The 72,089-nt window shown below is 42.6% G+C and overlaps 2 protein-coding genes across 4 annotated transcripts in view; both read left to right on the forward strand.

Moving 5' to 3' along the window:
* Positions 1 to 12,222: 12,222 nt before the first annotated feature.
* On the forward strand, positions 12,223 to 22,670 carry LOC109901327 (melanocortin-2 receptor accessory protein 2A). Its single transcript, XM_020497365.2, has 4 exons — positions 12,223 to 12,548; positions 12,711 to 12,870; positions 17,097 to 17,196; positions 21,104 to 22,670. The coding sequence occupies exons 2-4, from the start codon at positions 12,744 to 12,746 to the stop codon at positions 21,564 to 21,566; spliced, it is 690 nt and encodes a 229-aa protein (XP_020352954.1). The 5' UTR covers positions 12,223 to 12,548; positions 12,711 to 12,743; the 3' UTR covers positions 21,567 to 22,670.
* A 17,231-nt stretch (positions 22,671 to 39,901) lies between these two features.
* The window catches only part of LOC109901328 (beta/gamma crystallin domain-containing protein 1), a 48,387-nt gene continuing 16,199 nt past the window's right edge, over positions 39,902 to 72,089 (forward strand). For 2 of the 3 annotated variants that reach the window (XM_031836918.1, XM_031836919.1), the window contains exons 1-13: positions 45,884 to 45,961; positions 46,581 to 48,073; positions 48,449 to 52,496; positions 53,162 to 53,329; positions 53,813 to 53,851; positions 54,911 to 55,029; positions 59,890 to 60,049; positions 62,936 to 63,075; positions 65,975 to 66,101; positions 68,010 to 68,045; positions 68,430 to 68,581; positions 69,117 to 69,243; positions 70,037 to 70,182. In XM_031836918.1, the coding sequence (XP_031692778.1) occupies positions 45,911 to 45,961; positions 46,581 to 48,073; positions 48,449 to 52,496; positions 53,162 to 53,329; positions 53,813 to 53,851; positions 54,911 to 55,029; positions 59,890 to 60,049; positions 62,936 to 63,075; positions 65,975 to 66,101; positions 68,010 to 68,045; positions 68,430 to 68,581; positions 69,117 to 69,243; positions 70,037 to 70,182 (6,806 nt within the window). In that variant the 5' untranslated portion in view covers positions 45,884 to 45,910. Of the gene's footprint in view, positions 40,217 to 45,883; positions 45,962 to 46,580; positions 48,074 to 48,448; positions 52,497 to 53,161; positions 53,330 to 53,812; positions 53,852 to 54,910; positions 55,030 to 59,889; positions 60,050 to 62,935; positions 63,076 to 65,974; positions 66,102 to 68,009; positions 68,046 to 68,429; positions 68,582 to 69,116; positions 69,244 to 70,036; positions 70,183 to 72,089 lie in introns of those variants that run through there. The other variant, XM_031836920.1, reaches the window with a different exon arrangement.

A 72,089-nucleotide genomic window follows, 5' to 3' on the forward strand; every position in this document is an offset into this window, starting at 1 on the left:
GTTTAGCCAACTCCTATTTGGCCGGCGTCGTGCCAAACAGACTGTTGGCAAGACAGCACAAAGGTGTAGGACTAGGTTATGTGAGTGGTTCTTTGTCTAAGGAAAGGATTATAGATTCATATCTGGAGGTAAACTAGAAATAGTAAATTCTCATGTCTTCTTATGATCTTGACAATATTTTACACTACTCAAATTGTTAATAGAGTACATGTTGATCCCCACAAAGTAGGCATTACACAGACTTTTCAGTTAAAACATAACTCGCTCACAAGGCCACATCACAAGGCCACATCACAAGGCCACATGGGGATAGTGATGAGAAGATACTGTATCCTTCTATTTAAAGGACTGTCAGCTGCCTTTGAGCACTACAGAAGACAATGGCCTAGTTCTATAGCAGGCCTACAAAGCCTCAGTAGAAAGATCCCAGGCATGTCCTTTGTAAGTCATTGGTATTCCCTGTCTTTCGTACGAGGAGTGCACAGCATGTAAACTAGCTTATAACCTACACATGAGTAGTTAGCTCTCCAAGTAAGTCCACAGAATGAGAAAATTATTTGATAGTCATGATTCTGAGTTGGAACGAATGGGGGGGCTAATTTGTTCCTATTTGTTTGCTACATAAAATAATGCATGTGCTGCAACACCGACAAGCCAACAGTGTTCATTCCCTACATGAGAAGGGCCAGAGGAATTTATGATTTGGACAAATATGCTTGTTGAGTGTAGCATCCTTTGATACTGCCTAAAATGCATTAGGAGACACAGCATTCTGTAGGGAATGGATGGGTAGATGGATCGATGGGTAGATTGACAGATTCATTAATTTGTGAACGTTTAATCTCCTTCCAGAGAAAATTATTTCCAAAGTTCCCCTCATTTACTACATGAAACATCCCTCATCCCTGCACATGTAGAGCATGGGAATGTATGAAACTGACTCCCCAGCCTGAAGTGTCCCCACTTGTATCGCCAAATTGCTAGCTTTTCTGTGGCACCGACACGTGTGCTAGCAAAGGCAGAGGTCCTGGGTTGGCGCCTCGGTAAGAGACAAATCAGAAGGAAGCAGTATTCGCTAAGCAAGCAGTGTAACGTCCACTACACACACACATAGGCTACACTGTAAAACAAATTCTAGTTGTTTAAAATTATTATTATTAAGTAAATGGTTCCACAGCCTCTTTTCAGTTTACTCAACTTTTCAGTCAAAGTGTTACCTGAACTTAATAATTCTAGTTGTCCCAAACTTAGGTTCAACTTGAGAAAATGGCATGAATTTGGCATGCTCTAACAACGACCCTAGCAACGACCCTAGTAATGGACGCTAATAGCTTCTTGAATCTCATTGTGATGCAGGGAGGGACAGTTTTAGGCAGGGGGACACTCTTTGGCATGACAGGTCCACACTTGGGAACATAAGCAACCATTTGAATTTAAACAGGTTCTCTGGCACAAAATGTGTATCAGCCAATTCAAATAATTGATTGACTTAAACGTGACAGAACACTAAATTGTAGCTGGTTGCCTCAGATAACATGATCTTATAATCTCCACCCGGCCAGAAGAGGTCTGGCCACCCCTCATAGCCTGCTTCCTCTCTAGTTTTCTTCCTATGTTCTGGCCTTTCTAGGGAGTTTTTCCTAGCCACTGTGCTTCTACACCTGCATTGCTTGCTGTTTGGGGATTTAGGCTGGGTTTCTGTACAGAACTTTGAGATATAAGCTGATGTAAGAAGGGCATTATAAATAAATCTGATTTGATTTGATGACACACCTTATGACACACCTTAGGCTTATGGTAACCTCAACAGTTTGCACTGATTATATCCTGGCACAAATTCTTAATCAGCCTATCAAAGATCGTTGACTTTATATCCACCAACCAATGCCATTTCTTAAAATAGGTCAACCGTGGCCACTAGAGGTATATTTTAAACCTACAAATTTGCTCCGTTGGTCTGTAACAAAAGGTTGTGTGCCAATATTGCACTGATGCATCCTTGACTAGGCTACCATCTACTACTAACATCAGACAATGTTTTTACGTTTTCGTATTTATATGACCAAAAATGTTTTTGGTGTATATGTTTCACACACATTCATGAGATTTTATGGAAAAAAATATATGTGGGGCTGGAATTTTCTAGCTCTACCCTTAGACTTAGTTGAAACAACTACAACTTTTTGTAACAGAATGGGATTTGAGATAATCTTGTTCATAGTGCTATAAATAAATTATTCCATAGATCAATGGTGCAGAAAATTAATATCTCTTATTATGTTTTCATGTACCATAGACCAACTCTAGCAGTCCACATCAATGACCACTGATGAACTTCTGATAGACCATTGGATCTTGCCTTTAGAAGCAAGTAGAAATTTTATTGGATGGAGTACACCAATTCGTCCTTCATGAGGTAGGCTAGATAGGAAAGATTTTAAAAAGAGGCTCCTTGATTGGTTGTTGGTGAGTGATGTAAAAAGTTGAAATATCAACTTGTCATATTGATTCAAAATAATGGGTGAGGCAGATTAGATGATATATAATGAAAATATATAACAAAAAATGTATTAGCCCTCATCTTGCCACTGTTTCTGGCAAACAGCTGAGCAAGGTTATGTATTATATACAGTCAACTAAAACTGAAACTAAAATAAAAACTAAAATTGAAAAAACAATTTAGTAAACTAAAATTTAAAAAAAGAAAAATTCTGCTAAGGGGCCCTCCTACCTGACCTGTGAGCCATGTAAACCATTTGCCATTGCCACACAGTCACACCTGATACCCAGTGCTCCCACTACAATCCTCCCTCCTTTAAAATGGTTTGCTTCCTCTAATGGTCTAAGAATAAGTAGAGCTATACAGAACAAAATGAGGTATAAAAAAACAATATTTATTGAATAGAATATTTTCTATAGAATCTTAAGATAAGTGAATATTAACATTAACATAAATAAGAAATTGTAGAAAATACAAAATGTAGAAAATTATAAAATATAACACTGAGCTTTGGCTCTGCTGCCTGGTAATTAGTCTGGTCCTCACGATATTATACAATTAGCTTTGTCTATACAATGTAAACATAAGCCTAAAAGGCTATGGCTGCAGCTATATGTCTCAAAATACACACCACTGTGTGATTAGCTTTGGTTCCCTCTACAGCCTGGGCATTTTCAGCATCAGCATAGACACCAGTCTGTCTGGGCACCAGTCTGTCTGGGCACCAGTCAGTCTGGGCACCAGTCAGTCTGGGCACCAGTCAGTCTGGGCACCAGTCAGTCTGGACACCAGTCAATCTGGACACCAGTCTGTCTGGGCACCAGTCTGTCTGGGCACCAGTCTGTCTGGGCACCAGTCTGTCTGGGCACCAGTCAATCTGGGCACCAGTCTGTCTGGGCACCAATCAATCTGGCCACCAGTCTGTCTGGGCACCAGTCAATCTGGGCACCAGTCAATCTGGGCACCAGTCTGTCTGGGCACCAGTCAATCTGGGCACCAGTCAATCTGGGCACCAGTCAATCTGGGCACCAGTCTGTCTGGGCACCAGTCAATCTGGGCACCAGTCTGTCTGGGCACCAGTCAATCTGGGCACCAGTCTGTCTGGGCACCAGTCAATCTGGGCACCAGTCTGTCTGGGCACCAGTCAATCTGGGCACCAGTCAATCTGGGCACCAGTCTGTCTGGGCACCAGTCAATCTGGACTGTCTGGAAGAAATGGAGAAAGTATGTCACATAGTTAAGCAGTCAGTCATTTACATAAATGCACTTCTGCCATACAATCTTAAATGGTACTAAGTGTGTAAACATTTGAATGTTTTTATTCATATCTTACCATCACAATACTCGTCTTCTGCACATTCTTGAGGAAAAATCATCACAATGATACCATCGTAGGACATGTTTCCCCTTGTCATGATTTATGCTCATGATGGCCAGACCACTCAAACGTTCCTGTGACATGGAAGACGTCAGGTAGCTTTTGATGAGCTTTCATTTTGAAAAGCTCCTCTCTGCCGATGCTACTGTTACTGGTAGGGTGACTGAAATTCGGATAGAGTTCCTCACGGTTTTTCTCACAGAGAAAGGAAAGCAGCTCAAAGGCAGTATCTTATCTGATAGCAGATCAGGTCAATTCTGAATCTCGTGTTCCAGATACTTTCCACTGATGTCACAGTCATCTCTGAAGGTTAGAGTGTTTTCAACTTCCATGCACTGAGCCTTTAAAGACTCACTGGACATCTGAGAGGCAGTGCTGAAGTTCAGCAGTGCTCCAGGTTTGGTTTTCACCTGATTGAGTGTTTCAAATCTCTCATCCATGAATGTCACAGCAGAGACGACCACAATGTTGAAGTAGTTGACTTCAAGGTTTTTCAGAGCATCATTCACTGGTTCATCAGGAACCTCATAGCTCAAATAACTCTTGCTGTTTCTCAGTCTCTTCTCTTTCAGAACAGCCTTCACATGAATTTCTTCACAAATGCTTTTGGCTGTAGTCTGGGCCTCAAAGAATCCAGTTTCCCAGTATGTTTCCCGAACCTCAGAAGCCTGATACCTGATTGCATGAATACCTTGGAGTCTACTCTCCCACCTTGTGTCACTCCATAACTTCACGGATATGTTCACTTGTTTCTTCAAAACACTCCATCTTTGTGTGCCAGCTGAAAAGAAGGTGAAGAGCTTTTACACATGCCCAAAAAACCTAACGGCATCTTTTGCAGATTTGGCAGCATCTGCAATGACGAGGTCTAGAGTATGTGCTCCACATGGGACTACCACGGCTCTGGGATTTCTTTCAGCAGTCTGGCTTGTACTCTTTGGTGCTTGCCCTTCATGTTGGCCCCATTATCATATGCTTTCCCTCTGTAATCTTCAAATGGAATCTTCAGCTCGTTCAGCTTATCTAAAATGTCAGTGGACAGATTCAAGCCTGCTGTAACCTCAACATTCACAAAGCTGAGGAAGTGCTCCTTGATCTCTGGCTTTCCCTTTAAACCCACGCTTCTCAAAATAATGGATATTTGCTCCTGGTGACTAATGTCAGGCGTACAGTCCAAGATAATGGAGAAGAACTTTGAGTCTCTTACTTGAGTCACTATTGCTTCCAGAATCTTGTCACTAACAATCTGTATCAGCTCATTCTCTTTGCGCTTCCCAAGGTAATGAGCATGTGTCTCTCCATCTTTAATTTTGCTGAGATGATTTTCCATAACGGGGTCAAATTTTGCCAGTAATTCAACCTCTTTTAGTAAGTTTCCATTATCTGGTTGGAAGAGTTTGTCTGATGAACCCCTGAATGCTAGGTTTCTTTGAGCCAGAGACTGGGTGATACTTATTAAATGTGTAAGGACATCCCGCCATCTCTTTCTTCAGCCTACAAAATTGTCATTTGTATCTGGTCAAGAGTCTGTCCCCGACTTAGGCGCAGATCAAGTTCTCTCTGCTTAATCATATTATCTGTGTGTTCAGGACTACCCTCATGGGGTTTCAGAATGGCGTTGATATTTGACCAGTCATTCACACCTTTATTATTTTGTAGTCTTTTGTAAAAAAGAGCTTACAGCATAAGCAATACACAGCGTTGTTTTTGATTGAATATGAAAGCCAGCTCCTGGTAATCTATTCCCCATTTAGCCAGCTCCTGGAAATCTATTCCCCATTTAGCCAGCTCCTGGTAATCTATTCCCCATTTAGCCAGCTCCTGGTAATCTATTCCCCATTTAGCCAGCTCCTGGTAATCTTTTTCCCCATTTAGCCAGCTCCTGGTAATCTATTTCCCCATTTAGCCAGCTCCTGGTAATCTATTCCCAATTTAGCCAGCTCCTGGTAATCTATTCCCAATTTAGCCAGCTCCCGGTAATCTATTCCCAATTTAGCCAGCTCCTGGTAATCTATTCCCCATTTAGCCAGCTCCTGGTAATCTATTCCCCATTTAGCCAGCTCCTGGTAATCTATTCCCCATTTAGCCAGCTCCTGGTAATCTATTCCCCATTTAGCCAGCTCCTGGTAATCTATTCCCCATTTAGCCAGCTCCTGGTAATCTATTCCCCATTTAGCCAGCTCCTGGTAATCTTCTCCCAATTTAGCCAGCTCCTGGTAATCTTTTCCCAATTTAGCCAGCTCCTGGTAATCTTTTCCCAATTTAGCCAGCTCCCGGTAATCTATTCCCCATTTAGCCAGCTCCTGGTAATCTATTCCCCATTTAGCCAGCTCCTGGTAATCTATTCCCCATTTAGCCAGCTCCTGGTAATCTATTCCCCATTTAGCCAGCTCCTGGTAATCTATTCCCCATTTAGCCAGCTCCTGGTAATCTATTCCCCATTTAGCCAGCTCCTGGTAATCTATTCCCCATTTAGCCAGCTCCTGGTAATCTATTCCCCATTTAGCCAGCTCCTGGTAATCTATTCCCCATTTAACCAGCTCCTGGTAATCTTTTCCCAATTTAGCCAGCTCCTGGTAATCTATTCCCCATTTAGCCAGCTCCTGGTAATCTATTCCCCATTTAGCCAGCTCCTGGTAATCTATTCCCAATTTAGCCAGCTCCTGGTAATCTATTCCCCATTTAGCCAGCTCCTGGTAATCTATTCCCCATTTAGCCAGGCTCCTGGTAATCTATTCCCCATTTAGCCAGCTCCTGGTAATCTATTCCCCATTTAGCCAGCTCCTGGTAATCTATTCCCCATTTAACCAGCTCCTGGTAATCTTTTCCCAATTTAGCCAGCTCCTGGTAATCTATTCCCCATTTAGCCAGCTCCTGGTAATCTATTCCCCATTTAGCGAGCTCCTGGTAATCTATTCCCAATTTAGCCAGCTCCTGGTAATCTATTCCCCATTTAGCCAGCTCCTGGTAATCTATTCCCCATTTAGCCAGGCTCCTGGTAATCTATTCCCCATTTAGCCAGCTCCTGGTAATCTATTCCCCTTTTAGCCAGCCCCCGGTAATCTATTCCCCATTTAGCCAGCTCCTGGTAATCTATTCCCCATTTAGCCAGCTCCTGGTAATCTATTCCCCATTTAGCCAGCTCCTGGTAATCTTTTCCCCATTTAGCCAGCTCCTGGTAATCTTTTCCCCATTTAGCCAGCTCCTGGTAATCTATTCCCCATTTAGCCAACTCCTGGTAATCTATTCCCCATTTAGCCAGCCCATGGTAATCTATTCCCCATTTAGCCAGCCCCTGGTAATCTTTTCCCCATTTAGCCAGCTCCTGGTAATCTTTTCCCCATTTAGCCAGCTCCTGGTAATCTTTTCCCCATTTAGCCAGCTCCTGGTAATCTTTTCCCCATTTAGCCAGCTCCTGGTAATCTTTTCCCCATTTAGCCAGCTCCTGGTAATCTTTCCCCATTTAGCCAGCTCCTGGTCATCTTTTTCCCCATTTAGCCAGATCCTGGTAATCGTTTCACCATTTAGCCAGCTCCTGGTAATTGTTTCCCCATTTAGCCAGCTCCTGGTAATCTTTTCCCCATTTCGCCAGCTCCTGGTAATCTTTTTCCCCATTTAGCCAGCTCCTGGTAATCTTTTCCCCATTTGACAACTGTCTCTGTAATAAGCCTGAATGGAAACCTCTTCTAGACTTGTCTTTAGGGTAAGAAAATTCCAGTCCTGGTTTGAATGGACCTCTGCTCACTAACTCAGTCCTCATAAAGTCTGTTAAGACTGGGGTCCAATCTGCTAGGTTATTTGGTGGAGATGCAACTGCTCTATTAGGGTCTGAGCTGCTTGTATCTGATGCTGGCTGTACACCTCTGGTAGTGCTAGTACTGGCTGAGGCTGCCTGTACTTCACCTGGGTCTGTGTTAGTACTTGCTGAAGATGGCTGTATTGGGTCTGTGTTAGTATTTGCTGAAGCCAGCTGTACTGGGTCTGTGTTAGTACTTGCTGAAACTGCCAGTATTGGGTCTGTGTTAGTATTTGCTGAAGCCAGCTGTACTGGGTCTGTGTTAGTACTTGCTGAAGCTGCCAGTACTGGGTCTGTGTTAGTACTTGCTGAAGCTGCCAGTACTGGGTCTGTGTTAGTACTGGCTGAGGCTGGAAGTGGATCAGCTGAGTCTGTTCTTGTACTGGCTGATGATCCAATATCTCCTCTACTGACAAACCTAAGCATAGCGCCTGTAAATGATACATAACAATACTATTATTAATTTCATCAGCTGCATCAGGCCCATTCAAACTGGCTCCCCCAGATTTCCTTTTATACATTTTCAAATATAAAATACTATTTATACTATGGCTTGGCTGAATACTGATGGTTATTATTTACTGAGAGATGTGCATCCATTATTGCCCAGTACGCCCAACTAATCAACATTTTAAATTCAATATATAAATCAATGGTCAATGTCAATCCATTGCTTTCCATCTTGCATTAGTCCAGAGTTGTATCTAAACCTTGACTGAGAGACTAGATAATCATTGTTTTGTTTTAAAATTATATGCACATATGATAAGTGCCATCATGCCAATATATTGTCTATACTGGTCCCCACAGAGGTTGCTGCTGGAAAGCGCAAATTTCATTTTGTGCACGCGCATATGAACGCATGTTCACACGCAACGTGGTTATCTTTTCTGAGCTGCAGTTATAAACAAGGTTGCCTGTTGACGTTTATCAAATGTAATAAATAGTTGTATTCACGCTCACATTTGTCAGGCACAAAGTCACAGAACACAGCCCTGGAAGTGGCTGGCAAGCAATCAAGACACAGACAGACCAAGAGATGCACTGTCCAGCTAGGTTAGCAAATCAGACATACTAGAGAGAGATGCACTGCAAGCTATCACATCAACTTAACATTACTGTTATTTGCTGACATCAAACTTGGAGAGGAGAGAACACAAGTTTACCTGATCGCTGTTTCAACAATTCACTTGGTGGTGTTTTTTTGTTTGTTTTCTTTTCGTGACCAGAAGAATAGTTCCGCTTCATCCTCTCATCTAAGTTGTAAACACTGACACCCGCTTTGACACGAGAGGAAGGCGGTGCACTTGCATAATTTCCAGGGCCGCCCGGCTCTGTTAAACTTGAACTCAACCAACCTCAAAGTTAATCTGAACAGCTAACACAAAGAATCATACAAACAATTTCAGTATAAAGACAAAGTAGGACAGCCACCAGCTATTAGTAACTGCACATCAACGGCAATGTTAGGACAACCAGCTTTACGCCTCGATCACACCGACAGTGTTTGAGCTAAATGGTACGCAGCATCATCTGAATAAACTCAGCAAAAAAAGAAATGTCCTCTCACTGTCAACTGTATTTATTTTGAGCAAACTTAACATGTGTAAATATGTGTACCAACATAACAAGATTCAACAACTGACACATAAACTGAGCAAGATCCAGACATGTGACTAACAGAAATAGAATAATGTGTCCCTGAACAAAGGGGGGGGTCAAAATCAAAAGTAACACTCAGTATCTGGTGTGGCCACCAGCTGCATTAAGTACTGCAGTGCATCTCCTCCTCATGGACTGCACCAGACTTGCCAGTCATTGCTGTGAGATGTTACCCCACTCTTCCACCAAGGTACCTGCAAGTCCCAGAACATTTCTGTGGGGAATAGCCCTAGCCCTCACCCTCCGATCCAACAAGTCCCAGACAAGCTCAATGGGATTGAGATCCAGGCTCTTCACTGGCTATGGCAGAACGCTGACAATCCTGTCTTGCAGGAAATCACACACAGAACGAGCAGTATGGCTGGTGGCATTGTGATGCTGCAGGTACTACAATACATTAAGGACAGGAATGTGATCCTCCAGTCAGGAAAAAGGCAGCCAATATCAGAGCCTTAAAGGAAGAGGATCTTAGAGATGGACGGGAGTCTCTCCTGTCTGAGGCAATACTGATTGCTGCGCAAATGGATGTTGCACCTCAATTTAGCAAGGAACACAGCCGCCAGAGGAAAAGGAAGAGATTCCACGATGAGACCTCTCAAGAGGAGACAGCTCAGGACAGTGCAGCAACGGTGTTTCAGAACAGTGTTTTTTACTGCTATGGACAACATCATAAGTGACTTGGACACTAGGCTCCACACCACTGCATAAATTGTAGAATCATTTTCTGCTGTTCTGAAAGTTGGGCCGATTAGCAATGATTAAGTCTCTGTGTGCCAACCACTGATCATGAAGTGAAGTTGAAGTTTCATATGCTTCCACTTTCCCCAATTAACTTGTCCCCTCTTAGTCTCCTGAACGCTGTATATGCTGCCACTTTCCCCACTAACTTGTCCCCTCTTGGTCTCCTGAACGCTGTATATGCTTCCACTTTCCCCACTAACGTGTCCCCTCTTGGTCTCCTGAACGCTGTATATGCTGCCACTTTCCCCACTAACTTGTCCCCTCTTGGTCTCCTGAATGCAATTTGTAAGATGCAGCTGCAAAGCATTTATGGAGAAGTGTGCATTGCTTTACGTACATTTTGCACACTGCCTGTGACTGTAGCTGGTGGCGAGATAGCTTTCAGTAAGCTAAAACTGATAAAAACTATTTGAGGTCCACTATGTCCCAGGACAGGCTTTGTAGTCTTGCCATGCTGTCCATTGAAAGTCAGTTAGCTAGAAAGCTGGACTTCAAAGACATGATCAGTGACTTTGCTAGCAAGAAGGCTTGGCGCTGGGCTCTTGGTGAGTAAGGCTGAGCAAGGGTCAGTGAGAACTGTTAAATGGCATGGCTGTGGATATTGGGTCACTACACACATGATGCCCACAAGCTGAGAACAAGACTGAGAACAGACTGAGAACAAGACTGAGAACAAGACTGAGAACAAGACTGAGAACAAGACTGAGAACAGACTAAGAACAAGACTGAGAACAGACTAAGAACAAGATATATCTCAAAGTAATGGCTGGATTGCCATAAAATGTGTTGTGTTGTATTGATTTGATGACCACGTGACCTTTCCTCTAGCGCCACCATCAGGCCTTTTCATTTCCATTTTGTTTTCCATTTTCCATTTCCACTTTTCCAGCTGCTTATTTTCTAGTTGGTATGTATACTTAGTTAAAACATCTGCTGCTGATTTTATTATTTGGTTTGTTATATCATTCTATAGATGATAATGTTAATTTATTTTAATTGAAGGTTAAATTTATATTGATTTTAAGTTATTCATGAATGTTAAGAGAATTTTCCATTCAAGAATTGTACAATTAAAATGACATTTAGATTGTAAAAGATGGCTTTTAGCACATTTCTTATAGAGGTTATCAGTCTTGTATCAAATAGTGAATTCCACTATATGCAGAATGTTGCATGTATGTCTACACAGTGTTATATTTTCACAGCTCACTGTCAGTAAATATCACACAGTAATATTGGACTACAAGAGAGTTACAAGCCTGCAAAGATAGAGTTATCTAAAGCTTTGAATGGGTCGATTGGGTTCTGGGGGTGTGTGGTTACAGCAATTGGGCAGGTTTGGTGTGGCCTGTGGTGGTGGGGCCCAATGTGATATCTTTTCATGGGGCCCAAAATCCCTGGAGTGCCCCTGCCGACGATTATCCTTTTAAATCCAAGTCACATTAAGATTGATTTATAATTGGAACATGACCAAACCTCATCACCTTATGTATTCTCCCCCCTGTGGCAGGAAGTGACATCCCCAAAAACACAAATTATAAGCCTGAATCACTTAAATGGCTCTTAGCCTCCCACACATAGGCAACTGTCTGTCCCTAACACTGCAACTACATCTGAATCTGAAACAAAATAAAAATAAAATAGGAATATAAATTATTTTATAAAACTAATAAATAAAAACTATTATAATATCACAAAGCTATAATAACCTTGCAGCTGAAGGATGGGTCTGGAGAAATGTAACCACTCTCAAGTTCATGATATGATATCAACATTATAGTTTTAACCGTGTTGTGAGGCTATACAATGTTTGTTTACAACCATGTTTTTTTTTACAAACAAAGGAGCAAAACAAGATCACATTTTGGGTTCTGGTGGTGTTAGTTGAACCAAGCTCATGAGGCATGTGTATCTTATATTCTTCAAGAATCAATGTCTATGTATGGTTCATTTAATTTCAGTCCAAAAATTGATGTATCAATCACAGATTGCCCCTTTAAGAGGCCTAACATATTTTTTTTACAATAGGCCTACATTACTGAGTTTACCCATTCACTAGATGTTTGACAACAACGCCTCCCTTCGCTCATCCAATCCAATTCAATACCCAAAGCCGATCAATATGAATATATTATCCTAGGTTGCGTCACACGGTATCCCACCCGCGCTGCTGCTTATCCAACCGCAGTGAACCCTCGTGCGGAGGCTACTTGATACTGCGCTTTGCAGGCTTCTATAGCAGCAGTGTGATACATAGCCTAGGTGTGATGTCCTGCTGATGCACATGCTTGAAAATAACGCAGCTGAGTTTGTCTATTTGTGATGTTTTTTCTACTTCTCTTATCTTGAATTCGCATTTGACGCGCCGAATCTGGTAATTTGTTCGCGACTGAATTACCGTTTCCAAGAGTGGATGCTGGATACATGTGTTGGAGCATTTGTAGGATTTCAAAATTCTGAATGAAATGCAGGTAGGCAAAAAAACGTGAACATTTTACTTCAATTGGAAACTTTTCATCTGTTCTTATATTTCTGGAAAATGTTTATGGTTCGGTTTTCATACGGATACCCTGGTCTAAGTCAGTTGTTCAGCATGCCAATACTTTTGCTGTTATTTTTTTGTCTTCTCTTAGGTCTGGTAAACCCAGTGACACAGTCCATTTGAGATGTCCGAAATCCATAATTATAATCAAAGTCGACCCAGCAGCACACGTGGCAGTGATTATGTGTGGCAGTATGAATATTATGATGATGACGAGCCCGTGTCTTTCGAGGGTCTCAAGGCTCATCGATGTGAGTGACATCTTATTTTACTAAACGCCTTCCCTGGCCTCTTAATGAAACGCTAGATAAGTCAATTGATAGAGTGTGTGCACACATTACATTTTGTCGGCGTGAATTTGTCGCTGTGCGTGTGTGTCTGCGCGCGTGCATGTTTGTTTACACTCCCACCCCGTCTATCCTCTGTTAATTAAGTTTCTATAATTGCATCAGGCAGCTGCTTCCCTAATTGTAATGCTCCTTTTTTCCAAATCAGTGGGACACCACAGACTGGTTCAATCAACCTTGTTTCAACATCATTTGTCAACATATTGTGATGTGGAATCTAGGTGGAAAATAGTGGATTTGCAAAAAGTCATCAACTGTTGTTTTGAGTAAAAATTCAACCACAGGATTATGTCATTATGGTAACCAATTTTCAACAAACCTCAATGTTGAATTTGTACCTTTGAAGCAACATCAGATGCAATATCCTCTAAGAAAAAAGTATAAACTGGATGGTTCGAGCCCAGAATGCTGATTGGCTGACGGCCGTGGTATATCAGACCGTATGACATTTATTTTTACTGCTCTAATTATGTTGGTAACCAATTTATAATAGCAATAAGGCACTTCTGGGATTTGTGATATATGGCCAATATACCACGGCTAAGGGCTGTGTCCAGGCACTCCGCAATGCGTTGTGTATAAGAACAGCCCTTAGCCGTGGTATATTGGCCATATACCACACCCCCTCGTGCCTTCTTGCTTAATTATAAACTGGGCAGCACCTTCTACTGGAGAGTTGCGCCATCTACAGCTATCCCTTTGGTCTTCCATCCAGGATATTAACCAAGTCCAGCTTAAATATTTTTCACTGACTATTACCAATGTGAGAATGATTTGAGAAATCTACACCTAATAGATTCACTGTTGCAATCAGTCATCCCAAAGGGTGCATTTAACAGAGCAAATTAAATGTTACAATACTTCAATCATAAACTCAGCAAAAAAGGAAACGTCCCTTTTTCAGGACCCTGTCTTTTTCAGGACCCTGTCTTTTTCAGGACCCTGTCTTTCAAGGAATTTGTTTCCCATTGTTAAGGTTTTCTTCCGTCGAAGGAGAGGAGGACCAAAATGCAGCGTGGTTATTTTGATTAATCTTTAATAGAAGATAAACACGAATAATACAAAACAAGAAACGTGCCGTGAAAACCTAAACAGCCTTATCTGGTGCAAACAAACAGAGACAGGAACAATCACCCACGAAACACTCAAAGAATATGGCTGCCTAAATATGGTTCCCAATCAGAGACAACGATAAACACCTGCCTCTGATTGAGAACCACTCCAGGCAGCCATAGACTTTTCTAGATAACCCCACTAACCACTATCCCATAACCTACAACAAACCCCTAGACAAAACACACCACATAAAATAACCCATGTCACACCCTGGCCTGATCAAAATAATTAAGAAAATACTAAGACCAGGGCGTGACACCCATGCTTGTTCAATGAACCATAAACAATTAATGAACATGCACCTGTGGAACGGTCGCTAAGACACTAACAGCTTACAGACGGTAGGCCTTTCTACTGACTCTGGAAAAACACCAAAAGAAAGATGCCCAGGGTCCCTGCTCATCTGCGTGAAGGTGCCATAGGCATGCTGCAAGGAGGCATGAGGACTGCAGATGTGACTGTCCCTGTTCGGATTCGCATTTATCGTCAAAGGAATGAGCGTTACACCGAGGCCTGAACTCTGGAGCGGGATCGAGGTGGAGGGTCCGTCATGGTCTGGGGCAGTATGCCACAGCATCATCAGACTGAGCTTGTTGCCATTGCAGGCAATCTAAAGGCTGTGCGTTACAGGGAAGACATCTTCCTCCCTCATGTGGTACCCTTCATGCAGGCTCATCCTGACATGACCCTCCAGCATGACAATGCCACCAACCATACTGCTTGTTCTGTGCATGATTTCCTGCAAGACAGGAATGTCAGTGTTCTGCCATGGGCAGCGAAGAGCCGGGATCCTGTTGGATCGGAGGGTGAGGGCTAGGCCCCCCCCCCCAGAAATTTCCGGGAACATGCATTGTGCCTGGGTGGAAGAGTGGGGCAATATCTCACAGCAAGAACTGTCAAATCTGGTGCAGTCCACGAGGAGGAGATGCACTGCAGTACTTAAACCCCCTTTTGTTCAGGGACACATTATTCCATTTCTGTTAGTCGCATGTCTGTGGAACTTGTTCAGTTTGTTTCAGTTGTTGAATCTTATGTTCATCCAAATATTTACACATGTTAAGTTTGCTGAAAATAAATGCAGTTCACAGTAAGGGGACGTTTCTTTTTTTGCTGAGTTTATATTCAATTCTGTAATTTAGGACTAAAGCATTTAGGAAGTCATCAACAGCTATTGATTAAATTCATCCCAGGATAAAATATATAGCCAATGTCTATAGGCCTAGGGTTTCATGCTTAGGTTTACAGTGCCTTGCAAAAGTATTCAACCCCCCTGGGGTTTTTCCTATTTTGTTGCATTACAACCTGTAATTTAAATAGATTTTAATTTGGATTTTATGTGAAGGACATACACAAATAGTCAAAAAAAAAATAAGTAAAATTTTTAAAATGACTTGTTTCTAAAAAAATAACAAACTGAAAAGTGGTGTTTGCATGTGTATTCACCCCCTTTGCTATGAAGCGTCTAAATAAGATCTGGTGCAACCAACTACCTTCATAAGTCACATAATTAGTTAGATTGCACACTGGTAGACTTTATTTAAGTATCACATGATCTCAGTATATATAAACCTGTTCTGAAAGGCCCCAGAATCTGCAACACCACTAAGCAAGGGACACCACCAAGCAAGTGGCACTATGAAGACCAAGGAGCTCTCCAAACAGGCCAGGGACAAAGTTATGGAGAAGGACAGATCAGGGTTGGGTTATAAAAATAAATAAAAATCTGAAACTTTGAACATCCCACGGAGCACCATTAAATCCATTATTAAAAAATGGAAAGAATATGACACTACAACTAACCTGCCAAGAGAGGGCTGCCCACCAAAACTCGCAGACCAGGCAAGGAGGGCATTAATCAGAGAGGCAACTAAGAGACCAAAGATAACCCTGAAAGAGCTGCAAAGCTCCACCATGGAGATTGGAGTATCTGTCCATAGGACCACTTTAAGCCGTACACTCCACAGAGCTGGGAATTATGGAAGAGTGTCCAGAAAAAAATAAGCAAACATGTTTGGTGTTCGCCAAAAGGTATGTGGGAGACTCCCCAAACATATGGAGAAGGTACTCTGATCAGATAAGACTAAAATTGAGCCGATTTGGCCATCAAGGAAAATGCTATATCTGGCGCAAACCCAACTTCTCTCATCACCCCGAGAATACTATCCGCTGTGGGGATGTTTTTCATCATCAGGGACTGGGAAACTGGTCAGAATTGAAGGAATGATGGATGTCACTAAATACAGGCAAATTCTTGAGGGGAAACCTGTTACAGTTTTCCAGAGATTTGAGACTGGGACGGAGGTTCACCTTCCAGCAGGACAATGACCGTAAGCATACTGCTAAAGCAACACTTGAGTGGTTTAAGGGGAAACATTTAAATGTTGTGGAATGGCCTAGTCAAAGCCCAGATCTCAATCCAAATGACTTAGATTGCTTAACACCAGCAGAACCCATCCAACTTGAAGGAGCTGGAGCAGTTTTGCCTTGAAGAATGGGCAAAAATCCCAGTGGCTAGATGTGCCAAGCTTATAGAGACACACTCCAAGAGACTTGCAGCTATAATTGCTGCAAAAGTTGGTGGGGGGGTGAATAGTTATGCATGCTCAAGTTCTGTTTTTTTTTCTTATTTCTTGTTTGTTTCACAATAAGAAATATTTTGCATCTTCAAAGTGGTAGGCATGTTGTATAAATCAAATTATACAAACCCCACAAAAAATCAATTTTAATTCCAGGTTGGAAGGCAACAAAATAGGAAAAATGCCAAGGTGGGTGAATAATCAAATGGAATCGACCAGTGAATAATACATATGTCGCATTCACTTCTCCATCTCATCCAAAAATCTCACCAGAACAATCGTACTGTATTTAAAGAGAGGGAATAAGAGAAACCTGAAAGACAGAGGGAGAGATGGAGATGATGTAACATCTTCCAACGCAGTGTGCTTGTTTTACAACTTAATGACTATTTACTGACCGGAAATGGACCATAATCCCTTGTTGATCTGATGTTGCAGACTCCATCGTCATCGGCTTCTGGGTGGGACTAGCCGTGTTCGTCGTCTTCATGTTCTTCATCCTCACCCTGCTGACCAAGACAGGAGCCCCGCACCAAGAGTGAGTTGAAAACAGCCCCTCTTTCCCCCCCTAAACCGTACAATCTGTCTACCCCATCTACGTTCCCCATTTCCCCTGAAACCCTCTACCCCTTACCTCTACACCCTTTGCTGGGAGCCCTTCCAGAACCATGGACAGCCCCAGAAACTAGCATTGCAGTTTCAAGGCCTTTTTCTCAATTGTCTCAGTCTGTCCCCACCTCGCCTTCTCTCTGTTATCTGGACTAATCTAAAATAATTGAGCAGGTGAAATCCAGCCTAATTATGAGCTTCCACCATATTGTTTTCACCTGCCAAGTATTTTCTAATCAGTACAAATGAAGGAGAAGACCAGAGGAGAAAACAGATTTTTAGACAATTGAGACAGAGCCAAAGACGGATTCCCTCGATCATATCCAACCGTCTTACTTACCGCACTGCAGAACAACTGTGGCTAACATTTTGCTTTTTGGTTAATATGCCATCAGCAGAATTTCCATTAGTAGATAATAAATAAGAAAGAGAGGTATATGTCAAGGAGAAATGAGGAGCTTTATTTATCTGTTTATATTCATTTGTCTCTGCATCCATTAAGTCTCACCTCTCGAGGCTGTTTCATGGCACTTTAGAGGCAGATGGCTTGGCTCTGGAGTGGAAACGCACTAACACTAGAGATACCATTGACACAAAACACTGGTGACACACTGGTGTGGAGGTAAGTCTCAATGGGAAAAGCACCATTTGGGCTGTCTTGCTCACTCCCATATGGTTATTGGCAAGACAGCACAAACAGATCTGGGACCAGGTTAAGAAAGGCTACCTTTGGGAAAAAAAAAATAATCTAGTAATCACCCAGTGAATATAATCTGTTCTCTCCGTAATGTGATAAATCGTCAGTCTGTTAAGACTATTTCTGAATTACACAATCTAATAAAGGATTCAATCAAATGTTGGATTATAAGACATTCAGGAGCTATATTGCTGTCCTTGAAAGTAATATAAATTCATTGACACGTATTGCTCCTTCTGGTTTGTCCCTTCCCACTGGGCAACTGTTGAATCAACGTTGTTTCCACGTCATTGCAACCCAAAAAAATCTATGTGATGACGTTGAAACAATGTGGGGAAAGTATTGGATGTGGGGAAAGTATTGGATTTGCAAAAAGTATTGGATTTGCAAAAAGTATTGGATTTGCAAAAAGTAAGGTCATTTTGTATTTTTTTCCCACCCAACTTTTAACCTAAATACAATGACATGGTGACATTTTTGTTGTTGATTTCACGTTAAATTGACAACTCAACCAAATGTACATCTAGACTTGAACTGACGTCTGTACCCAGTGGGTTCTCCTCTTCATCTTGCTCACATTCTCGCCACTTAACTTCTCTGCTCTTTCATAGACTTCTCTCTGCCCTCTCCTTTCCATCCATCCATCCTCATAATCTTTCCTAAAGTCCTATTAAATTGAATTTCTCTCCACTCCTAACCTTCCCCTCTTCTCTTCTACTAACCCTTCACCTCAACTAACCTCTCCTCTCTTATCCTCTCCTCTCTTTCTAAGCCCCTCTTCTCTCCTTTTATCCTCTCTCTTCCCTCCTCTCTAACCCCCCCCCCCCCCCTCCTCTCCACTCTAACCCCCTCTGTGAGAGAGATGGCCATTACTCTAACACTTAAAAGGCTTAAAATCGAACTGAGAATGTCCTATTCAAAATTACTTTATTTAAAACTGCAGTAGCAGAGCAAGTTAAACATACACAACTGGCAGCTAAAACTTATATGGCTCACCGTAGTTAAAAGTAGTTCTGAATACAAAGGACATGGTGTTATAAATCCTTTGTGCCAATAGTGGATTGTGAGCACTAACATACAACTTGCTCCATCTTAAATGTTTCGTTGATGAGTCCACATCATTTCCAGAAGGCTCAACAGTGAATTCTGGTATCCCAGAACCAGCCCCCTCTATGCCTGCACAATCTCAATCTCCTCCCCGCTCACTTTGAGGCCCATCTGGGTTATTTTCTCTACAGCCAGAGCCACTGGCTACCCCTTTCAGCAGCCTCTGAAGTTGCCTTCATGGTTTGACATAATGCTTGGCAGTGGATCCCAAGGTCCTTCAGCAACCTGGTAGTAGATGTTGCCACAAATCCACGACACCCAACCTCCATTGGGCAAACTCTTGCTTTCCAGCCTCCGTGCTCGGTATCCACTGCAAGCTCAGCCTCTTCCTCTCGTATGCCTCGTCCACCTTATCATCCCAAGGCACAGTTAACTTCACAAAGTAGAGAGCGCACAGAGACCGGGACCATGGTCTACTATAGTACCAGGTTTGGTTTTAGGTTGGTAACAGCTGTTGTATCTCAGATGGAACTATGAGGCATTGGTCCACATCAGTCAGCATTTTCCATTCTAGGGCCGCATTCAGATTTCCAGCCTTTGTCCTTGGAGAGAGATTTCTCAGTTTTTGTTCTCCTCCGTGGACAAATGCTTTTTGTTGCGTAGGGTCAGGTGTTCTGGGAGGCAAGGCATTGATGGTTGTTCACTTGGTTTCAAAGCTTCAGCTTGGCAGGATGGATGGACCTGTCAATGCTCTTGAGTCCTCTGATGGTTTCCTGCCTTAGCACCTGGGCTGGGTCTGTGTCCTTGAGACTTGCATCATACTGTCGTCACCTGGGCTGGGTCTGTGTCCTTGAGACTTGCATCATACAGTCGTCACCTGGGCTGGGTCTGTGTGCTTGAGGCTTGCATCATACCGTCGTCACCTGGGCTTGGTCTGTGTCCTTGAGACTTGCATCATACTGTTGTCACCTGGGCTGGGTCTGTGACCTTGAGGCTTGCATCATACCGTCGTCACCTGGGCTTGGTCTGTGACCTTGAGGCTTGCATCATACCGTCGTCACCTGGGCTTGGTCTGTGACCTTGCGGCTTGCATCATACAATACTTCCAAGGGTTTTTATGGGCTGCTCTGTTGGTATTGGCTCATCATTGATGAAGAAACCTTTTGTCAGACAGTTTACCTTTGGTGATAGACATGCTTCTTGATTTGCAAGGTATTTATTCAATCTACATTCTGGTCGACTTGAAGTTATCTTGAAGTTATCCAAGCAGGCACCTGGTGCATGCTGCAGTAGTGGTCATGGTTGTTGTCGTGTCTTTGGCTATGCCGGATTAAGTGATATATGACATGCTATTCTATAAAATAATTTGTTTTTTTTCCAGGTGATCCTCCAGCTCTTACTTTTAGAGTTATGCTTTTTTCCTTGGTGAAAAGCGCTTTGATGAATTTGAAAGGGATAATTAATTGAACCCACCTGGTGTCCCAGGTCTAAATCAGTCCCTGAGTAGAGGGGAACAATGAATAAACGCAGTGGAACTGGCTTTGAGGTCCAGAGTTTAGTTTGAGGGCTCTAAACCCTAGGTTTATACCCACTTTTTCTTTCTTGCTGGATGGGCTCAATACACTCCACATTTGATGTTTATGTGCTTGAGTTAGCCTGCTCAGAGACAGGGGTACTGATATTCTACAAACTGTGGTTTTGCTCGAGTCACTGAACATTCGACTGACTTAAATGACTTCTCAAGAAGTACTGATCAATGCGAGACCCTGTTCTCCCTCCTCCAAGCACATTCTACTGACACAAACATTCTGGCACACCTACTTTAAGATGGCAGGTGACCCAATGACTGAGCTGAAACCCCTGTGTCAATTGCCGACTTCCATTAACTGGACCAATAGAAACAGTTGACAATGAACACGACTGCAATTGGTTGAAAATGATGGAAAATACCTAGTTACTGGTACGTTTGGCTCTATAAAAACTTGGAATAAAAACACTTTAAAATGAAGGTCTCTATTGAAGGCCTCTCTTTCACACCCTCCCTCTCTCCTCTCCTTGTAACATCTCGCTCTCTATTCTCCCTCCCCAACAGAAACCCGGAGCCGTGCGAGAAGCGCCACCGGCTGGGGAACTGCGTCGTGGACATCCACTGCCCCCAGGGGGACTCCCTGACCGACGAGGACAAGGCCTTCTCGCGCCCCCTTCTGGACGAATCCCGCTCCTTCTTCTACATCAGCAAGGGGAAGCAGGGGAGAGGGGGTGGATGTGGGCCGCATAGGGTCCGTGGGAGTCTGGGAGGACGCAGCTCCTTCGGGTTGGAGGAAATGGGAGAAGCCAGCGAGCGGGGAGACGGCGGTATCGACCTCCAGGGACTTCCAGAGGAGGGAAAGTCAGAGAGGGAACACAGCTTCCTGTCGCACCACTTCGACATTCCCAACTTTGTGAACTCAGAGCACAGCTCAATGACGGGAGAGGATGATCTGCTGCTCTGTGAGCCGCCCGCCCTCCTGGACAGCCAATCGTGCGTTCAGGATGGCCACCACGTCATCAGCTGAGGCCCCGCCCCATCCACATACATCATTGACATCATTATTGGAGATATGTTACCATAGCTGCAGATGAATGGCAATACTTGAGTTCCAAATGGCCTCTTCTCATTTCTTTTATAGGAGTGTGGACTAACAGGTACTGTAGAGTCACACTGACCTCACCCATGACTACCAGGGTTGTGTTCATTAGGGCATGCAACAAAAAACATTTTGCAACAAAAACGAACATTTGTGTTTCTTATGCACAATTCCAGTTAGTCCCGCCCTGTTTCAGTCCGTTTTCCTGTGTTTGGTGACTCATGAACATGACCTAGCTCTTTTCCATCTGGCTATTGGCTGAAAATACTCTCTACAAATCACCATCAGGCCCTGGTGAACCTTACTTGTTAGCTTGTACTAATAGGTTGACACAGGGTGACAATGTTTTCTGCAAGGGAGAATATTCTCAAGTGGAAACTGCAGCGTCTTTTTTTTAACCTTTTATTTAAGTAAGCAAGTCAGTTAAGAACATATTCTTATTTACAACGACGGCCTAGGAACATTGGGTTAAATGCCTTGTTCAGGGGCAGAACGACAGATTTTTACGTTGTCAGCTTGGGGATTCGATCTAGCAACCTTCCAGTTACTAGTCCAATGCTCTAACCACTAGACTTCCTGCCGCACCAAACCATCACATTATCTTAATGGCTAACTCATGAATTCATTTTATAAGTATGGGCTGGATGACACTACACTGGAGAGATGAGATGCCTCTTTATGAGAAACCATCTCATAAAGATTGAATGAAAAAGCAGAGAGGGGGTTGGAGAAGAGCGAGCGAGAGAGAGAGACTGTGTGGAATACATATTGATGAACACTAGTCTTCCGTTGCCCTTGTCGTATCTTGACTGAGAAATGTTCCAGACAGAAACATCATCAGACACTAAAGAAGCAGGTTCTAAACGTATAAATGCATGTATAAATACTGTTCATGTATAGATGATTATACAGGTAATATAAACCACCAGCCATGAGTCTCTGAGTGTTTTTTTGTTAACAGGTATATTACACTAGCATAGCATAAACACCTAATTAAAGTCTTCATCCAGCTTCAGAACCGGCAGCTGCATCTAATCTAAGCTTTGTTTGCTTTAATTCATCTTTATGAAAGAACAGAAAAAACAAACCTTTCATAATACAAACACATTAGTCAATAACAAGATGACAATACAAGGTACAAGGAGATTGTCTCATTGTAAGTTAGAGGAGATGTCATCCTGCATTCATCTTGCAAAGACTAGCTTGCGTCCCAAATGGCACCCTATTCCCTTTAGTGCACTACTTTTGACAAGGGCCCTATGGCCTCTGGTCAAACATTGCGCACTAAGTAGTGATTGGTTGCAATTTGGGACACATACAAAGAGGTTTGTGGCGAATACAAGTGAGCCGATCAGCATTAGATGTCAATTAATGCATTCAAACCAGGAGACTTGATGCTGACAAACAAGGGAGGGAGGGAGGTACAAACACTAAACCTGCCATCTACACTCTTAGAAATAAAGGTGCTATCTAGAACATAATACGGTTCTTCAACTCTCCCCATAAGAGAAACCATTGAAGAACCCTAGTTGGTTCCAAGTAGAACCATTTTGGTTCTATATACACTACATTACCAAAAGTATGCTCATTGAACCTCTGATTCCAAAATGATGTGCACTAATGTGGAGTTGGTCCCCCCCTTTGCTGCTATAACAGCCTCCACTCTTCTGGGAAGGCTTTCCACTAGATGCTGGAACATTGCTGTGGGGACTTGCTTCCATTCAGCCACGAGCATTAGTGAGGTCGGGCATTGATGTTGGGTGATTAGGCCTGGCTCGCAGTCGGTGTTCCAAATCATCCCAAATGTGTTCGATGGGGTTGAGGTCAGGGCTCTGTGCAGGCCAGTCAAGCTTTATGCACGGGGGCAGTTAGGATCACCACTTCATTTTAAGAATGTGAAATGTCAGAATAATAGTAGAGAGAATGATTTATTTCAGCTTTGTTTTCTTTCATCACATTCCCAGTGGGTCAGAAGTTTACATACACTCAATTAGTATTTGGTAGCATTGCCTTTAAATTGTTTAACTTGGGTCAAATGTTTCGGGTAGCCTTCCACAAGCTTCCCACAAGAATTTTGTCCCATTCCTCCTGACAGAGCTGATGTAACTGAGTCAGGTTTGTAGGCATCCTTGCTCGCACACGCTTTTTCAGTTCTGCCCACACATTTTCTATAGGATTGAGGTCAGGGCTTTGTGATGGCCACTCCAATACCTTGACTTTGTTGTCCTTAAGCCATTTTGCCACAACTTTGGAAGTATGCTTGGGGTCATTGTCCATTTGGACAACAAATATAACTATGGTCATTATGGCCAAACAGTTCTATTTTGTTTCATCAGACCAGAGGACATTTCTCCAAAAAGTACAATCTTTGTCCCCATGCGCAGTTGCAAACCGTAGTCTGGCTTTTTTATGGTGGTTTTGGAGCAGTGGCTTCTTCCTTGCTGAGCGGCCTTTCAGGTTATGTCGATATAGGACTCGTTTTACTGTGGATATAGATACTTTTGCACCTGTTTCCTCCAGCATCCACACAAGGTCCTTTGCTGTTGTTCTGGGATTGATTTGCACTTTTTGCACCAAAGTACGTTAATCTCTAGGACACAGAACGCGTCTCCTTCCTGAGCGGTATGATGGTTGCGTGGTCCCATGGTGTTTATACTTGCATACTATTGTTTGTACAGATGAACCTTCAGGCGTTTGGAAATTGCTCCGAAGGATGAACGAGACTTGTGCATGTCTACCATTTTTTGGTCTTGGGTGACTTGATGTCAAGCAAAGAGGCACTGAGTTTGAAGGTAGGCCTTGAAATACACCCACAGGTACATCTCCAATTGACCCAACATGATGTCAATTAGCCAAACAGAAGCTTCTAAAGCCATGACATCATTTTCTGGAATTTTCCAGGCTGTTTAAAGGCACCATCAACTTAGTGTATGTAAACTTCTGACCCAGGGGACTTGTGATACAGGGAATTATAAGTGAAATAATCTGTAAACAATTGTTGGAAAAAGTACTTGTGTCATGCACAAGTACAAAACTCGGAATTCCAAATCGCAAACTCTGGTCTCTTTCTAGAGCCCACAAGAAGGACCGCTGCGGCACTTTCCTGTTCAAGTGAGCACAGCACAACAAGGTGAATCCAAAAATGTATTGTATGCTGCTGCATAAATAATGTATTATGCCAGGGAGATATGTATACTGTAGCTAGAAAGTAATACTAAGTGTATGTTGTGTAGTAAACTGTTAGTAGCCCATGTGCCTCACCCTAATAATTTGGTCCCTTTCCCCCTTCATAACTTAGGCTGCTATTCTGACTTGGTGGTGCACATGTAGCCTGTAGCTTATTTTAGAGAAATGTCATCTTGAATATTGTAAGAGCTTTTATTGCTGCTTATATGCCCCCTTTATTTATCCTACGGTTCTGACTTGGTGTACAGGCAGAATACTGTAAGAACGGCCCATGTTCTGAATTCTTTCACTATACATTTCAAAAGTGTGTACATCTCAATTGTCAGTAGAAACCATTTTGTTTATGCACGTCAGGCATATCAGCTATGTTTTTAAAAAAGGCCATAAATGATGCTGAAAACTGTTTCGCTGCCAGACAAGGCTCTGCTGATAGCCAGGTGTAGTGGTGGTAAACATTCACTCCATGGTGCTGAAAAGAAAGCTCTGCTGTTGGGACAGCTTTATGCAGGCCCTAACAGTTTGTGGGCACCATTTGTCACCATTATAGTGCAATTAATGTACTGCTTAGTGTTGTGTAGTTTAGTGGCTTTGCTTGCATGAATAAAAATACAAATAAATGTTGTTTTCCACACCAAGATTTACATGCTAAAATCGCCAATGGTTGAGACACTTAGCAAAACACTTGCCAAAATTATAATTTAACTATAAGAAATTTGTGGGGTGGTTGAAAAATGAGTTTTAATGACTCCAACCTAAGTGTATGTAAACTTCCGACTTCAACTGTAAGTAAATATATAGTGTACATGGAAGCAAAAGGGTTCTCCTATGGGGACAGCCGAAAAATCATTTTGGAACCTTTTTTCTAAGAGTGGACCGTTGTCCCTTGACAAATGTAATGTTCGCAAAAACAGGACTCAGTTTTGCTCTATGGAGGACAGGTATCACTAGTTTTGAGGGAAATTTGTTTTCATTGTGTTCTTTCTTTCTCTCTCTCTCTTTCTCACACTCTGTAAACACTCTCTCTCACACACTCTAAAACTCTCTTTCTCTAAGTCCTGTTAGGTGTTGTAGAGTAGCTAACATTTTTGAGACCATTGGTGATGCATCAGAGCCCCACCTGTTTTGAGCCTCACCTGTTATAGTTTTTATTTGTTGACTGTTTTGCATGTTATTTTGGCATTAATACGTGTCACATATCAGTTTGCAAGCAATGTAAAAAAAAAAAAACTGCATGTAAAGCTGCATGTAGAAATTGTCTCTTTTTTGTTTTCTTAAGTAAGGCAGCTCCTAAATGCAGGTCTTTCAGCCTAGCTCAGTGCTTTTTGAGGTGGTGGGGCAGCCAGCGGAAAATACAGAGCATAGGGGTTGGTAATGTTCTCAAGTTGAGCCGTGATTGGCTCAGTGTTCCATCACTCATATGGACACTACGTTGCCGCAAAATCTACTGGGAGAGAATTTATTTTTTCCCCTTGGGTGCTGCCATAGAGTTACATTAGAAGTGCCCATTCAAGAAGGCTCAAGGTCATTGGCCACAGATAAAATGACGTCAAATCACATATCTACCGTAGCTTTGATTGGACTGATCATGTCAATATCATAATTTCAAATCGTAGCTAGCAAGCTAGACAAGCAGTCATCATTATGAGTCAAGTCGACAATCTATTGGCAAATCCTTTTCAAATTTTGTCATATGAAGAAAAATGATTGATAAAATGTATCTGTGCGCATCGGCCATTGGACATAAACATACACAATTGGAAATGCAAATTCAACAATGTCAAATCAAATCAAATCAAATTTATTTATATAGCCCTTCGTACATCAGCTGATATCTCAAAGTGCTGTACAGAAACCCAGCCTAAAACCCCAAACAGCAAGCAATGCAGGTGTAGAAGCACGGTGGCTAGGAAAAACTCCCTAGAAAGGCCAATACCTAGGAAGAAACCTAGAGAGGAGCCAGGCTATGTGGGGTGGCCAGTCCTCTTCTGGCTGTGCCGGGTGGAGATTATAACAGAACATGGCCAAGATGTTCAAATGTTCATAAATTACCAGCATGGTCGAATAATAATAAGGCAGAACAGTTGAAACTGGAGCAGCAGCACAGTCAGGTGGAAGTTGAAACTGGAGCAGCAGCATGGCCAGGTGGACTGGGGACAGCAAGGAGTCATCATGTCAGGTAGTCCTGGGGCATGGTCCTAGGGCTCAGGTCAGTTGAAACTGGAACAGCAGCATGGCCAGGTGGACTGGGGACAGCAAGGAGTCATCATGTCAGGTAGTCCTGGGGCATGGTCCTAGGGCTCAGGTCCTCCGAGAGAGAGAAAGAAAGAGAGAAGGAGAGAATTAGAGAATGCACACTTAGATTCACACAGGACACCGAATAGGACAGGAGAAGTACTCCAGATATAACAAACTGACCCCAGCCCCCCGACACATAAACTACTGCAGCATAAATACTGGAGGCTGAGACAGGAGGGGTCAGGAGACACTGTGGCCCCATCCGAGGACACCCCCGGACAGGGCCAAACAGGAAGGATATAACCCCACCCACTTTGCCAAAGCACAGCCCCCACACCACTAGAGGGATATCTTCAACCACCAACTTACCATCCTGAGACAAGGCTGAGTATAGCCCACAAAGATCTCCGCCACGGCACAACCCAAGGGGGGGGCGCCAACCCAGACAGGATGACCACAACAGTGAATCAACCCACTCAGGTGACGCACCCCCTCCAGGGACGGCATGAGAGAGCCCCAGCAAGCCAGTGACTCAGCCCCTGTAATAGGGTTAGAGGCAGAGAATCCCAGTGGAAAGAGGGGAACCGGCCAGGCAGAGACAGCAAGGGCGGTTCGTTGCTCCAGAGCCTTTCCGTTCACCTTCCCACTCCTGGGCCAGACTACACTCAATCATATGACCCACTGAAGAGATGAGTCTTCAGTAAAGACTTAAAGGTTGAGACCGAGTTTGCGTCTCTGACATGGGTAGGCAGACCGTTCCATAAAAATGGAGCTCTATAGGAGAAAGCCCTGCCTCCAGCTGTTTGCTTAGAAATTCTAGGGACAATTAGGAGGCCTGCGTCTTGTGACCGTAGCGTACGTGTAGGTATGTACGGCAGGACCAAATCAGAGAGATAGGTAGGAGCAAGCCCATGTAATGCTTTGTAGGTTAGCAGTAAAACCTTGAAATCAGCCCTTGCTTTGACAGGAAGCCAGTGTAGAGAGGCTAGCACTGGAGTAATATGATCAAATTTTTTGGTTCTAGTCAGGATTCTAGCAGCCGTATTTAGCACTAACTGAAGTTTATTTAGTGCTTTATCCGGGTAGCCGGAAAATAGAGCATTGCAGTAGTCTAACCTAGAAGTGACAAAAGCATGGATTAATTTTTCTGCATCATTTTTGGACAGAAAGTTTCTGATTTTTGCAATGTTACGTAGATGGAAAAAAGCTGTCCTCGAAATGGTCTTGATATGTTCTTCAAAAGAGAGATCAGGGTCCAGAGTAACGCCGAGGTCCTTCACAGTTTTATTTGAGACGACTGTACAACCATTAAGATTAATTGTCAGATTCAACAGAAGATCTCTTTGTTTCTTGGGACCTAGAACAAGCATCTCTGTTTTGTCCGAGTTTAATAGTAGAAAGTTTGCAGCCATCCACTTCCTTATGTCTGAAACACATGCTTCTAGCGAGGGCAATTTTGGGGCTTCACCATGTTTCATTGAAATGTACAGCTGTGTGTCATCCGCATAGCAGTGAAAGTTTACATTATGTTTTCGAATAACATCCCCAAGAGGTAAAATATATAGTGAAAACAATAGTGGTCCTAAAACGGAACCTTGAGGAACACCGAAATTTACAGTTGATTTGTCAGAGGACAAACCATTCACAGAGACAAACTGATATCTTTCTGACAGATAAGATCTAAACCAGGCCAGAACATGTCCGTGTAGACCAATTTGGGTTTCCAATCTCTCCAAAAGAATGTGGTGATCGATGGTATCAAAAGCAGCACTAAGGTCTAGGAGCACGAGGACAGATGCAGAGCCTCGGTCCGATGCCATTAAAATGTCATTTACCACCTTCACAAGTGCCGTCTCAGTGCTATGCTGGGGTCTAAAACCAGACTGAAGCATTTCGTATACATTGTTTGTCTTCAGGAAGGCAGTGAGTTGCTGCGCAACAGCCTTCTCTAAAATTTTTGAGAGGAATGGAAGACTCGATATAGGCCGATAGTTTTTTATATTTTCAGCACAATGAGTGCTGAGACACGACTGCAGCCCTGGGTTCAATCCTAGGCTGTGTCACAGCCAGCTGTGACCGGGAGACCCATGGGGCGGCGCACAATTGGCCCAGCTTCGTCCGGGTTAGAAGAGGGTTTGGCCGGACTTGTCTCATCGTGCTCTAGAAACTCTGTGTGGCGGGCCGGGCTCCTGCAAACTGACTTCGGTCGTCAGTTCGACGGTGTTTCCTCTGACACATTGGTGTGACTGGCACCATTATAGTGCAATGAATGTACTGCTTAGTGTTGTGTAGTTTAGTGGCTTTGCTGGCATGAATAAAAATACTAATAAATGTTGTTTTCCACACCAAGATTTACATGCTAAAATCGTCACTGGTTGAGACACTTAGCAAAATGCATTTGCCACTGTAGCCCCTTGCAGTGGCGGAAAAAGTACCCAATTGTCATACTTGAGTAAAAGTAAAGATACCTTCATAGAAAATGACTCAAGTAAAATTCACCCAGTAAAATCCTACCTGAGTAAAAGTCTAAAAGTATTTTGTTTTAAATAAACTTACATATCAAAAGTAAAAGTATAAATAATTTCAAATGTTTTTGTTTTTTATTTATGGATAACCAGGGGCACACTCCATCAGATCAGAGGCAGTAGGGATGACCAGGGGCACACTCCATCAGATCAGAGGCAGTAGGGATGACCAGGGGCACACTCCATCAGATCAGAGGCAGTAGGGATGACCAGGGGCACACTCCATCAGATCAGAGGCAGTAGGGATAACCAGGGGCACACTCCATCAGATCAGAGGCAGTAGGGATGACCAGGGGCACACTCCATCAGATCAGAGGCAGTAGGGATGACCAGGGGCACACTCCATCAGATCAGAGGCAGTAGGGATAACCAGGGGCACACTCCATCAGATCAGAGGCAGTAGGGATGACCAGGGGCACACTCCATCAGATCAGAGGCAGTAGGGATGACCAGGGGCACACTCCATCAGATCAGAGGCAGTAGGGATAACCAGGGGCACACTCCATCAGATCAGAGGCAGTAGGGATGACCAGGGGCACACTCCATCAGATCAGAGGCAGTAGGGATGACCAGGGGTATAAAGTAAATATACCCCAAAAAACGACTTTACTTAAGTACTTTACACCACTGGCCCTTAGCATATTAGGTACTGAACAATTCATAATAATAATATAATAATAAAATACCTGCAATTTAGCAGATGCTTTTATTCAAAGCAACTTCCAGTCATGCGTGCATACACTTTACATATGGGTGGCCCTTGGAAATCGAACCCACAATCCTGGGGTTGCAAGCGCCAGGGTCTGCCAGGGTCCATGAAGCTTCTCAGAGTAGGTGGACTGATATGTCAGTTCCCACCTGTTCATATAATCGTATTCATTGTGATCTAAAAGGCTAAACTGATCCCAGATCAGCTCTCATAGTCTGACATGTTTATGAATACAGGCTCTGGCTTCTCCAATTTTGTTACTCACTCTTTGAGCTTTTTAAATTCAAATGTGATAACTACAGATTTTTATAACGTAAACACAAGCTAAGAGTCGGGTTACATATGCAACTTGATTTGAAAAGTTTCACAATAGGAACACAGTTGGTGTTGTGAATTACTTGTGTAAACTGAATACGGAGTATACTCTCTGTTGAATAAATGTAGAAGTTCAGAACTAGTCACTGTGTTTATTGTTCAAGAAGGAATGTTTCTATGGTGACCCAGGACTGAGTGGGAAGGGTGGAGTCAGGCATTCTTACATTTCCCTCTGAATGAAGTGTTCCATCAGCCTTTGTGGCACCCTATTCTTCCATAGTCAAAATGGGTCTGGTCAAAAGTAGTGCACTGTAAAAGGGAATAGGGAGCCATTTCAGATGCAGACTTCATCCTCCCCCAAAGTAATGAGTTCTGTTTAGGTCAGCAAAGCAGAATCCAGAGTGGAAACACAATCAATTAATGGATGGAAGAGGGTGGGTGGTTACTGGTGACTGGTCCACTACGTCACATTTTGCACACACACTTTTTTGTTTTTTTGTTATTATGCTTCCATGAGTAAAGTTTCCCCTAGGTACAGCTCTAGGATCAGCTTCTCCATTCAGCAATCCTATCCTCAACCAAGAGTGGGGAACATCCTAAACTGACTCAAGATCAGTGTCTAGAGGCAACTTCACCCTAACATCTCCTGCTTCTATTGAGAAGTCTGGTCCTTGAAGGTGTAATGACTGTTGTTGACCAGAGGGTGGGACAGTGGAGTGGCACTGATGATGGTTCACAAAGTAGGGTGAAGTTTCCCCGAGTTGCTGATCTGAGGCAGTTTCCACAAAGCGTCTCAGAAAGGTACCTAGGTATCCTGCTAAAACCTGTTTTAAGACAATAAAAAACTCCCAGCTCAGAGTAGGTTTTAGGGTGACATGACACTGCCCAGACAAAGCCAGGAGTAAAATAAACCCATAAGAGTTTATCTCAGCTGGTAATCACAACAGTTTGAGGTACAACAAAGGAAATATAGTGATGATGCTCATTGACATTGTTGCAAATGATGGGGAATATATCATTGGGAATAACCAGTCACGATGAGCCATCGCCAGCTGTGCTCGCTTCAGACAACCATGGTGAATGTGACTACATTAAATCTTTCAGGTCATTTACTCCTACTTGTCTCCCAAGTGGGATAACATGTTTATTAATGTTTAAAGTAGCATAATTTGCCCATGCTTCCTCCAATCACATAGTATGATATACCATTTTGGAGCTCTGAAATGGAACTAATCATATTTTTCAACATAAGACACAGTGGAGACAGGCCATCACAAATCCTTATGTTGGATTGACTAAAAAGGTTGAGATGAGACACATTAATTGTTAAGTTGAGCAAGAGTAATGGAAGCCAGGGAAAGGGTTGGTATTTTGTTGTTGTTGACATAGTGATTTCTGGGAGAATTACAGGATAGGGAGGGGAGTGGGTTTACCCCCAAGACACCCAATGAGGCCTAGGCCTATGTGAAATCATTGGCAAAAGCGCAAGAGACACTGTTGCATGAATGTCTAGATTATTTATGGATTGATCATATAGAAACATCAAACTAAATATTTCAACAACTCCAGAGCATTTGCCTGTCTATGGTGCAGGAAACACTGACTCGCTGTCTTTTTTACCTGCTGGTAACTCTTAACTGGTTAGGACAGCTCATGAGGTGTCCTAAATATCTGTCGACTAGGTGGGACTCGTGAATAAAGAAGCTTCATGCGTCGCTTTTATTTTTACCCATGAGAGCATTATTAACATGTCTCTACACATGGTACTTACACCAATTTTCTACTCTGTTACGCTTTGCGGATACGGACCCTGAGGCCCATTTTGTGTCCTCCACCCATGGTAGGCTGATCCTAGATCTGTGCATACTTCTACACAGAGTTCTTGTTTGCAAATATAGATGACTGGATGTTGATTGAGTTAGCGCCTTGGTATGTCTCCAGCAGCGACTCAGTGAGAGAGAATGAGACAAAAGGTGTGTGTGTAAATTCACTCTGGCTATCTACGCTGATTTCAGAGCACTCTCGTCTGAGTGTGCCAGTGCGCAGAAATACTGATGAATTTACGAACGCACAAAACCCATTCAATAGGACAGGTGTCAGTAAACATCAGCAAAAAAAACATAATTAATTTGTTGCCAGCAGCACAGTTACAGTCACCAACACTCTGGATAACATGAAAACTGCCTAAACAGCTCTGCTAGGGGGAGTAAAATGGTCAGAGTGAGGCGTTCTCACATTTGTGTCTGGATGTAGCTAGCAAGCTAGCCAACTTTAGCCAGTTAGCTTGGGTGTTGGACTGCTGTTGTGAGGTCAGAAAGCCTAATCCTTGGTCAGAGTGTCCAGGTCAGTGTCCTGTGTACACTCTGGATACGCAAATAACCCAGAGCACACTCTGATACACTGGAGGCAATTTACGAACGCCCCCAAAGTGACAAGATTATGGCTATGAGATAACTAGGAATGCCAGTGGTGGGTTGGTCAGTGTACTGTCAATCAAACTACATGAATAGTGTGACTTCGAGTGTGTAGAAAACTTGTTCAACAGCACACGCCAATGCTAGGTACAGTACCAGTCAAAAGTTTGGACACACCTACTCATTCAAGGGTTTTTCTTTGTTTTTACTATTTTCTACATTGTAGAATGATAGTGAAGACATGAAAACTATGAAATAACACACATGGAATCATGTAACCAAAAAAGTGTTAAACACATCAAAATATATTTTATATTTGAGATTCTTCAAAGTAGCCACCCTTTGCCTTGATGACAGCTTTGCGCAATCTTGCCATTCTCTCAACCAGCTTCATGAGGTAGTCACCTGGAATGCATTTCAATTAACAGGTGTGCCTTGTTAAAAGTTAATTTGTGGAATTTCTTTCCTTCTTAATGCGTTTCAGCCAATCAGTTGTGTTGTGACAAGGTAGGGGTGATATACAGAAGATGGCCCTATTTGGTAAAAGACCAAGTCCATATTATGGCAAGAACAGCTCAAATAAGCAACGAGAAACATCAGTCGGTCATTACTTTAAGACATGAAGGTCAGTCAATACGGAACATTTTCAAGAACTTTGAGAGTTTCTTCAAGTGCAGTCGCAAAAACCATCAAGCACTATGATGAAACTGGCTCTCAGGAAAGGAAGTCCCAGAGTTTTTTTTATTTAACAAGGCAAGTCAGTTAATTAAGAACAAATTCTTATTTGCAATGACGGCCTAGGAACAGTGGGTTAACTGACTTGTTCAGGGGCAGAACAACAGATTTTTACCTTGCCAGCTCGGGGATTCAATCTGCCAACCTTTCGGTTACTGGCCCAACACTCTAACCACTAGGCTACCTGCCTTTACCTCTGCTGCAGAGGATACGTTCATTAGAATTACCAGCCTCAGGAATTGCTGCCCAAATAAATGCTTCAGAGAGTTCAAGTAACAGACACAACATCAACTGTTCAGAGGAGACAGCGTGAATCAGGCCTTCATGGTCGAATTGCTGCAACGAAATCATTACTAAAGGACACCAATAATAAGAAGAGACTTGCTTGGGCCAAGAAACACGAGCAATGGACATTAGACCAGTGGAAATCTGTCCTTTGTCTGATGAGTCCAAATTGAGATGTTTGGTTCCAACCTCTGTGTCTTTGTGAGACGCAGAGTAGGTGAATGGATGATCTCTGCATGTGTGGTTCCCACCGTGAAAATTGGAAGTAGGAGGTGAGATGGTGTGGGGGTGCTTTGCTGGTGACACTGTCTGTGATTTATTTAGAATTCGAGGCACACTTAACCAGCATGGCTACCACAGCATTCTGCAGCGATAAGCCATCCCATCTGGTTTGCCCTTAGTGGGACTATCATTTGTTTTTCAACAGGACAATGACCCAACACACCTCCAGGCTGGAGGTGTAAGGGCTATTTGACCAAGAAGGAGTGTGATGGAGTGCTGCATCAGATGACCTGGCCTTCACAATCACCCTGGACCCCAGAGTGAAGGAAAAGAAGCCAACAAGTGCTCAGCATATGTGGGGAAAGCATTCCAGGTGAAGCTGGTTGAGAGAATGCCAAGAGTGTGCAAAGCTGTCTTCAAGGCAAATCGTGGCTACTTTGAAGAATCTCAAATATAAAATATATTTGGATTTGTTTAACTCTTTTTTGGTTACTACATGATTCCATATGTGTTATTTCATAGTTTTGACACCTTCACCATCATTCTATAATGTAGAAAATAGTTTTAAAAAATAAAGAAAAATCCTTGAATGAGTAGGTGTGTCCAAACTTTTGACTGGTACCGTATGTTATATGGAAATTAGTCAAGAGACTACTGTATCATTAATCAGGGTGATTGTGAAGGCCAGGTCATCTGATGCAGCACTCCATCACACTCCTTCTTGGTCAAATAGCCCTTACACCTCCAGCCTTCAATTAAAGATGAACTAAGATGTGTCTGAAAAACATTGAGGAAGACAGCCTATTTAACCACATAGCTAACATTGTTGACATAGCTGGATCATTTGTTTTGGGCAAGAACTGTGTCTACTGAAACATGTTTAACAGGTCTGCCTAGGTACTGTAGCAGCTGGAAAGTGGCGGAAATTACGTGTTGTTGTCATCGTAACCATCCATTGTAAAAATACACTGTCACTGCCCATCTGTGTCTTGTGCCTGTTGCTATCCTCACAAAAGGTGACATGTCCTTGAACAGTGGCATCTGGTATGTGTTACACCTGCACAGTGACTCAAATTGGCCCGCCAATACTCCCTTAAAGTGTATATAAGGCCAGTGTCTAGTTCAACGTGTGTGGGTCAGGATACCCTCTGATCGTGGATTTGCTACCAAAGGGACTCTCGTGACTGCAATATTCTCTGCTTTTCTGAAACATGGCTTTTGGACAAGATACCCCTCATGGGTATTCTACTGGATGGATTCTCTATCCACTGAGCCGACAGGACAGTGGACTCTGTGAAATCCAGAGGGGGAAGGGTTTGCCTCTTCATTAACAACAAAAGGTGTGCTGACTCGAGTGCAGTGGAACTCTTTAACCATTGTTCATCCGTCTTGGAATACCTGATGCTCAAATGGCGACCATTCTACCTCCCGAAGGAGTTTCCAGCTGTTATCGTGACTGTTGTATACATTCCACCTCAGGACAAGAACAATAACAAGATGGCCCTTAACAACTGAACAAGGCTATAAACAAGCAGAAACGTTGTACCCAGAGGCTGCTTTACTTGTTGCCGGTGCTTTTAATTCCACGCCATTAAGACACGTGATGCCCAACTTGCATCAAAACGTCTCCTTTGCCACTAGGGGCAATAAAGACCACTGTTACTCTACCCACAAACAAGCACCTCGTCCCCTACTCAGCTTGTTGTTTTCAAGCAAAACCTCAAACAGGAAGTACCCGTGACTCGCTCCGTTGAGAAATGGTCATCAGAAACAGAGATTATGCTACATGACTGCTTTGCTAGCGCTGATTGGAATATGTTCTGAGACTCCGCCATTAACGTCGACAAGCTAACCACCTCCGTCACCGGCTTCATTAGGAAATGCATCGGTGATATTCTCCCCACAGTGAAGGTTCGCTGCTTCCCCAATCAAAAGCCCTGGATGAGGTTGGCGCTAAGACAAAGGACAGGGCTACCGCATACATTGCTATCGCAGACAACCCTGAAGCTACAGCTGAGGACAGGAACAAGTACAAGACGCCCCGCTACATCCCACGCAGAGTCATCAAACAAGCAAAAGGACAAAAAGGACAATATAGGAATAAGGTGGAATCATATCATACACAGCCTCCGATGCACACCGCATGTGGCAGGGGCTCCAGTCCAGTATTGATTACAAAGGAATACCCAGCCGTGATCTGTCCAATGATGCCTCTCAACCAGACAAACTCAATGCATTTTATGCACGCATTGACAACAACAACACTGTGCTCTGCGTGAGGGCCCCCACCAACCCAGAGGACTGGGTGATCTCTCTCTCCAAGGCCGACGTGAGTAAGGTCTTTAATCAGGTCAACACTCGCAAGGCCACAGGGCCGGACAGCATTCCAGGGCATGTTCTCAGAGCCCTCACCCACCTAGATAAGAGGAATACCTATGTGAGAATGCTGTTCATTGACTACAGCTCAGCGTTCAACACCATTCTCCCCTCCAAGCTGATCACCAAGCTTAGGACCCTGGGCCCTGGGACTGAACACCTCCCTCTGCAACTGGATCCTGGACTTCATGATGGGCCGACCCCCGGTGGTAAGGGTAGGCAGCATCACCTCTGCCACACTGATGCTCAACACGTGGGCCCTACAAGTTTGTGTGCTTAGTCCCCTTCTGTACTCTCTATTCACCCACAACTGCCTCGTGCATCATCAAGTTTGCTGAAGACACAACGGTGGTAAGCCTGATCACATGCGATGATGAGACAGCCTACAGACAGGAGGTCAGTGACCTGGCAGTGTAGTGCCGGGCCAACAAGCAATCGCTCAATGTGAGTAAGACCAAGGAGCTCATCGTCGACTACAGGGGGGGAGCACAGCCCCATCCACATCGACGGGACTGCAGTGGAGCGGGTCGAGAGCTACAAGTTCTTCGTCTTTGGAGGGAGTTGAAAGTCCGTGTTGCCCAGCAACAGCCCCAAAACATCACTGCTCTAGAGGAAATCTGCATGGAGGAATGGGACAAAATACCAGCAACAGTGTGTGAAAACCTTGTGAAGATTTACAGAAAACGTTTGACCTCTGTCATTGCCAACAAAGGGTATATACAAAGTATTGAGATAAACTTTTGTTATTGACCAAATACTTTTTTTCCACCATAATTTGCAAATAAATTCATAAAAAATCCTACAATGTGATTTTCTAGATTTTTTTCACTCATTTTATCTGTCATAGTTGAAGTGCACCTATGATTACAGGCCTCTCTCATCTTTTTAAGTGGGAGAACTTGCACAATTGGTGGCTGACTAAATACTTTTTTGCCCCACTGTATATCGGGTGAAAGAAAGGCCCGGAATATCGTTAAAGACTCCAACCACCCAAGCAATAGAGTGATCTCTCTGCTTCCGCACGGCTAGTGGTACCGGTGCATCAAGACACCAGCAGGCTCATGAACAGCTTCTATCCGAATGCCATAAGACTACCAAATAGCAAACAAAATGGCTGACCAGTGTATTTTATGAGTTGACCAGTGTATTTTATTTTTGGACTGGTTCAATGCACACTCACAGAACTCTACACACTCACATACACACACACACACTGACACTCAAACACACACACACACTCACTTAATTTGCTCACACACACATAACATGCACACACATGTTTACTAGCTCTACACAAACACACACACCCACTCATATACGATCATCATATACGCTGCTGCTACTCTGTTTACCATATATCCTGATGCCTAATCACCTTACCAGTGGAGGCTGCTAAGGGGAGGACGGCTCATAGTGATAGATGGAATGGAATCAATGGAATGATATCAACCCCATGAAAAACACATGTTTTATACCATTCCTTTGACTCCATTCCAGACATTACTATGAGCCATCCTCCCCTCAGCAGCCTCCACTGCCCTATACATATCTACCTCTATCACTCCAGTATCCCTGCACATTGTAAATATGGTATTGGAACTAGGATGGCAAAGGATCAGAAACTTTCCATTAGAAGTTAAGCTCGGGAATTTGGGGAATTTTGCTTAAATTCATCAAGAAAGTTAGCTTATAACAGTGAACACTTTTTGTGGGATACATATAAGGCAATTCTAGGTCTCAATGGAATTGCAACCCTCTGCATGCACAGTGCATTCTTCCATCACATGTGCAGTGCACTCTTCCATCACATGTACAGCTGATACTCAAGATCCTGCACACTAATGAGATGCTATTGAGCCCACACTACTACACTGTCTTAGCCAAGGACTACATGCTTTCTTGTACATTTTGATTACAATACTGGGTGGGCTGAATATATTTTATATGTCAACTAGTAAATAGTAGCCATCTGGCCAAGTGCATAAAGTTCCCTCAGCGCTCACAACAAGCAACCTGGATTCACCTGGTCAGTCTATGTCATGGAATGAGCAGGTGTCCTTAATGTTTTGTACACTCAGTGTATATAGTTTACTTACTTATTGCTATTTTTAGAACTATATTGATATTGATTACTGTATTGTTGGGTTTAGATCTTGCAAGAAAGGCATTTCACTGTATGTGCATGTGACATTAAAACTTGACATTTGAAGATAAAGCTTAGTCCTAGACTAAAAAGCTATTTCAATGGAGATTATTTTTAATCCAAGACTAGGTTGAATCTGTGTATGGGAAACCAGCCCTGTCGGAACAACATTTCCTCCAGTCAGCCCAGTTCTTACTTAATTATTCTAACAAAATATTCAAATATGCAATGTTTCATTAGTGCACCTAAAGTAGGCCGATAGTGCACTAAGGTCCAGGTGAATGACAAACTGATGCCTGTTGGCTATCTTGGCGCAGGTGAAAAAGCAACAGTGGTGTCATTTTACCTCCGGGTCAGTTGGCTTGGTGGAGTATCAATGCAAGTGTGTTACAGGGTCACAAAGGGATATCCGTGATGTATATTTTATAATCTAGCACCATTATGTGATGGGGACGATTACCTATGGGGTCAGTCTAGCATAGATAGCCTGGTTACCAGCCCAAACGCCAGGAGCAGTGTGGGCGTTAAGTGCCTTGCTCACAGGCACAAAGGCAGGTGATGGCATCTAGGATTTAATCCAAATCTCCTCTTCTGGCCAGAAACATCTAGGCTATTCCTTGTTGTTTGGAACCAATGTGGATTCAACCAGTATATGCTCAGAGGGCCGCTTTTCTGGTGTGTGTCTACAGGTGTTTTATAATAAATTGTTGCACATGTAATAGGTCTATGTTCGGTTTCCCACAAGTGTTGGTATAAGAACGTTGATTCAATACAGTGTTTAAATGTTTAATAGGGTTGGAGAGGCAGGTTTCAACTGCAATAGATGAATAATTTATAATATGGGGGGTATCAACAGTGTGTGTGTGTGTGTGTGTGTGTGTGTGTGTGTGTGTGTGTGTGTGTGTGTGTGTGTGTGTGTGTGTGTGTGTGTGTGTGTGTGTGTGTGTGTGTGTGTGTGTGTGTGTGTGTGTGTGTGTGTGTGTGTGTGTGTGTGTGTGTGTCTGTGTCTCTGAGAGTGCTTTACTTTTGTGTTGGACTGAAAGTGTTGCACAACATACTGCCATACCTGCTGTCACCAGTCTTTCTCCCTGGGGTGTGTTACCTGGGCTGGGCAGATTCCAGCTGTAGCCTCAGCCCTCCTCTCAGAAAGCCACTCAAACGACATGGATAATGCTACGCTATTGGTTTAATTCAAAAAATTGCCTCTGAACTCTTGACAAGGACATTTGGACTCATATAATGATTTGTTTACGGTATTAGTTTGTAGGGAAATGTCCTGGTGATGCAGACATAGGTTGCCTCACCTCAGAGAGACGGTGGCGGAGTGAGAGTGTTATTTTAACCGGGACCTTGCTCAAAGTTGCCCCAGCAAGTTCCATTTGACCGATTCCTGGGAGATTTGGAACGGATTCAATAACGAAGGCGTTATCATGGTAAGTACTCCGTCTCTCTCTAATGTATTTCTTTGACTATAATTAGTGTATGGCAGGCGGCTTGGCTGAACTTTGGGATTTGTCTAACAGATGAACTGGGCGTGTTAAATGGGAAACAGAAAGGAATGCAACATTGACATTTTGGTCGACTGTTTCAGGATTAGTTTACCTGTTGCGCGCCAAGGCTTTTACAAAGGGCACTGTATTTGATGTCAATATTTGATAAACAGCCTAGGGAATGCATCTGTGTGACTTGGGTTATATTTATTGGTGATATATCAATTGTCTTTTCTTTCAATGTTTATTTAGGCCTATATTCTATTATATGTTATTATATCACATTATTATTTTGTAATTACAGGTATGCAATGTCTAGCCTATGATTAGGCTATATCAATGATAAAAACATATTGCAAAGTAGCATAATAACAATGACAATCGCACTTTAGGCCTAATAGCTGACATTTAGGTGCATAAATAACTTAATTAAGTGGAAAGAAATAGGCTATGTGTAAATATTTGTTCATTTGCCTTGTGGTTATGGTCATTCTATTGACAAATAGACAAAACAAACAGACAAACAACAACTACATGTTATCCTGAGGCAGACAGTTATTTGAAGGGTTAACTACAGTTCTCAACTGCTTATGGAAAGACTGACTTGAGCAGCCCGCCAACAGTGGCACACTTTGAAACCAGACGATTCAAAAAAGGAACAGGCAAGCCTACAAATCGAATGCGTCATCTCCCGAGGGAAACGTTTGCCGGATATTTTACCACCAGGCTGCGTATGCGCGCCGTTCCGCACAGAAATAATGATCAAACTTCAACTCAGCCTGCACACATATCTTCGATTCCACTTTCAACCCGTCTTCCTCTTGTTCTGCTTGCTTTTTCTGTTAGTCAGACATGGAAAATACTTTTACAAAGAAAACGAGAGAAAGACTATTATCATACTGACTATATTGTGAGACTGACTTATTCTGTACTTGACAGCTGTTCATTTTGGGTTTTAAATATTGGAGTTTTCCTCTAATTTAAGGTAAGTTGTTCTTTAGATTTCTCTGTCACTGGAGTATGGAAGCAGTTGAACATGTTGGAGGTCTTATATCTATCATGTACTTATATTTAGATTGAAAAATATATTTTCATATATAGGGGAACATGGGGTAACAAGCCCCCCCTAAGAACAATGTTTAATTGCTGACACAAAAAAACGTTTGGTAAAACTTTGGAATGGGAATGATTGTCATACTTAGGCAAGCAAACTATGAAGAGGAGTAAGTGGCTACACTTTTTGGGTTATTTAATGACATTTCGTTTTTAGAAAATGACAGTTTTCCCAAGTACAAGGGTACCCCCCCCCCCCCCATCTGAAGATTACTGTGTTAAAATCAATTTAATACATTTTATTTTGATACTTTAGAATAATTAAATGCTTAAGTCTTGGTATCTTGTTTGACTTAAATACATCAAATATTGAAACAAAATGGCATTGCACATCTCACTATTAATATCCTCACTATGATGAGGTTTTGATGTAAGGCCTCTATTTTCTTTATCGCTCCAGATCATTCTAAAGTGTCTAAAAATGACTGTGTAACTCAATGAAGTTACTTGTAGATGATTTGGACATTATTTGTAAAATACTAATTTAGGTAGCATAGACTTGCATTAGATTGCCGGGGGGTCAGTTGCCCCATTGGAGGGGTGGACCAGTTGCCCTCAAAACCCTCAACTTAAATGTTACTGCTTTAATCAAAACTGATTCCTATTTTTCTTTCTAAACAAGTGGATTAGTTATATTTAGTCTCCAGGTTACTACAAGCTTTACTCCGTTGATCTAACTCCGTGCACGTAGGTGGAGTGGGATTGTTGGATTAGTGGACACCTTTTGGTAACATGGTATCCTCGCCAGTCCCACGGCCATTCACAAGGGGGCGATAGCACAGGTTTTTTTTGTGAAAACAAGGAAGAATTGCCTTCCCTTGCTTGTAGCCGCTATCTTTAGCTTGGCTAAAGATTTAGCAAGCTAGCTAGCCTTTTTAGCTTCACACATACACACAAGAAAAAAATCTGATTTATAATTTTTATGCCCTAGCAAAAAATATGCCCTAGCAAATATTCTTATACTTGCCGATGATTGAACTTAAAACATTATCGCAGTTTGATATGCTGCTTGTGTATTCATTCCCATATCAGCTAAAACATTGTGTTTTGGTCACAGAGTAAAAAAGCACATGGCTAGCTAGTTGGCTACAGCAGTTTCTACCATTTCACAATATCCTGTATTCACTAGATATTACTTTTAAACAAAACACCTTTTTGGGTGGATTCTTGTTGTTTGAACAATGGCTGAGATTATATTTAGTTATCAATGAAAAATAGGCTACTTTGATGAATAGCCTATATATAGCCCATATATCAAATCAAGGAACCAAGCCATACTGCCCCCACGACTGCAGAAGGAATGATACAGTGTGAAAATGTTCAGGTAGTAAAAAAGTATGTTGAATGCCAGAGCGTATTAAAAGTATGTTGAATGCCAGAGCGTATTAAAAGTATGTTGAATGCCAGAGCGTATTAAAAGTATGTTGAATGCCAGAGCGTATTAAAAGTATGTTGAATGCCAGAGCGTATTAAAAATATGTTGAATGCCAGAGCGTATTAAAAGTATGTTGAATGCCAGAGCGTATTAAAAGTATGTTGAATGCCAGAGCGTATTAAAAGTATGTTGAATGCCAGAGCGTATTAAAAGTATGTTGAATGCCGGAGCGTATTAAAAGTATGTTGAATGCCAGAGCGTATTAAAAGTATGTTGAATGCCAGAGCGTATTAAAAGTATGTTGAATGCCAGAGCGTATTAAAATTATGTTGAATGCCAGAGCGTATTAAAAGTATGTTGAATGCCAGAGCGTATTAAAAGTATGTTGAATGCCAGAGCGTATTAAAAGTATGTTGAATGCCAGAGCGTATTAAAAGTATGTTGAATGCCAGAGCGTATTAAAAGTATGTTGAATGCCAGAGCGTATTAAAAGTATGTTGAATGCCAGAGCGTATTAAAATTATGTTGAATGCCAGAGCGTATTAAAAGTATGTTGAATGCCAGAGCGTATTAAAAGTATGTTGAATGCCAGAGCGTATTAAAAGTATGTTGAATGCCAGAGCGTATTAAAAGTATGTTGAATGCCAGAGCGTATTAAAAGTATGTTGAATGCCAGAGCGTATTAAAAGTATGTTGAATGCCAGAGCGTATTAAAAGTATGTTGAATGCCAGAGCGTATTAAAAGTATGTTGAATGCCGGAGCGTATTAAAAGTATGTTGAATGCCAGAGCGTATTAAAAGTATGTTGAATGCCAGAGCGTATTAAAAGTATGTTGAATGCCAGAGCGTATTAAAATTATGTTGAATGCCAGAGCGTATTAAAAGTATGTTGAATGCCAGAGCGTATTAAAAGTATGTTGAATGCCAGAGCGTATTAAAAGTATGTTGAATGCCAGAGCGTATTAAAAGTATGTTGAATGCCAGAGCGTATTAAAAGTATGTTGAATGCCAGAGCGTATTAAAAGTATGTTGAATGCCAGAGCGTATTAAAAGTATGTTGAATGCCAGAGCGTATTAAAATTATGTTGAATGCCAGAGCGTATTAAAAGTATGTTGAATGCCAGAGCGTATTAAAAGTATGTTGAATGCCAGAGCGTATTAAAAGTATGTTGAATGCCAGAGCGTATTAAAAGTATGTTGAATGCCAGAGCGTATTAAAAGTATGTTGAATGCCAGAGCGTATTAAAAGTATGTTGAATGCCAGAGCGTATTAAAAGTATGTTGAATGCCAGAGCGTATTAAAATTATGTTGAATGCCAGAGCGTATTAAAAGTATGTTGAATGCCAGAGCGTATTAAAAGTATGTTGAATGCCAGAGCGTATTAAAATTATGTTGAATGCCAGAGCGTATTAAAAGTATGTTGAATGCCAGAGCGTATTAAAAGTATGTTGAATGCCAGAGCGTATTAAAAGTATGTTGAATGCCAGAGCGTATTAAAAGTATGTTGAATGCCAGAGCATATTAAAAGAAGCTGTCCCTTTTCTAACTAAAAATTAAATTGCAACACTCCGAATCTTGCGTCGGCGTAGAGCTTGCACTAAGCTTAATGGTACATACATAAAACATTTATAGATGTAATACTATATAATATAATACTATATTATATAACATTTGATAAATTATGAAATATTAGATCAAATTAACTCGTTTTGTTAGTGACTTACACTACCGGTCAAAAGTTTTATAACACCTTCTCATTCAAGGGTTTTTCTTTATTTTTTAGTCATTTCTACATTGTAGAATAATAGTGAAGACATCAAAACTATGAAATAACACATATGGAATTATGTAGTAACCAATACAGTGTTAAACAAATTCTTCAAAGTAGCCACCCTTTGCCTTGATGACAGCTTTGCACATTCTTGGCATTCTCTCAATCAGCTTCCCCTGGAATGCATTTCCAACAGTATTGAAGGAGTTTCCACATATGCTGAGCACTTGTTGGCCGCTTTTCCTTCACCCCTGCGGTCCAACTCATCCCAAACCTTCTCAATTGGGTTGAGGTTGGGTGATTGTGGAGGCCAGATCATCTGATGCAGCACTCCATCACTTTCCTTCTTGTCCAAATAGCCCCTACACAGTCTGGAGGTGTTGTGGGTCATTGTCCTTTTGCCATGCTGGTTAAGTGTGCCTTGAATTCTAAATAAATCACTGACAGTGTAACCAGCAAAGCACCCCCACACCTCCTCCTCCATGCTTCACGGAGGGAACCACACATGTGTAGATTATCCATTAACCTACTATACGTCTCACAAAGACACAGAGGTTGGAACCAACATTTTCAAATTTGGACAAAGGACAGATCAAAGGACAGATTTCCACCGGTCTAATGTCCATTGCTCCTGTTTCTTGGCCCAAGCAAGTCTCTTCTTCTTATTGGTGTCCTTTAGTAGTGATTTCTTTGCAGCAATTCGACCATGAGGGCCTGTTTCACACGGTCTTCTCTGAAACAGTTGATGTTGAGATGTGTCTGTTACTTGAACTCTATGAAGCATTTATTTGGGCTGCAATTTCTGAGGCTGGTAACTCTAATGAACTCTGCAGCAGAGGTAACTCTGGGTCTTCCTTTCCTGTGTGGGTCCTCATGAGAGCCAGTTTCATCATAAAACTTTACGGTTTTTGCGACTGTACTTTAAGAATCTTTTAAAGTTCTTGAAATTTTGCGTATTGACTGACCTTCATGTGTTTAACACTTTTTTGGTTACTACATGATTCCATATGTGTTTTTCATAGTTTTGATGTTTTCGCTAATATTCTACAATGTAGATAAAGAAAAAGCTTGAATGAGTAGGTTTTGTAAAACTTTTAACCGGTATTGTACATTTTTTAGATGAGACAGATAAAAATTGTAGTCGAGGAAGAGTAGTGGCAGCAAGGGTGTTAAAAAATTGGTGACATAAAGTGGTTTCTGTTAGAATTACACCACGTTACCCAATTAAATTTTTTGGGGGAAATGCTCTAAAATATGAATTATTTGCATAGGTGCATGTTAATTTGCAACAGAGCTAAATAGTATGTATTTTAGGATGATTATATATTATATTTGTGTTTTATGGTCTATAGGTTTAAATGTTTTAAAGCCTAAAACATGTTCACAAGCGGCATAAAGACTCTGAATGATATGGTACTTGGCTCTTGGGTGAGTTGAGCTCCTATAACAAAGGTATTATTAGTACTGCTCTTTGCATGCTTTCATTATGTTGAGAGCTGCACAAAATCTGACATTGACAAAGCAAATAACCCTTGGACTCTCTGACCCTTCCTTCCTTTCGCCTATCTGCAATATTCACTGTGCCGTACACACGTAACTTACACTGTATACAGTAACACTTACTTAAAGCCCGTAGGTACCTACACTGTAAGCAGTAACACGTTGCTTAAAGCCTGTAGGTATAATGCATTATAATGACGTTCTAATCCATTGTAAGACTATAGGCACAAATGAGCCTCTTTACTGTCTTGTTATCCTATTATAATCATCCTGACTAAAATAACAGCCTATTTGAGTCACTTGAAAATCTCCTACATACAGTAGAGAGGGACAAAACAGCCTCATAACAAGGCATTGTAAATAAAGGCTCATACATGCTTACAACAAGTTATAATGCATTATACCTGCAGATTTTAAGTAAATGGTAACCTCTTATGCTTATGCATGTGCAGCGTATGCATGTGTATTGGCACTGGCAGTCAGTGAGTATGTACTGGTACTGTAAAGACATGTCTAATTAGTTCTCTGTCTGCCTCTACGACTACAGTCTCAGACCCCAGAAGAGCACAGTACTGGTGTCTTGGGCCGGATCGGGAGCTGGTTCTCCCCCTGGAAAGAAAGAGGGAGCCCCAGGAGTCCAAGTGACGATGCCTCTCAGTCCCAGACGGAAGACCAGAGCCCCAGGCCACAAGGAGAGGGGGCCCAGGAGGAGCCTGTGAGGGGAGAAGAGGAGCAGCAGAAGGAGGGACAGAATTCCCAGCCTGCCCAGCGGCATCTCTCCAGGGTTTTTGAGGAGTGGAACACGGCGGACGCCAGAGCGTCTACCCACAGGGACAGCCCCCTCTCTGCAGCCAGCAGCCACAGCGAGTGGGGAGAAGGAGGAGGTCCTAGGGAGGAGGAGTGGTGGATTGCCTCGCAGGGAGAGGAAACGGAGGAGGAGGGGGGAAAGAGCAGTGGAGCGAGCGGGAATCCTGCCCCGAAGAGGAATGCCAGCCATCTGACACGTGTTCTTTCATCTGCCCTTGAAGAGGGAGTGGCCTGGGAGGACTTTGACCGACAGGAACACACCCAGGCCCTGCCCCGAGCCCAAGTCCAGGCAGGCAAGAGGCTGCATGTGTACCTGGAGGAGACGAGCCTGAGCCTGAGCCAGAACGGAACGAACACCCACACAAAGCAGGAAGTGCCCCACGCCATCATCACCACCAGGGTGAAGAAAAGACTTCAGGTGGTTTCCAGAGCAAAATCATCCAAGAGTGTTGACTTGTCATCAGAGAACACCAATACAAAGGAGAGGACAGAGGAGCGCAAAAGGATTTGTCTCAAAGCTGCTATAGGGATCAAAGGTCATAGCAGTTACAGTGCCCTGGTGGGAGTGTCACTGAAGTCCCCCACAGAGACACAGACGAGCTCACAGACCATCCCTGAGCTCTCTGGTGAAGAGGAGTCAGACAGAGACACAGACACGATGGGCCGTAAGAACTCAGGCAAGAGGCGGACCAGGAAGAACTCCTCTGGAGACGGAGGAGGAGCCAGTTCTCAGGAGAATACACCCACCAAAACCCAGCCTGGAGCCGAGAACTCACCTACATCATCAGAATATAACACACCTAAACCTGGAGACTCCACCCCCTCCTCTTCTAAAGACGAACATGCTTCAGTTCCCCCAAAAATATGCAGAGGGAAGGAGAGGGAGGAAGCCCAGGAGGACCTAGACGCACCAGTACACGCCACCCTGGTGGCCGTGGTGGACGGGGAAGGGGACATGGACATAGACATGGTCGACGACACTAGCCCATGTCGGGTGGAGAGGCGCACGGAGAGCGCCGAGTCCAAACGCAGGAGCGTGAAGGTGTCACACAGCGAGGTGAAGTTCTTTGCGAAGAAAGTAATGGTGAACTCGGAGCAGCCACTGAGTCCAGAGGGAGATGGAGGACACATAGCCATGAGCTTTGAGAAAGGAGGAGTGGCTACAGGAAAGGTCACGGAGGGTCATGATACAGCTAAGGGAAAGGGCAAGGTGGAACCGAAGGTGACCAAGAGGTGAGTTGTGTTTACCTGACTACTAGATTACTGTATCGTTGGATAACCTACTTCCTGACTACGCAGTTTAGGAATCAGATATGTTATTTAAATACTTTAAATATCTCTGTTTATAGCAAAAAAAGTTAAATAATGATATTCTACCTGTAAAGGGAAAACTCTTTGTAGTGCATCAAAATATGTCCTACATTTGTTGGCATTTCAACCACTAACTCCACTTAGCTCAAAGTATTTTCAAAACACTAAATCCATTGAGATAGATTTTGTATGTGATATAGAACAAATGTAGTGTATTTACAGCTAGATCAATTGAATATCAGGGTTTTTGTTCATATTGAGACAGAAAACATGCTTCTTTGTTTTCATTCGTCACAGACCACCTGATTTAAAGAAAGTGGACAAGGAATCCAAGACTCCTCAGCCTATTGGGAGGATCGCAGATAGGATCAGCCTTTTCGAGGGGAGAGCGATGGGGGTTGCCAGTCCCAGTAAGACTTACCCCAGGAGTGCAGATGTTTCTCCCACCAGGAAAGTCACAGAGCAGCTAAGAACAAATGTAAACCGAGAGCTCAGGTTGCCAGATCAGCGGGAGAAATCGGTGGAACGTGGCGATGCCAGGTCCAGCTCGGCCCCCCCTGTTCGGGAGAAATTAAAAACGATACGGGAGCGGGCGAGGAACTTTGCAGAGGCTCAGAAGGTGGATGATAAAACAATGGTACCCCAAAAGTCCTCTAGTATTGCAGGAATAGCTGAAAAGTCTACAGATTCTGCTGTGTCAAATACAACAAAACAGGACATTCAGGGAAAACTGGCCAGCAGGGAAAAGACTCCTACTCGGAGCACCCCAAAGGCAGAGATAACCTTGAAACCAGCGGAGCCAGATACCACCCCAGTAGGGGTCATGCCAGTTCCTAAAGCAGATCAGACAGACTCCAAAACAAAGGAAAAAGAGGCTACTGAAACAGTGGAGCTACCAAAGAGACCTACCAATATTGACCTAAATACTTCAGTTAAAGGGGGGAGTAGCTCAGACTCAAGCGAGCTGACACCTCAGGTGGACTCAACCAATGAGGTCAGCCCACAATCCAAAGCCAACAGCAGACAAAACTCCAGGTCAAAGAGACGGAAAAGCAAAGGAGGGGAGTCAGCCAATCACCTGAACCCGAGCTGTGACATGAAACAGGAAGTGACAAACACTGAGCAGGAAGTGGTCAACAGCAAACAGGAAGAGGCAGGCACCACAAAGAAAATGGCCACTGCATTTGAGCAGGACGTTAATACAGTTACATCGCCACAATACAGTCAATCTGTAGACGTAAAATCAGATGTTAAAAAAGAGTCTGTTAGTGAAAATAGCCAACAAGTAGTCATTAAAAAGCCAGCAGCCTCAGACAAGCCGATCAAGTCATTGTCAGATGAAAAGGAAAATTCTAACAAACCGTTAAAGGAAAAGATGCAATCACCCACACCTCCAAACGTCAACAAAGACAATAAAATGGCTACCTCTGATCCTATCAGTGTAAGAAAGGGGCCCAATGATAAAACTGACATTCTACCCTCACAGAGTTCCAAGGGAGAGAAGGCAGAGGTGGGAAGCTCTGAGACGACCTCTACCATTAAGATAAATCCAAATGTTTCCAAGGACAACAGCGAAACATCCCTGTCTTCACATTTGCCTAAGAATAAACAGACTCTTGTTCAAGACCCCTCTCGTGTGGAGAAAGGCTCACCTGTCCCACACGCTAAAGTCGACAACAGACCAATGCAGCCTGAAAAGAAAGCGGTGGAAATGGTAAAACAGCCTGAGAAAAATACAGATACAAAGTCAGAGAAGGATTTGCCTTCAGGCAGTAGACAATACACCCCTGAGACAGCTGCTACTAAAGCTGTCCCAACCTCTGTAGCTCCTATTAAACCTCCAGCCTCACTGACTCCTACACAGCCTTCTCAGTCAGATAAAACTGCCAGTGTTGTCACTCAGATTGATGAGACAGCGATGGGAAAAAAGAGTGATAAATGTGCAATCGAGCCTCCTAAGGAAGGGTCGTCTACACGTGTGCCTGAGCAGAAAACAAAATCGGATCATCAGGACCCTGTATTAGAAAAGCAGCAAACCAATGTCTCAAAGCAGACCCAGTCTTTAATGTCATCTGAGGCGAAGACAGATAAACCTAGCCACGACACACTGACACACAGAGTGAGGCCTACCCCAGAACCCACCCCCTCAATGCCTAGCACTACAGTGCCAGTAGTAGAGAAGGACACCTCTGTAAAAACAGAAAACAAGGCCTCAACACCTACAGCGGTAGATTCTGCTCAGATTCCTTCGGAGACCAAAGCCCGAGAAAAAACAAAGGGTCAGGGGGAGAAAGAACTACCTGGGCCAAAGCCGAAGAGCAGTGAGGGGTCAAGTCTGGATGTTGGGAAGGAGAACTCCACTGCTGTAAAAACAGAGAGCAAGGCCTCAAAACCTACAGTGGTAGATTCTGCTCAGATTCCTTCGGAGACTAAAGCCAGAGAAAAGACAAAGGGTCAGGGAGAGAAAGAACTACCTGGGCCAAAGCCGAAGAGCAGTGAGGGGCCAAGTCTGGATGTTGGGAAGGAGAACTCCACTGCTGTAAAAACAGAGAGCAAGGCCTCAAAACCTACAGCGGTAGATTCTGCTCAGATTCCTTCGGAGACCAAAGCCCGAGAAAAAACAAAGGGTCAGGGAGAGAAAGAACTACCTGGGCCAAAGCCGAAGAGCAGTGAGGGGTCAAGTCTGGATGTTGGGAAGGAGAACTCCACTGCTGTAAAAACAGAGAGCAAGGCCTCAAAACCTACAGCGGTAGATTCTGCTCAGATTCCTTCGGTGACTAAAGCCAGAGAAAAGACAAAGGGTCAGGGAGAGAAAGAACTACCTGGGCCAAAGCCGAAGAGCAGTGAGGGGCCAAGGCTGGATGTTGGGAAGGAGAACTCCACTGAAAAGACTATAGCCCCAGAGGTAAAAAAGTCAGAGGATGTGAAGGAGGGGAACACTCTACCAAGCCAATCACAGAGTGAGGACAGAGAAAAGACAGTGATGTTGCCCAATGGAAAGCTAGCAGAGGGAAAATGGGATGCACTTGAACAAAAGTCATCTACTAGTGGTTGTACTACTACTGTGCAAGAAAGGACAACTGATGAAAAGCAAGGAATTGTGGTAACAAATCCTACACTGGTTGGGAATGTCGAGATCCACCCGGTAACACAACTCAAGACAACCAATGAGAAATCAACATTTTTCCCCAGTCCAGGCAAAGTTCCGAAGATACTCTCTTCTACTGAAACCACCAAAAAACAGAGCCCAGTCTCTCCCCAACATCCATCCCTGAATAAGCTCCCCTTACTGGGGGGCAGTGGCAGTGGCTTGCCACTCCAACGCGACACCCCCTCCAGCTGGCTAGACGTGGACCATTGCTTTCCCAAGCCGAAGCTCCTCCGCCCCGCTGAACCCAAGCTCAGCTCATCGGTCAGCGAGAGCAACCTCTTGGACACGTCCGGAGAACTGGACGACGATGACTTCATCGAGAACATAAAACGCCTTGGCGTGCCTTTCTCATTGCCACCGCGGCAGAACCACCACCACCATCCTCCCAAGCCACCGTTCGCAATGCCCGCTATCCGGGAGGACCGCTTCGAGAAGACCTTTGACCCAGAGGAGTTCCAGTTCGGCCTGAGGAGGAAGAGGGAGTTTTCTGTGGAGACGACCCAGAGTCTTCTGCCTAAGCTCCAGAGGAACCAGGTCAAAGGGGAGCTGAAGCCGGCCAGGGCCAGCATCACAGACCGGGACAGGGGCAGCATCCTACTCAAGAGCCTCGACACCCGTTCCAGGCTCCTCTTGGAGAGGGAGAAGACCACCATGGAGGAGGGCGAGGAGAAGAGGAAGGAAGGTGGTGAGGGGGAGGAGAAGGAAGAGGAGGAGGCGAAGGTGGTGAAACCTCGTATGTCACGCTTGGAGGGGAGCTGTATCCTTAGTAGCCTGAACAGCTCCTCCACCCGGGGCAAGAGGCCCGGAGTTCAACTCCAGATGGACACCACTCTGGGTGGGGAGGTGTCTCCCACTGAGGCCCCTCACCTCCAGCCCAGCCCTTCACCAGTCACTAAGCCATCCCAGACTACCCCCCCTTTCTCTGGGGAGCTCAGACAGGCATTGGCCAAACAGCCCAGCCCTCTACCACCAGTCCTCCAGACTTCCCCCACTTCCTCTGGGGAGGCTACCATCCAAAGTCGTAACCTGGGGAACAGGCCCACTGCCCAGACTGCTGTGGTCAGTGACTCAGCTTCTCCGTTCCCGTCCTTTAACGACATCAAGCTGCCGGAGTATTTAGAGAAGTACCTTCCTCTCCGAGAGCCTGCTGGGAAACTAGAGCTGAGCACAGGGCAGGAACTGCTCAACTCAGAGGTAGGTTTTCGACAACTCTCAATTCTATTGAGTAGTGCTTGCATCCCACACCACATGTTGATTCTAGCACTTTTGAACATCTCAATGGTAGTGTTTCTCAAACCTCTCTTTGAGAATCCCAAGTCATGTTACGTATTTGTTATATTCCAGTACCAACACACCTGATACTCTAATCCAATACTTAACGATTAGATGACCATTCAGATGTGCGGGTACTGGCAGGTGTTTTGGGTAACACTGCCATTGAGATGTTTGAAAGCTATAGAGGGTGTGATCAAGCTTGATTGAATGGTGTGAAATGCAAGCAGTGTACTCCCGAGTGGCGCAGCAGTCTAAGGCTCTGCATCTCAGTGCAAGAGGCGTCACTGCAGTCTCTGGTTCGAATCCAGGCTGCAGCACATCCGGCTGTGCTTGAGAGTCCCATAGGGAGGCACACAATTGGCCCAACGTCGTCCGGGTTTGGCTTTCCTTTTGGATTTCCTGTTGATTAGAAGAACATTATCATAGAACGCAGACACTCTGTTCTGTGTTTAAACATGTTATCCTATTTCAGTAATTGTTTTTGTATTTCCGTAGGTTTTTACGGGGAGGGAAGCATGTCTTACTGCCTCACACACGGATCCTTATCTGATGGGTATTTAATGGTTATTGTTTGGTTATATCAGGTTATTGGAGGGATGAAGTCACTTGAAGGAGGTGGTAGAGGAGACTTGAATATCAGTCCTGGACTCCTAATGCTGGATGGAAGACCGAATCTTCCTCTGGTTCCTCCATCCTCCCTACTCGAGGCCATGGCCCCTCTGGCTTGCCCACTAGGGACTCGTACTGACCATGTAAGTGTGTGTGGGAGAAGGGGATGGATGGGTGGGTTGGGGGGTTACACGTGTGTAATATTCATTAAGTATTATGTATAAAACAGTTATATTAATTGACTTAAACATGTCTCATAATAGTCAATAAAAGGCCTGACCCACAAACAAGTACACAGTACGCAGAACACAGTCTTAGAAAATAAAACTATCTAGAGCCTTAAAGGGTTCTTGGCTGTCCCCATAGGAGAACCCTTTAAAGAATACTTTTGGGTTCCATGTAGAACCCTTTGTACTGGAAGCAAAAACGGTTCTACCTGGAACCAAAAATGTCTCTACTCTGGGGACAGCTGAAGAACCCTTTTGGAACCCTTTCTAACAGTACACAGTACACAAAATTAACTTAAACACTGATTAGCAGCTCTGGAACCTGGATTTTATGACATTGAAGATAACCATCTAGAATGTCATGATAATTGCAGTATTCATGTGATTTTGGTGTTACAGAGAGAGGATGTGAATGGATTCCATAGGCGACCAGGAAAGGTAGGCACAGCTTCAAACAGATATTTCCAAAGAACCAGGATAGAATTGAAACTGAATGGAAGGAGAAGCTATTATTTGTGTCCCAAATGGCACCCTATGCCCTATGTAGTGCAGTACTTTTGACCAGGACCCATAGGACTATACAGAATAGGGTGCCATTTGGGACTCTACCATTGTGTTATTGAAGACATCTGTTTCATATGGTTTCACATCAAGGGAAAATGGGGTTGTTTGAGAAAGGAGCAGATCTACAGCTGGATATGTTTAAGAACAAGCTATTCTGTACAGCCAAGAGTCATTTAAACTCTGTGGTAAAGCATTGCATTGTGGAATCTCAGGGGGTGGGGATGGAAGGCAGGCAGTTAAACATGTACTTTATTTTCTTTATGCTGTTTCAGTAACTGTAGGTTTGCATGCAAGAGTGATAAGGTGGCATCCCAAATGACACTTTGTTCCATATACAGTGCACTGCTTTTGATAAGAGCTCGATGGCCAAAAGCAGTCACTATAAAGGGAATATGCTGCCTTTTGGGATGTTATATCGTGAGGTTATATAATGCTTGAAGATGAGAATTACAAGTGAATGGAATGAAACATCCTAACAAACTCTCATGGTAGCTCTGCCAACTTAGTCATATGATGAGTCACCCGATGAGTCATACAATGTGATGGAATATCGACATCAGATTCAGAGAGAGGGAGAGTTAATGTACTTCCCTTTCTTGATGTCTTGATTAAAAGACAGTTTGTTTTGGTAGTTGGATAAATGGAAGTTTACTTCTTCAAAAACATATATATTCTTTTTTTAAACTAACATGTTTCAAAATGAGGCAGTGACAGCATTTATTTTTCTGTTGATATTTTGAAATGACACATGGTGTTTCCATGGTGATGTTTGAGCATTTCCTTCTCTCTTTATGCTTTCCACAGTGCACCTTGCCAGTATCACTTTAGTTTATTAAGCTTACGGTCTCTCTGCCTTCATCAGAGCTGCTCATGACATCATTTTCTCTTGATGTTTTGAAATGACAAAATGGCTTCCCTGTTCCTATGATTTAGATGGTGTTGTTTGAGCATGATCAGTTTAGCGGCCAGATTTATGAAGTCTTCAGAGACGTGGTAGATGCCACCCAGCTCCAACTGTCTCCTAGGATTTCTGTGAAGGTGTTGAGAGGATGGTGAGTCACACAGCCAAACTGGCTCTTATATCCTACAGAGTAAATGTTCTGTTTTCAAAGTTCAAGCAAGGTCTGGAATAGGAATATCCAGTTAACAGAAAAAACACACAGCTTTGTATGCTCTGTCTGGCGTCTGTAGAAAGCATATTTACATAACATGTAGCGTAGTACTTCCTTGGCAGAGAATATCTGGCATGCCAAGCAGAGTTATTCGATGGTTTCAAATACCATCCCATCCTATGACTCATGTCAGGAAATACCAATGCGTGATAACAATTATATTGGACTGTTTATCATTCATATTACTTCATTTTATTGAATCAACCACCCAAAGTTATTGTCCTACATGATACTGGGACATGCACAAACAATAAACTAGTCCAAAGTCAAGGGGACTGGGTACCAGTCTTTACACTCCTTGTCATGCAAAACATGAGGTACAAGGAGTGTAATGTTAGCCAAGCAGGTTCAGGATTTCAGGCGACAGAAAGAGTTAAACGTGAAGTGTAAAAGAGAATTTCCAGGTGAAATTAAGATGAGCGGTCTCTGATAGTCAATAAAAAAATGCATCTGGATTAATTCAAGTTGCAACAGAAAGACATCCAGCAAGAGCACAGAAAAAGTCTAATGGCTGCCAAATACAACAGGTGTAGACTTTACAGTGAAATGCTTACGAACCATTCCCAACAATGCAGAGTTTAATTTTTTTTATACAAAATAAAATAACTAACACGAGGAATAAAATAAAATAGACAAGAATGAGGTTATATACAGGGAGTAACAGTACCAGATCAATGTGTAGAGGTACGAGGTACAGTGCCTTCGGAAACTATTCAGACCCCTTGATTTTTTCCACATTTTGTTAGGTTACAGCCTTATTCTAAAATTGATTAAATTGTTGTTGTTTTTCTCATCTATCTACACACAATACCCCATAATGACAATATATTTGCTCATTTATTTAAAATAAAGAACTGAAATATCACATTTACATAATTATTCAGACACTTTACTCAGTACTTTGTTTAAGCACCTTTGACAGCGATTACAGCCCTGTGTCTTCTTGGGTATGACGCTACAAGCTTGGCACACCTGTATTTGGGGAGTTTCTCCCATTCTCTGCAGATCCTCTCAAGCTCTGTCAGGTTGGATGGGGAGGGTCGCTGCACAGCTATTTTCAAGTCTCGTCAGACATGTTTCGATCACGTTCAAGTCTGGGCTCTGGCTGGGCCACTCAAGGACATTCAGAGACTTGTCCCGAAGCCATTGAAGGTTGCATTACCGTGGCTGTGTGCTTAGGGTCTTTGCCCTGTTGGAAGGTCAACCTTCAACCAAGTCTGAGGTCCTGAGCGCTCTGGTAGCAGGTTTTCATCAAGGATCTCTCTGTACTTTACGCTGTTCACCTTTGTCTCGATCTTGACTAGTCTTACAGTCCCTGCCGCTGAAAAAACTCCTCACAGCATGATGCTGGTGGAGTGCTGCAGAAATGATGGAGTTAAGAATGATGGAGGCCACTGTGTTCTTGGGGACCTGCAATGCTGAAGAAATGTTTTGGTACCCTTCCCCAGATCTGTGCCTCACAACAATCCTGTCTCAGAGCTCTACGGACAATTCCTTTGATCTCATGGCCTGGTTTTTGCTCTGACATGCACTGTTAACTGTAGGACCTTATATAGACAGGTGTGTGCCTTTGCAAATCGTGTCCAATCAAATTAATTTACCACAGGTTGACTCCAATCAAGATGTAGAAACAATTAAGGATGATCAATGGAAACAGGACACACCTGAGCTCAATTTTGAGTCTCACAGCAAAGGGTCTGAAAACATATGTAAATAAGGTATTTCTGTTTTTTAGTTTGAATAAATTTGCAAACATTTCTGAAAACCTGTTTCTGCTTTGTCATTATGCGGTATTGTGTGTAGATTGTTGAGGATTTATTTATTTATTTAATCTATTTTAGAATAAGGCTGTAACGTAACAAAATGTGGAAAAAATAAATGGGTCTGAATACTTTCCGAAGGCACTGTATGTGCGCTCCCGAGTGGCGCAGTGATTGAAGACACTGCATCTCAGTGCAAGAGAGTCACTGCAGTACCTGGTTTGAATCCAGGTTGAATCACATCCGGCAGTGATTGGGAGTCCCATTTGTTCTTAACTGACTTGCCTAGTTAAATAAAGGTTAAAGAAATAAAAAATATATATACTGTACATGAAGGCAGAGTAAAGTGATATCAGAATAGATAATAATAATAATAAGAGTCAAATTTAGAAAAGAACAGAGTAGCAGTGCCAAAGTGTGGGAGTATCAATGTAGTGTGTGTGAATGATATGGTGTGTATATATAGTCTAGTGAGTGTGTGTAGGATCAGCGCATTAGTTTACTATTTAGCAGTGGCTTGGGGGAAGAAGCTGTCGATGCTGCCGATGCTCCGGTACCATTTGCTGGACGGTAGTAGAGTGAACAGTCTATGGCTTCTGTGGCTGGAGTCTTTGGCAATTTTTCGGCCATTCCTCTAACATCGCCTGATATAAAGATCCTGGATGGCACGGAGCTCGGCCCCAGTGATGTACTGGGCTGTCCGTATCACCCTTTGTAGTGCTTTGCGGTCAAGGGCGGTGCAATTGCCATACCAACCGGTGATGCAGCCAGTCAAGATGCTCTCGATGGTGCAGCTGTAGAACCTTTTGAGGATCTGAGGGCCCATTCCAAATCTTTTCAGCCTCCTGAGGGGGAAGAGGCGCTGCCGTCTCCTCTTTACGACTTTGCAGGTGTGTGTGGACCCTGTTAAGTCCTTAGTGATGTTGACGCCAAGGAACTTAAAGCTCTTGACCTGCCCCACAACAGCCCTGTTTTTTGGGTTTTTTTTAACCTTTATTTTTCTTCTTTTTTTTACCTTTATTTAACTAGGCAAGTCAGTTAAGAACACATTCTTATTTACAATGACTGCCAATCAAAAAGCAAAATTGCATAGTTGTGGATTGTGTGTAGCCCAATCACGAGGCATGCCTACAGTCAGGAACATGCTGCAAACCTGTCAGTGAACAGCATAAAGCCAAAACAAGCCTTTCACAATATTTCAAATACAATTGCTGGAAAATACAGCTTGGAAAGCAAAGGGGAAAAAAGACTAATCTGTCTGTAGGCTACCAAGTTATCAGCTTCCATATAGGCCTATTGAGCGAACAGCATTGTTTTACCAAGTGAATTAAGAGAGAGAAGCTTTTGGCACGAGCGTATCGGCCGTCGCCGGTGAGTGAGCTGAGCATCATTGGGTGAGTCAGTGAAACTAGAAAGCTTTTTTAGGACTAGAATTTCCTCCTTCCCCCTTTCCTCCATCCATTTACACACACCTAGGCCTAGGCCAATGATGGATTGAAGTCAAGGTCGTTTTTATTCATCTCAGTTTGTCAGTGTCTAAGTAGCATATCATTTCGATAATTTGTGAGGTATTCTAAAATGAAATAGAATTGCATGAAATGCGTTTATAAGGGCCACTTAGGCTATAAAAATAAAATCCCCATTGTGTGCAACTCCTGCAAGCGCCTCTACTGATCTATGCCAGTACACAAAAGCAAGATAATGCATGCAATGCTTTGTCACAAAGGAGTTTTTTTTTCAAGCTTTCTGGTACCTCAGATCACCCCGGGTAACCCCCCTCTCTGGCTCACTTTTTGTTTCCGGCACCTCCAAATGTACAATTAAGCACTGGTTAGGATTCATTCTTATAGTCACTGTGGGGACGACATTGTCTATGTACTTATTGATGAAGCCTGTGACTGTTGTGGTATCCTCAATGTCCTGGAACATATCCCAGTCTGTACTAGCAAAACAGTCTTGTAGCCTCGCAACTGCTTCATCCGACCACTTCTGTAATGAGCATATCACTGGTTGTTCCCATTTGAGCTTTCGTTTGTAAACAGGAAGCTGGAGAATTGAGTCATGGTCAGATTTGCCAAAGGGAGGACGAGAGAGTGCCTTGTATGCATTTCTGCAGTTAGAATAAAGGAGGTCTACATAGCCACTATCAGGAACAACTGTTCTGTCGACAATGTCACTAAATCTTGTAGGAACCTCCAAATAAGGCACAGTGGTCTTGGTAACTAGCCGTACAGATTAGAGGTCGACCGATTATGATTTTTCCACACCGATATCGATTATTGGAGGACCAAAAAAGCCGATACCGATTAATCGGTCGAGAGGCAGGTCGTTATTGCTTGGACTAGATAACTGTAAGGTTGCAAGATTTGATCCCCCGAGCTGACAAGGTGAAAATCTGTCTTCCTGCCCGTGAACGAGACAGTTAACCCACTGTTCCTAGGCCGTCATTGAAAATAAGAATGTGTTCTTAACTGACTTGCCTCGTTAAATAAAGATTAAATAAAGGTGTAAAAAATATATATATATAAAAAAACGGAGCCCAAAAATACAGATTTCCGATTGTTGTGAAAACTTGAAATCGGCCATTCCGATGAATCGGTCGACCTCTAGTACAGATTACAAGTAATTATCACATCAGCACTTATAACAGGTCAAAGGTTTGCTTAAGAGGTATAAACAACATCATCTGCAATGACATTTAATTACAGATGCAATTATAGACTTGCTTACCAAACATGGATTTTAGTCATGGAATACCTGGTTAGCTGCGGTTTCCCCTCTCCAGGGGAATGCCTCTCTCAGCGTCCCACTCACACGAATATGTTTAATGCAGATCATCCATAATCAATGCAACAGTAATCAAATACATGTAAAATAATACATCAATTAAGAGAAAGAGATAATCATATTGTTCAAATTATTATATTTCTATTATTCATATTTTATGTGTTTGTTTACCTGCTCCTATCTGTCTTTGCAGCTGGGTGCTTTACGAGAGGCCTGGGTTCGAGGGACGTTCCATTGCCCTAGAGGAGGGGCCTATTGAGCTAACCAATGTCTGGGCAGATGCAGGGCCGCCAGGTTCACACCCCCATGTCGACATACCAATGGTCATCGGCTCCATCCGACTGGCTGTATGGGTGAGTGTCCACTCTGCTGTAAATGTTGCTACATAGAGAGACACAGCGTAACATATCATGAGCCTTATAATAAGGCATAATAAAGGCTAATACTACATAAGGGATCATCAACGAGGGGCAGGGTTGCCATGTTTGCCGATTTCCCACCAGTTGGGTTACTTTGAAAACGTTGTCGCTGGTGAAAATATATTGGTCGCGGGTGGCAGGTTTTTTGGGCTACTTCTAATTGCATTGCGGCCGCCATGGCATTTCTCTCAAAGAAATTTACAGTATATTTCACTGCATTTGACTCATGCTCAGTTCTAGGGTCTGGAGCGCAGCGTGGGTGTACATTTGAATTGGAAGTTATGGAACTCCCTGGTGGGCTTCTGTTATGGGAAAACGTGTGGAGAATGATAGGGTACATCTGCATCTGTTGGCCATCAAGTAGGCTATTCATTTCTATGCCATTCTAGGCTACTGTAAACTACCATTTGATACAATAAATATGTTGAACCTACGATATCGCTGGAGTCGTTGCAAATCAATTTGTGCCACTTGTGCAGCCTACCTGGAGCTAGCAAACAGATTTAATAAATAGCCTATAACTCTGTTGTTGTAGCCTTGTGTTATTATGAAATTATTAATGGCCATGTCAGTTAATTAAATTTGAAGTCATCAATTGTGATCATGGTCACAGCCTATCACAAATGTATCATTCTCCAGATTTAATGTCAGCTTCATTGTGGACTTTTCCCTGAAATGAGATGTTGGCCTATCAGGGGCAATATATAGGCTACCTACATCTAGCTCAGCAAAACATGGCAAAGTTGATTTGCAATTATAAACACATAGCAGTCAAAACAAGTTAAATCGACATACATTGATGGAAAATGATCTGGAAAGTTTGATACGGGCCATTTATATTTTCTCTTGTGACATATTCTTAAACTGGCAATAAGTCATATTTTGATGGAAACCAAATTTTGCTTCGTAGCCTACATCCTTATAAATTACTTCTATATTCCTTCTTAATTCACTTGATAACGTTATGGGTAAAAGGTTTATTGGATAAATGTGGCAACTCCTCTCTTGCTGCACGGCTAGTTTTCAGGCCTTGTGGACGGGTTTTCCGAGGTCATTGGTTAGAAATGTAGCTAGACCTGGCAACCCTGACGAGGGGCTTTGCGTTCTGTTAAAAATAATGCACTATATGAAAGGTGTGCCACAACGCACAGCAGACTGCCACTGACCGTCGACTGAGTTGCATTATTTTCCACAGAAGGCATAAAAGCCTGAGTTGATTATTCTGCTTATCCCACGGTTATAATATAACCCATTTGCAGCTAGAAATGTGTTAATTTGCTTATAAAAATGTGTTAAACATCCATTGAAGTACCTAGCAAGTTTAACTTTGCTAGATCGCTACATTAGTTGTTTTGGTAACCAGACAAATAGACTTAGCTAACCAAAACGTTAGTCCTCCTAGCTTGCTATTATGAAAATCGAATTCAACAATGCCAATGATGTTTTCAATTCAAATTTTATTTCAAAAGCAACTCAAACATAGAACATATTAGAATGAACCTCATAGCTGTTGGTTATTGCCGTGCATTACTTAAGTGATAATGCTGGAAAAGCCGGTGTTTGGAGTGTTATTAAGTCGACGGCCGGCAAACCGTGCCAATATATCCTATCACTTTTTTACAACGGGTTACCAACATATTCAAATAATGATTGATTCATTTATTCATACTATTTCATTCTTCCAAGGGATATAGTGCCGACACAAATCTAAGGTTGCTACCAAAATCGGCTGATCAGAGACTTGACCCAGTTGTTAAGTCTTGCAATCTTCTTATCACTTGCTTGCAAGCTAGCCAACTACGGCTAACTTACTGTCACGTCAAACAGTGCAGCCAGAATAACAGAAAAATAGCTGCATTTGCATTTGTTTAAGCTGTTTTCTGGTGACATTTATTTGGATACATCCACAACAATGAGATAATGATGCACAATTTTGCCTGGCATAGGAAACGTGGTCTCTTGTCAGGACACTGTTGTTCAAGGGAGCTAGCCGTGTGGCTCAGTTGGTAGAGCATGGCACAGGCAACGCCAGAGGTGTGAGTTCGGGTCCAAAGGGGGAACAGTAGGAATGAAAATGTATGCACTCACTACTTGTAAGTTGCGATAAGTGCGTCTGCTAAATGTAAACACCGCTAACACAATCACTTCAAACTGCAGCTGAAAACACAGCAAACTAGCTGTGTTTAATTTGACCTGTTTTCTATTGACATTACTTTGTATATATCCATAAAAATTATGCCAGTTGATTCATGATTTTGACTGGCTGAGAAAAGCTGCCTGCCTGTCTGTCTCCTCCCGACTCCCAACACGTTCATTACTATGGGACAGCTGGAGACCAAATTTCAATATTGAAACAATGTTGCAAATTTCAGAGAGACAGGCAGCAAGGTTTATACAAATCACCGCTGTTGAAATGGGAGATAATGTCTAGATGCTTTTTATAGCGGAGATCAAGTTTATAAATTGCCTGGCTGGGCTGATGAGACAGTGGATTGCGCAGTGAGATTAGAACAGAGTTAACAGGCATTTCAACGTCTTTTGCCGGTGGTAATTTGGAGAATAGACACCTTCTGGAATGCGGTTTTAACCAATCAGTATCCAGGATTAGACCCAACCATTGTATAAAGAGAAACATAATGCACACTCTAGAATGCCCTTTAAAGGTCATTAGAAACGAGTATTCAACAATGCTGTGGTATAAATGCTTATATAAAGCATTATATCTGTCAGTTTTAAATAAAGTGTTACCACAATGCCATCAATCACAATTCTCCCTCCACAGTATGGTGACTGTTCCTGGGTTTGTGTTCCCCTCTGTAGGACTACAGCATTCCCCATATTGACTTGTTCACTGAGCCAGAGGGCCACGGCAGGCTAGCACCGTACCATGACGACACAGTAGAGATCAGCTCCTTCGGTATCCCACAGAACACAGCTTCCATCAAAGTCAACTCTGGAGTGTAAGTGTATCTAATGGTTGTTGTATTTACATGGGCAAAAACCACAATGTGGGGGCCTCAGGACCGAGCTTTTGGAAACCCTGCTCTTGGGTGTAGGTGCATCCATGCTCTTCCTAAAATGCTACATATAAATGTCTATGGTGTAGTGGTTCAGTGGATCAGTCCACTCTGTGTAAGTGCATCTTTGCTCCTCATAAATCAGGGGTGGTCAAACTATGGCCCAAGGGACGGACAGTTTTTGGTCTAAAGCAGTGCACTAAATAGGGAATAGGGTGTCATTTGGTATGCTGCCTTATTACTCTTGCGTGCAGATATGTAGTTACTGAAACATCCGGCATACATCTTTTATTTATTTTTATTTATTATTTGAAAGAAGAAAACAAATCCAGGACACGCTTGAACGTCTGAAACTAGATTTAAAAAGTATGTAGAAATTATAAATGGACCTTTATATTTTCAAACAACTACCCTTTTCCTAGCCCCCAAATTGATTTTGACAAACAAATTGGTAGAAATAAATCTACGGCCCTGTTGATTTTCCGAATTCCTGATGTGGCTCTCAAGACAAAAAGTTAGCCCACCCCTGTCCTAAATGTCTATGGTACCTTTTTGATCCACTGTGGGTTGTCAGTGTGTGTAGTCCTCCTGAACGGTGCCTCTAGATGTCTATGGTACCTCTTTAGTTTGTTTAGTATGCTGCTTGGCTCTTGTTGTAAACCTCCTCAGCAACAAGGCATTCTCCTCATGGTTCTTCTAATGAGATCTGGGTAGGCAGCGGGAGATCAGCATTACATACTGCTGTGCAATACAACTCTTGCTATTGTAGAGAATTCAATTACTGTTTTAGTTGGGGATAATGACATTTCGGGAGCCTTGAACGACCAGGCAATCCTAATTCTCTACGTTAATTATTTCATCGCTTCTGGCTGCTTCTGAACCAAACCTGGGTCATGTTCATTAGGTTCCAATGGGAATGAAACTGATTGAACCAGGGAGGGACAACAAGAAATGCTGATCTTTGTTTTCCTTTCTGGGGTGTGCCCTAATGAACCTGATCCTGAGTTCAAATATAATTAGTTTACTCTTAAAACTAAGCCTGCTCAGAGTGCCAGATCAGATAAGCTTCTTTTTTTTTTAAGTATTTCAAAGAATTTGGATTGAAGAAGAGTCAGGAAATTATTAAATCCGTGTTTCCCAAACCTGGTCCTGGGAACCCAAGGGGGGTACACATTTTTGTTTTTGTCCCAGCACTAACACATGATTCTAATCAAAGGCGTAAGTTGATTAGTTGAATCATGTGTGTTAGTGCCTAGGCAAAAACCAAAAAGTACACCCCTTTCAGTCCAGGATTGGGAAATACTGGATTAAATGATGGGCATGTTGATGTTTTTGAATGAGGCGTTCGTTTTAATGTGGCTTGCATGTGGTATGCTGTCATGGTGTTGTTGTTGCAGATTCACATGCTCAAAGTGATTGCCCCTCAGGGATAAATAATGTTTTAATGCAATTGATTTGCAGGCTGAGGAGAGCGAGAAAGCACTGACAGATAATGATTACTGCCGTCCCCCCCCGTCCCCAAAATGTCCCATATGCAACCTGCTCCTGCATGCTATAGAGAGAAAGGTAAAAGTGGGTAGGGAGAGAGAGAGAGAGAGAGAGAGAGGTGGGGTAGGAGACTGGTAAAGGTGGGGGACATATAGAGGTAGAGAAAGGGGGGATGAGGGAAGAAACTGGTAAAAGCAGAGAGAGAAAGAGAGGTATAGAGAGAAAAAAGGAAAGAAAGAATCTGGCAAAGATTTCAAAGGTTATTTTTCCCACGTGAGAGGTACGTTTCAGAACATTGTGTGCCCTGGCTTCTAGCTGAAGTACACCACAATAGACAATAGACCATTTCCCTCTTCGTTGCCAAACTGCGACTAAAGACGGTTTACTTAGGCACGTGAGATCGAAAAGTCCTCTTTCAGGAATACTTTATTTTCTGTGCCCGACCATCCCGGAAATTCTTACTGGAGGCAGTTAAAATTAGAGGTGAATACTTGTGGCTGTCAAAGAAGTGATCATCTAGCCTCAGACCAATGATACAGTACATCATGGCACCAGACTGAATGGTGAGCACAGCGTTCAGTCTAGTTGAACCAGGCTAGTAATCAACTCAACACCAATGTTATTCCCTGAATACTTTGGCCTGTGTTTCCTTAGCAACTCTCCCTGCGGTTCTTTTTTTGACTCACACACGGAATATCTGAGTACTGTACAGTCTTTCTTTCCTTAGCCTCACTCAAGGTAATCTAGCATTGTACAGAACTGGGGGTAAAAGAAGCTGGCACAGCATTGGATGGAAAATAGAGTTTATCTGTAAATCTATCACTGATGTTTTATGTGTGATACACAGGCATATTATGAACCAGGATTGGCATCAATAACTTAACATTTCAGTTTAATCAATTCAGGCGATGAATGGAAATTGAATCCATTATTTCAAAATTGCCCATTATTTGAATATAATCTCAGTTCACCTGTGGACCGATTTAAATTTAAGACAATTTGGACATTCATGTAAATCATTTATTGATTTGGGGCGGCAGGGTAGCCTAGTGGTTAGAGCGTTGGACTAGTAACCGGAAGGTTGCAAGTTCAAACCCCCGAGCTGACAAGGTACAAATCTGTCATTCTGCCCCTGAACAGGCAGTTAACCCACTGTTCCTAGGCTGTCATTGAAAATAAGAATTTATTCTTAACTGACTTGCCTAGTAAAATAAATTGATGTAAACACTGATCTCAAGTCTGGATTAGCCTGCTGCTGAATTGACTGAATTGGAATGGGAGGTACCCTGCTTGGAAGAACAGATCCATTGGTGTGTACATAATGTTTAGGGATTCCTGTTCCTCCCCAACACAGGTGGTTGGTGTTCAGTGACCCAGGGTTCCAGGGCCTCCTGGCGGTGTTGGAGAAAGGGGAGTACCCCTATCCCGAGGCCTGGGGGTTCAACACACCCTTCATCGGATCCCTCAGACCCCTCAAAATGGTGGGTGCTACAGTATCTCGCAATAACAGATGTAGGATCTTAATTTGATTACTCTTTTGTTGCCGAGAATGCAGTAGGAAATGCAAACTTGTAGTGTATTCAAGGTTTCAAAAGGTTTGTAATTTGATTTTCTTTAACGAAAAAGGTATCAACCCCTACAACAAATGGCCATGAATTATAATCCACATTCTGTATCCTTTTACTGCAGGATTCATTTCCTGCTGTAACAAACTGGCTCAAATTAATATCCTACATATGTACTGCACATTAAATACATGGATTAAACTACATGTCCATAAAATACAATGGAAGCAAGAAGGACGATGAAAAACAAACAAGGCTTGTGTTCATTTACAATTTATCTTTTTGTTTTATTCTTTCTCCTAACCTTTGTTCTACCTTTTTTTCTGTTTTCAATGTTTAATTACCTTTTGAAAAAAAAACAGGTGCTAATGACTAGCAAATCATTTCCAAGGCAGAAGAACAGTACATGCAAAGGATGAACTAATCTATAAAAGTATATCTTTATTTTTGGAATAATCTTCTCGTTTAGCCACATTTGAGCTTTTATTGAATTGTGGAAATGTGTCTAAAGCTACAGTATATATCTTTATGAACATGTATCTTTATGAACATGTATCTTTATGAACATGTATCTTTATGAACATGTATCTTCATGGACATGTATCTTTATGGACATGTATCTTTATGAACATGTATCTTTATGGACATGTATCTTTATGGACATGTATCTTTATGAACATGTATCTTTATGAACATGTATCTTTATGAACATGTATCTTTATGAACATGTATCTTTATGAACATGTATCTTTATGAACATGTATCTTTATGAACATGTATCTTCATGGACATGTATCTTCATGGACATGTATCTTTATGAACATGTATCTTTATGAACATGTATCTTCATGGACATGTATCTTTATGAACATGTATCTTTATGAACATGTATCTTTATGAACATGTATCTTCATGGACATGTATCTTCATGGACATGTATCTTTATGAACATGTATCTTTATGAACATGTATCTTTATGAACATGTATCTTCATGGACATGTATCTTTATGAACATGTATCTTCATGGACATGTATCTTTATGAACATGTATCTTCATGGACATGTATCTTTATGAACATGTATCTTTATGAACATGTATCTTTATGAACATGTATCTTTATGGACATGTATCTTTATGAACATGTATCTTCATGGACATGTATCTTTATGAACATGTATCTTCATGGACATGTATCTTTATGAACATGTATCTTTATGAACATGTATCTTTATGAACATGTATCTTTATGAACATGTATCTTCATGGACATGTATCTTTATGAACATGTATCTTTATGAACATGTATCTTCATGAACATGTATCTTTATGAACATGTATCTTTATGAACATGTATCTTTATGAACATGTATCTTTATGAACATGTATCTTCATGTTGTTTAACCCATGTATTTTATGGACATAAGATAAGATTAATGTGCAAATAGTCATGACTGACTAGTGAGTGAGCTGTTGGCCAACACGCATTCAAAATTGGATAGTGACTAGTGAGCAATTGTCAAGTGTTCTAATGACATTTTGCCTCGTCTTTCTATGTCCTATACCACTCTACATGAAGGTTATTAAGTTCACTGAGTCATGACTGAAATGACTCAGACGCAGAGACAGAATGCACTCATTCAATCTGAATGAGGCTTGTCCAGGCTCTGGGCGGTGCAATCTGTCTCCATCAGCGTCGCAGTTCGTAATGCTATGTGCGTAAATGGCAGAATTTGCATACTGCTGACTCCCACCTCGATGGTGTGTGCTTTTTTAATTAGTGGACTATAGTGCTGTTGTGATTGATTATCTCTGTTTGTTACAGGGTGCCTTCAAGGTGGAGAATCCTAATGAAGTCAAGGTACGCCATTACTTTACCATTACATTCTGTTTCACGTTCGTCCTCAAGTTGTCCCGGGTTCAAATAGTATTTGTGTTCATTCAAATACTTTAGCTTCGTTTAATTGATATTTCCTGGAACAATTGAGCCAATACAATAGTCCCAAAAGGACAAACCCATCAGGCACCCCAGACAGGCTCAATCAAATGTTTAAATCATTTAAAACCTTTTTTATAATTTCACATACTATTTTAGCATGTTGTCAACTAACCTATTGTTGGTCTGACTATGGAAACACATTGAAAAACAACCAATCACAAATCATTACGATCAGGTCTTGGGGTCAATCAGGGGTCAAACACCCTTTGAACCGCTCCCTCCTACATTTGACCTTTGTCTCCTCAGGCTGTGGTGTATGAGCGGCCTGGCTTTGAGGGATCCTGTCTGGAGATCGATGGGGAAGTGTTCTGTTTTGGAGATGAAGGAGATGAAGAGGCATCAAACCTGGAGTCAAACAGACTGAAGTCAGTGGGCTCTGTGAAGATCCTCAGAGGACTGTAAGTTCATATAGCTCTCAAAACATTCATATGTATTTATGTGGGAGAATACTTTATTACTGGTTATTAAGAAACACAATACACAATCAAGGTGTCGTGTTGTGATAGAGAGTGTTACAAAATGGTACTGTCAGTGATGCAACATACAGTGGGGCAAAAAAGTATTTAGTCAGCCACCAATTGTGCAAGTTCTCCCACATAGAGGAGCCTCTTAAAGAAGAAGTTACAGGTCTGTGAGAGCCAGAAATCTTGCTTGTTTGTAGGTGACAAAATATTTATTTTCCACCATAATTTGCAAATAAATTCATTAAAAATCCTACAATGTGATTTTCTGGATTTTTTTTCTCTCATTTTGTCTGTCATAGTTGAAGTGTACCAATAATAAATTACAGGCCTCTCATCTTTTTAAGTGGGAGAACTTGCACAATTGGTGGCTGACTAAATACTTTTTTGCCCCACTGTACATATGAAGTAATACACTATACAGTGCTTACAATGTAGCTATTGTCTAATTCCCTTTTATTCACTGTCCCAGCTGGGTGGGGTATGACCAACTAGGGTTTGAGGGTCACCAACATGTCCTGGAGGAAGGCGAGTACCTGGACTGGAGGGACTGGGGAGGAATGACTGATCAGCTGCTATCTATACGACCTGTACTGGCTGTAGGTATCATGCTATGACCAAGAACTGAATGTTGTACGATTTGGTATGAAATTATGAATTACAGTATGGATGAACCCCTGCTATAAATGAGCATCAACCCTCCTCTTGGAGAGGTTTTGCTCTACACTCTTATTTTGTGCTCTACAGTCTTTCCAAAGGGGTTCTTCGGCTGTCCCCGTAGGAGAACCCATTTTAGTTCTAGGTAGAACACTTTTTGGTTTCAGGTAGAACCCTTTTGGGTTCCATGTAGAACCCTCTGTGGAAAGGGTTATTCATGGAACCCAAAGGGGTTCTACCAGGAACCAAAATGGTTCTACCTGGAACCAAAAAGGGTTCTTCAAAGGATTCTCATATGGGGACAGCCGGGCACCTTTTCTTCTAAGAGTGTATTGTAGCCCTACACAAACACACCTGATTCAGCTAATCAATAGAGTCAGGTATGCTATATTAGAGTTGGAACAAAAGCATGCAGGGGAGCTCTCGTCAATGAGGAGGGTTGGGCACCTCTGATGTTTGATGTTGTTTGGTATGCCATGCCAATGATGTAAAGGGAAGTCATGATAGGATATTGTTTGTTATGGTATGCCATGACCATACAATTAGTTATGTAGTACTAAAACAGACTTTCCCCATTCAGGTCAATGTTCTGTGATTGATGGACCAGCGGTCATATTGGGTGTACCTATGAGTGTACCAGGCAAATTGCTGTGAACTGAGGGTTTTGTACATTCTAGTAGTTCTACTTCTATAGGCAGGACCAAGGATGTTCTTTGTTTCATTTCCCCATGACAGGATTTCATGTCACCACACCTCAAGATGTTCAGTGAGAGAGACTTTGGCGAGCTGGGTGCCAACATCGACATCTTAGAGCCTATCATCAATATAGAGGACACCGGTTATGGGCTGAAAACGCAGTCGGTTGACGTTATGGGCGGAGTGTAAGTCTAAGATCTCTTTCTTTCTCTGTTTCTACCTCTGATGTGCACAGTTAAAGTTACAATCTGCCATTTCAACAGCCTGACCCTGTCACTTTGTGTGGTAAGCTTGGGGATGGGACTGGGGAAATGTAACCACTTTCAAATTCATACAGACCTATGGAACCATGGATAATTAATTGAAATGACCATTGAACCACAGGAAATGCTACAGATTGTGGCTTTAAATCTACCTTGCCCAGTCTTGTGTGTTTTATATGAAAATGACCAGTTAGTCGATTACAGAAATTCCGGGCTGTGCTCTGCTATTCTGCTATTCAGTGTGATTGTAATGAGACGTCTACATACTGTTAACCACTCATTTACTGTCCTGATTTAAATACTCCAGTGATCTTTAGTAGCTCAGGTCAGGTGTCTTGTAAGTTTCATTATTATCACTGTGTCCTGTGGCCTGGCGGACTACATAGTTCAAAATGAACACTACAAAGCTGGAAATGTAGAGTTCTAATAAACAGAGGCAAAGTTACAATGCAACTTCTAAAAGCATATTTGATGCTGTATAGTTAAAGGTAGACTCAGCGAGATGACGTTGCAACGAGCAGCACCGCAGATAGTGAGATGACCGTGATGCAAGACGTGGCTCTCACACAGTCACACAGAGGATCTACACCAGTGGAGGCTGGTGGGAGGAGCTATAGGAGGATGGGCTCTTTGTAATGGCTGGAATGGAATACATGGAACGGTATCAAACACATTAAACATATGGAAACCACATGTTGGACTCCATTCCATTAATTTAATTCCAGTAAATTACAATGAGTCTTCTTATAGCTCCTCCCACCAGCCTCCAGATCACCAGATCTAAACATGTGCATGTGTGTGCTTCACGCTGCTGCATCGTGTTAGCTACGGGGCCAAAACAGTGGAGAAGTTGTTGCAGAAATGAACCCACTATGTGTAGACTATGTGCATTCAACCTCCCCTCGCTGAGTCTACCTTGAGAGTTTCAGCGAAGCACCAAGTAAACAGCAATATTGGGCCGATTTCCGCTACAACTAAGAGCGTTGAAGCCCCTGTTTAAACTTCTCTGCTGTTTTAGTCCCGCATGTTGGAGCTATTGAAACATGCACAGATACCCTGCGCTACTCTGTGAGTGCATCTTCTGGCATCACACTCATCTGCAACATCTGGTGTGCTGCTAGTGGCAACATCATATCTCAGAGTCTCAGATGTTTAACTTATAAGTGAACCTTGACACATACTATCCTACAGCATGTGCAGCCCTCTAATCGTTGTTACTAATGTGTCTGTGCTAGCTAATTGTTTCTCACTTTGGCTGAAATATCTTCCTGTATTGCCTGCAGAGCTAGGTCTAACGCATGTTCATTCATGTACAGTATGTTATCTTAAGTTCCTTCTCTCCGGATAAGGGTCTTGTTCATTAGGGCACACCGTACCAAAACATTTAAAAACGGAATACAAAAAACAAGCATTTCAAGATCAGGTTGTTCATACACGTTTCGCTTCGTTTTTGGAACCTAGTGAACAGTTGTAGGGCTGACTGTTGGCTGGCTGCCTCTCCCCGGCTGGCACGTTCAGACGGGACCAAAATTCCTCCGAGACGATCAGTTCAGTCCACGCCTCATTTCCTGGGTCTCTCTGTCAGTTGGGAACAGGGTGGAGTACACTATGTGCAGCAGAGCACTTCCACTTGCTTTTGGAGGAACGTCTCTGGTTCTGTTACAGTGTTGTGAACCCTTATTATAGTGTACTACATAGCCTCGCCCCGTCGTCCCTCTCCCCCATCGTCCTTCTCCCTTGTCCTGCTGACTAAACTCTGTTACTCAACCTGTTGACTCAACCCAGCAGACCCTCTCTCCCTTATCTCTCTCTCCCTCTTTCCCTTTCTC

Source organism: Oncorhynchus kisutch, linkage group LG12 (assembly GCF_002021735.2).
Source record: "Oncorhynchus kisutch isolate 150728-3 linkage group LG12, Okis_V2, whole genome shotgun sequence".
NCBI lineage: Eukaryota > Metazoa > Chordata > Actinopteri > Salmoniformes > Salmonidae > Oncorhynchus > Oncorhynchus kisutch.

Excerpts from the sequence above, each read along its gene's own strand:
- LOC109901327 (XM_020497365.2), top strand. The coding sequence starts at position 12,744 with ATGTCCGAAATCCATAATTATAATCAAAGTCGACCCAGCAGCACACGT. Across the intron at positions 12,871-17,096 it reads GGGTCTCAAGGCTCATCGAT|ACTCCATCGTCATCGGCTTC; the intron begins GTGAGTGACATC and ends CTGATGTTGCAG. Across the intron at positions 17,197-21,103 it reads ACAGGAGCCCCGCACCAAGA|AAACCCGGAGCCGTGCGAGA; the intron begins GTGAGTTGAAAA and ends CCTCCCCAACAG.